The following is a 72,089-nucleotide window of genomic DNA, read 5'->3' on the forward strand; positions in this document are numbered from 1 at the left end:
TACCAAAATGGTGATCTTTTCAGTGTTTTACAATCTTCTCTTTAAGGGACAGGGAGAGGGCTTGTGTTGTATGAGCATGAGGACCTGTGTTCAAATCCCCATTACTCACATATATGTCAGGCACGGCCCCTCCCCCTGCTTAGCCCCAGTGCTGAAGTGAGCAGAGACAGGTAGAGCCTCGGAGGCTGTCAGCCCCACAGCTGAGCTAAAGTAAAATTGTTGGTGTATCCATAAGGTGGAGAATGATAAAGCAGAGCACCTGATGTCCTCTGCATACTCAAATGGGTGTGTGCACTGACACAACACACAGGTGCGCGCGCGCGCGCGCGCGCACACACACACACACACGAGAATCTATTAGAATAATTAACATGAAGTAAATTGACATATTAAGCACATAAGTCTATGCAGATTTGAATGGTGTACACTTAGATGTGACGTAGTCACCTCGCTATTTCTTCCCCACGTGTTACATCTTCTCTCACCTCTGCTTTGTCTTGTCAAGAGATGTGCAGGCGAGTGATCTTGTTTCTTCTCATTCGTATCACCACTTGATATTATCAATAGTTCTAAACGTAGTTCTTGTGATAGGTGCCTCGTGATGGATTCAGTATGAATTTCATAGCGGCCAAGGATGCTGAACTTATTCGTTTACCATTTGTATTTCTCATTTGCAAAAGCATCTACTCTAAGTCTTTGCCCCCTTTAAAATGGAAATATTTTGTGTAAAAAAATCACATGTATTTATGGATTATGTGTTTGTGGGTTGGTGGGTGCGCACGCCACAGTGGGTGAGGCACTCTAAGGATGGTTTGCAGGAATCAATTCTTAAGGATCAATTTGCATCCTGAGGATTGAACTCTGGTTGTCTGTCAGTTCGGCTGGTGACAAGTACCACTGCCCACAGACTGTCTCAGTGGTCTAGGCTGGTTTCATACTATTGGGGTTTGAAAATTCTTCATGCTTTCTGGATATGAGCCTGATATGCAATTTATAGACGTCCTATTCTGATTCCAGTGCCTTTCCTAAAGTGACATTTTAAAATCCCCTGCAGTCTTGGGATTGATGTTGACTATGCAGATGCTGGCTGATGCTCCATCTCAGACTTTTGATCATCTCATCCCCATAATATATAATATAATGTATGGGCTGTGGCTGTGGCTTGGGGTCCCTTCCAGGTTAATTCTCTAACAGATTAAAAGAAAACAGACAACCAAAGTGATTTACTTTTAAAACCCATACAAGAGGGATGGAGAGATGGCTCAGCAGGGTGTGCTGACCTTGCTGAGGAGAGGACCTGAGTTCAGTTCATAGCACCCACTATGACAGCTCATGACTACTATATATAACTCCACCTCGAGTGCACTCTTCTGGTCCTTGCACACTGTACTCACACGAAATACCTTCCCACCGAAAAATACTTTTAAAAAAAGCCTTTAAAAAAATCAGTGCAACATGTGATATATTTATTAGGTATTTTTATCCACAAGTAGTTCTGAGTCACAGGTCTTAGGAAGGCAGACCCTGCCTCTTATCAGCTAGCTTTGCATCACCTATTATGGGATGCTAGAGCACTACCACTGGAAGGCTCTTAGAGGCCAGGTGCTAAACGCAGGCCATGAATCAGCAGCATCAGCTTTACCTAGGAGTCTGTAAGAATTTCAAAGCCTGGACCTTACCCCAGGTTAGAATTTGCATCTTAATGAGATCCCCAGGTGCACATTAAAGTTTCTGAAACACAGCTGTTCAGTTGGTCTGGTTTTCCTTCAGATTTTCAAACAAAAGAAACCGCAGTCCAGAGAGAGCAAGGACAAGAGCCAGGAAGAGAATCTGACCTTTTTATTTTATGGCTTGTATGTAGGACCAGGCACCACCCACCTCCAGCATCCCGATGACAGCAGCAGCCCAGACTACCCCCAGCTCATTCTCAGCTCTGTGAGAGCTTCGGCATTCTTCACCAGGAAGAGAATAGTCTTTTTGGGTCTTCCTCCAGAAACTCCTCCCTCCCTGCTTATTCCCAGTATCCTCTAAGGATACTCAGCTTTCAAAATGCAGACTTCCAAATTTTCGTAATAAAATGAACTAAAAACTCTTTGGGGAGGAAAGTGATTTTCCCGTTGCATTTGTTTACTCTCGGTGAGCTCCTGAGACGGCTAACACACTAGTTGTTAATCACACCATCTGTTCAAACGGCACCGTGGAACCATTACATTCATCCTTTCTTCTTTTTACGGAAAAAAAAAATTTTTTTTCAGAACACTATGTTTGCGTCTGTTTTGCTCCATCACCTGGCAGTGTAGTGTAAGCTAGTTAATCTTTCCAGTTGAAAATAACTTTCAATTGGCAAATACGTATTTTTAATGTTCATATATCACATACACAGACCCCACCCCCCTCAAAAAAATGCGTCCTCTGACATTCCAAACATGGAAAACGCTAAAAGAAAAAGAAAATCTGTTACAGGCTGTATGCTTGTCAAAGTTTTAAACATTTGATTATATTTAAATGAAGCGTTCAGGACGATGATTTATCTGACTGACCCGGAAAATATTTTCCCCGTTGGCCCTGAAGATGGCAGTGCTGTGCAGTTTAGAACAGCTCTTCGCTCCCCCCCCCCACCCCCGCCTCACCTCCCACCCCCCTAAGGAATTTCTGGAATGGCAGAAAGTGGGGGAGGATCCATCAGATCTGAACCTTCTAACACTTAGCACAAACCTCTCCTGAACCCTGGGACAATCTGGTTTGTCTTTCAGTCTCTTTGTTTTTGTTTAAGACTGTACCTTATTCGTTTCCTGTTTCCAATCGGAATAGAAATGGGACCAGTTGAACGATTATTCCCATGTCGCGGGTAGCCAAGGAAGCGACTATAGCTTACCGAGAAGCTGGTTTGCAATAGCCTGCCTTTTTTTTTTTTTTTTTTTTTTAATTCTAACAAAGGCTTTACCCAAGATAAACTGAATACTAGAGGTTTTGAGAGCCCACTGGGACCACATCTCTGGCAGCTTCCCTCCGTCTCCTAACTCGGGACGCCTGTTGTATCACATTCTTTACATTTTATTAGCAGGGACTAGAAGAGTCGGTTTGGGGTTTGGGGCAGCATATACCAAAGGCGGTCTCTTGACCCTGTCATTGTGAGGTGTTGGCGTGGAGAGGGAAGAGGCATGTATATGCCTAACTTTGGGGACTCTTAAAATAGGATTGTTTAACTAGCCAGAAAAGATTTATTGAAAACAAGTACACGAGGGCTCTTATGTGACATTCTGTCACAAATAAACCAGTAGTGCTTATGTCCTCCGAGCCAACTTCCCCCACCCCCACCGTGGCAAATGCCTCAGCAGTATCTAACTTAACCTTCACCACCACTGTCTGAGGCAGACACAACACCCATTTGCTGGAGGTTTTTCCCTTTATCGTGGAAACTAAGGTCATGAGACTAGATAAAACTGTTGGGCTTTACATTTTGAACTCTAGAATATGCTGAAGCATTCATCGCCTTGAATTTGGTTCAATGGAGAGATAGCAAAATATTAAGCCCTTATCAATGAAGCATATTTGGTACCCACTTAATGATAAAGAAAAGGAAAGGCCAAGGCTCTAGTACCTCCATTCTACCAACGGCTACACAATTGCAGAAAAGCCAAGCCCCCAGGAAACATACCAGTTGTTTTGAAAAAAAAAGGGGGGGTTCTAGATAGAAGCGTGTATGATGTTAGGCATCTTAATCTAGTGCAACATCTTTAAAGATGAGGACAACTTAAGAATCGTTCCCCATCTTTTTTCAAAATTTCCACTTGGAGTTTTCAAAGTCAAAGCTCTCCCTCCCCCATCCATCTTCTACTACAAAACAACCATCCCTCTCCCCTTGTGGCCCCTCTCCTAACCCCCTTCCCCACTTCTCTCCTCTCTCCTCCTCTTCTTCTCTCTCTCTCTCTCTCCCCCTTCTTTCCCCTTCCCTTCTCCCTCTCTCTGGCTAAGAGTGCAAAGCATCTGGGGTGGAAGGTGAAAGATAAAAGCACAAGGATAATCTATCTGTTAGTATTTCAAAATTGTTACTGCGACCAGAAAGAAGGCAGTGTTTACCCTTCTCCCCCAAATGCCTTGGGCGGAGATCGCGTCCTACAGAGATTAGACTAATTGGAGGCTGCTGAGGATAACTGGAGAAGCCCCAATCTAAGTCCTCTCAGTGGGAAATGGCTCCTTTGTTAAGGATCTAAGTTCACTTAAACTTCTTCTTAGAAGTTTGTTTTGAATAAAGATTAGATCAATCTGGCCATTTATGACCTCAAAATGAAATTTCTTCTTGGCAAATATGCCATGGTTTACCAGATACTTGCTGGGAATGCCGTTTCTTTTCTTTAAAGTCCTTCCTTCAGAGTCTATCTTAAATCTATCTTAGACCTTGTATTTCCAGATCTTCTCTTGATCATTCCAGCCAGTGTTGCTCTCTGCCCCTTCCCATTATCCACAGACCTTCCATTTTAGCAATTGGTTCACTTTCAGTTTAGAGACCTCTTTAATACTGCTAAGTTTTATTTCCTCTTCCAAGTCAATACAGTGTAGGGTTTGCGTTTGTGGTTTTTTTTTTTTTTTTTTTTAATCTTTGTGTCCTCTAAAACGTCATCTTGCAGTGGATGAGCATCAGTTAATTTTGTGAGGAGACCGTTTCTTCTCTGGCACTCTATCACTATTGCATGCTTAACACAATTATTTCTTCAAACAGTGCTGTACCACAGTTTGTATTTGAGACCAAACCACACACAATAACAGCTGAAAGTGTTAAATCTAGCCTCTTCACAAAGGAAAGGAACACCCGTATTAGACCTGTCCTGATGCTTCATGAGAGAGAAATGAAATATTGTCCTAGCCATGGCTTTGAAGGAAAGGCTGGGATACCTAGGCCTTTTTGGGGAGCAGATATTGAGAACTGTAGGCACTAAATGTGTTAAAACAAAACAAACAACAGTATCTATTATATGGTGTTCTCTACTGAATGTTGTCTCTAAGTGTTGCCTAGAGATTCCCAAGGGGTTTCAACACAGCTCTATTAGAGAGCCTCTGAGTCTTTTTGGTGTGTGGGTCAGCAGGAGAATAGAGTTTCTTTTCTCTGTACTTTCTAAAGTGGCTGTAGGATTTACAGTTTTTCTGCTAATCCTTTGTGTAAGACTCTATTTGAAATGAAGATTTTTTTGATTTGTTGTTTTTCTTGCCAAGAGGCTATGGGGGCAGGGAGACACATGGTTCTGATATCTGTATTTTCAGTGATCATTTCCCTTTATCAATTGTTTTGAAATTTGAAAATCTCTCACCTAAGCTGTTGGAAAAACATTTATCCACAAGGAAATGACTCCCAGAGATGTCCTCTGGGTGATGAGAAAAAAACCAGTGAGGCAGGCTCCAAGATGAAGGTAACATCTGGCGAGAGGGGGCAGAATTTAGGTCTTGGAGGGCCTCTCCATGTGCCACAGCCTGGCTTCTTCTTATAAAGCTAAATGAAGATTCTATTTATGTGTGTGTACATCCCCTTCTATCTATACACATTTTTATATAGCTCTTATAGTTCTTTCTATATATGTTTCTCATCTCCAAATATAACTTTTTCTTGAACTGAATTAAATTATGAACCCTGGTACTTTCAAATTTTAGATGCTGAGTGTGGCGGGGGTGGGGTGAATGTGGCAAAGTGGGGGGGAGGAGAATACTAAAGAAAAGATGAGGTAATACCAAGGGCAGCAGTTGACATCTCCTTCTGCTACGCCCTGTCCTCACAGCTGCCACGCCCCAGAGCTGGACGTGGCTTTGCCCTATTTTATTAGGGATGATAATTCCAAGACTCACAACACAACCTTTGATAGTGTCTCAAACGTCTGCTATAGCACCCCTATAATGTCAAACCAGGCTCCAGAATTCTGATATTTAGATTATTTTCAGAAATTCAGTGTGTGGGGGGAGGGTGTTGTGCAATTTCATTTCAGATTCTGAACGTCTCCCACACTGCTCCAAAAAATGACCTTTGGGTTCTACTTGAATTTTTTAAATGCTCTGGGAAAGATCTCCCTGGCTCTTCTCGGGAAATAAAGACAGAATGGAGAGAGGTATTTTGCATCTGTCTCCACAGTGGCGATGGCGGTGGATCAGTCACCACTGCCCCAGCTGCTGCCATGCTTCATAAAACCATCCCAAATGGGGCGAGCACACTTAGCAGCGAGATCAATTCTCCGCTGCCACGCCACTTCTATTTATAATCTTGGCAGAGCTACAGATTTCAAGGGTTTTCAAAGATGGAGGAACGGTGCAACATGAAGTGATTTCAGCTCTCATCATCTCAGAGTTTGAACTCAAGGGAGCAGGAATTTGCAGCCTCTGGATGCTTTTTGAAGGAAACAGCTCACACTCTGCTCACGGGGTGTGCCTTTAAATACAAAAAGAAAGAGAACCAGGAAGCCTACCCCCTCTTTAAGGAATCTTTCTGTCTACAAGTTTATAAGACAAGGATATAGTTCCTATGTTTTAAAGTTTATCCGCTGAGAATATCTTTAAATCACAGAGTGTTTATCTCACACATCTTTCTATGTCTTGCCTCAAATTATTCATTTGCAATACTGGCCTCTTTGTTAATTAAATGGTATGTCTATGGGGGCATTTCCACTTGAATGATAATTAATGTGTTTTTTTTCCCAGTCCAGCTGCCCATGAACTCTAGTAGATAAATTTGTTGTGTGTATAGCACATACTCAAAATTTAGGCTTGGGCAATGATTTCCTGTTGAAATAAAAACAAAACAAAAACAAAAAACAAAAAATCCAACCCTGTATTATCTAAAGCGTGTGTCCTCTTTCTATAGTTTCGGCATGTATATGAGGACACAAAGAATAAAACATTCCTTAATTCAGAAATAAGAGGAATGAACCATTGTAGTAACCACAGTAGAGGCCCCTTTGACCTTATGGTCAACTTTCATGATATTTTTGCCTGTGTCCCCTCGTAGTTTATAAGACATGTACTTCCTGAGGCATGTATAAATTAAGACTAGGTTGTTTAAACTATTTCTGCTTCCAGAGACATGCTAAAATGTGACATGTTTACTTGCTAATACATAAATAAGATCTTCTTTTTAACTAATATGTTACTAATATTTTTTGAGAGGCTAAAGTGCCTTAAGACTTGGGCTCTGGAATAAGACGTGAGTTCAAATCCTGCTTTATAGTTAGGCAACTGTGAGACCTTAGGTGAACTTTTAACCTCTTTGGGGCTGACTTTCCTCATTTACAAAGTGGGATTAATAACATTATTGATGCTGGTTGTGTTGGCTTGTGTGGTTGATTGTGTTTAATCCCAGTACCAGAGGCAGGTAGATCTCTGTAAGTTCAAGTCCAGCCTGGTTGACATAGTGAATTCTAAGTTAGGTAGGGCTAACAGGGCTAACAAAACAAAACAAAACATTGGTGTGAATGAATATATGACAGATACCAGTCTGGATATTAATTATTACTAGTCTTTTCAAAAGAAAATATTTTACCATTACACCAAAAGCCTGTGTAGCCTTACCTCATTTTTCTAATTAATTGACAAGTACGGCTCAGGCTCCAGAACACTCTAATATCAGCAGATGGATAATGTGGGCAGCATATTTATAGCTTTAATGGACAGAATTTCAAAGTGAGGAGCTTTAAATCTAAATGACGAGAGAGAGAGAGAGAGAGAGAGAGAGAGAGAGAGAGAGAGAGAGAGAGAGAGAGAGAGAGAGAGAGAGAGATCCCTATGGCTCAGGGTAGAGGAAGCCTTGCTTGGACTGACACTTCCATTTAGAATGTCTTCTCTATAGAAACCTTACCATTCCATTTTCCAGTTTAATTGATGCTCCCCACCCCCATCCCGAGCAGAAATGATATGAAGTCTATATAGTGAGGGAAAGAACATCGGTCTTTTGATACCCATTCCTGACTGAGAATGATGAGATTAAGTCCAAACTGGGTCACTCCACTATCTTTGTGTTTACACATCTTTAACATGGCTTGGCGTGAGTGATAGGAATGGAGTGGGAGAGTTTCCAAATGGAAACTTTAGCATATTTGCATGGTAAGTGTCAATAAAGGAAGTCAACTGTCGGATAAAAGTTTGAGTGAGGAGCCGGTCACCTGGTGAAAATTCTTTAGGAAAGAATTCTCTTAGAGCTTTAGAAACGCTGTCACGTGGTCAAGATTTCAAAGCTTACAAGGTTTAAGAACCTACAGGGACTTAATGTGCCTGGAATACTTCTGCATTTTAAACACTGTTGTGTATTTTATGTTATCAACTCCTCTTTAATAATTTCCATTCTCAGTTTCCATCAAGTCTGGGGAGCTGAGACTCAGACTCATATCTTTTGAGCAGCAAAGCTGAAGCCCAGCTAGGCCCACAGACCCACAACTCAAATCTTACCCAGTCCATTTTCTTCTGTGGCATCATATACCAAAGCATGAGCATCAGTAGGTCTCTAGGTAGACTCTTGAAGTCATTTCTAAGAAATAAAAATCATAGTCACCCTGTGAGGATTACCATCTGTATTAACAAAAACACTGACCATTGGAATTTCAAATAGCCAATATTGCAACATTGGGGAGTAATAGTTTCCTCCCACGATGACTGAAATGATCTGTCTTTATTGAAAAAGTGAACTAGTTGTTGTGTTGATGGTAGACTCTGGGAGCACTGGGGAAAACATGATGGCAAACCCACTGTGGATGCTGGGCAAGGCAGCATTGATGTGATATTTCAGTGAAGAATTCCATGGTCTACTTAATAATTAAAGCAATTCATCTTCAGATACATCTGATCCATTTTGCTGTTTCAACACGAAGTTCTAGGGGGATAGAAATGCCTGTAGAGAATATCTGTTGCGTAAACACCAATATGCAAAGTAATCTGGTGACCTTTTGAGATGTATCAACTACGTGGTTATTAAAAATCTGATGCTGGGGGCTAGAGAGATGGATCAGCAGTTAAGAGCACTGAGTGCTGCTCTTCCAGAGGTCCTGAGTTCAATTCCCAGCAACCACATAGTGGCTCTTAACCATCTGTAATATTTGAAGAGAGCATCAGTGGACTAACATACATAAAATAAATAAATAAATCTTAAAACAAAAGAACTGATGCTAATCTGATGATGGGAAACCTGTCTGGAAAAGACTCGGTCACCACTGCAGCGTCCCACGGAGACAGGTTTCTACTCTGCAGGACACTAATGACTGTGGCTGTACAAGTCTTTGTTTTGCCCAGAAGGGCAAATTAAAAAAAATAATAATTAAAATGATAAGTTAGTCACAGAGAAGGCTAAAGAATTCTGAAATAATACAGTATGTCGTTTGATCACAGGTTTGTTCTGTCCAGTTTGGTAGCCAGACGTTATGTGCTACCTGGTAACTGAAATGAAGTGAATCCTCCCTGAGAGGCACTCAAAGAGTGAAATCTAAGCATGATTCTGAGACTCAGTATAGAAGAGGAATGGAAAATAGTCTTACATTGATTATATGTTTAAGTGGCCATATTTTACACATATTGGTTAATATACCATTATTCATTTTTTTTTCCGAGTATTTTGTTACTTTCAGTGTGACTACCATAACATTTAAATAACATATATGTCTTTTAGGGTACTTTTACTGAGCAGTGCTGTATGTGGCACCATCATCAGGTGGGACGTAGAGTCAGATTTGTCCTTCCTTGCAGTGTGAGAGACTCTTTTATTTTGATGGGCTTGTTAAATATCTCAGTCTTGATTTGTTTTTCACTTATTAATATTTCTATTATCTGTCTTACATCTTCTCTCTCATGTTCACTGGGTTTGTCCCATCCTCACTCCTCTATGAAAGGCTCTGGTATTTACTGCATTTTATATCTATTTAGTGACATTAAGTCCTGAGACATTTCTATCCTCATTTTCATGAGCTTCTTCTTTGGTATTTTATTTTTTTTAAGATTTTATTTATTTATTATATGTAAGTACACTGTAGCTGTCTTCAGACACTCCAGAAGAGGGCGCCAGATCTCGTTGCGGATGGTTGTGAGCCACCATGTGGTTGCCGGGATCTGAACTCTGGACCTTCGGAAGAGCAGTCGGGTGCTCTTACCCACTGAACCATCTCACCAGCCCGTCTTTGGTATTTTAAATTATCCTAACATTTCCCCCTATTTAAAAGTAAAAATTTATATCTGTGGTTACTCATGGAAGGCACAGTTAAAACAAGAACCAAAACAACAACAACAACAACAACAACAACAACAAGCCCCTACAAATGCTCATGGACACACACACATACACACAACACACAACTGAATAGAGATTCTTAGAGAAATATATAACATTTTTTGGTAATGTTATCTATTGTATGTATATGTGTCAAACACGTCTGAGAGAGTATTTACTACATGGTAGGCATGGAAAAGATATTGTTCAAAAAAATAAAGTGAGAAAGAAACAAAACTTTGACATTTGTTTGTGAACTACAGGAGGACTAAAAAGCCCTATAGGGATTGTTACCATTCAGATTTCTAAAAGTAGCAATACCTTTCTGACATGTCTTTCCTAAATTTCAATACATAAAATATTTTATCTATGGTTGCCATGGTTGTTGTAGGGGCCATCAGGCTGTCTGAGTTTGTGATAACTCTCACTGGAACATACTTCTCAGAGATGCTTACAGGTTACTTCAGTGTGGAGGGACTCGATAAAATATTTCATGTCTCCAAACCTGCAGATTCTATGATGTCGGCCTCCCTCAGAATGTTGGAATTATTTATGCTCTCCACTCTGCTGTTTCATCAGACGTGAAAACCAGAGCTTGGGAAGGCTGACGAGTGATTACTTTCTTAAACGTCTTCCCTGGCCACAGCACACTGTCTTTCTACTAAGTATAGTATGTAGATGTCACAAATCCTTTGTCCCCAAGATTTCACAGCTTCAATAAGCCAAAGAACTTACTTTGGGACCACTATACATTTCATGATGAAAGGTAGATTTTGATCCATATGTATCTTAAAAAGTATGAGATCTGGCAAGATGGCTCACCAGGTCAAGGTTCTTGCTTCCAAGCTTGATGGCCTATGTTTGACCCCTGGGACTTACACAATGAAAGCAGAGAGTTGACTTCCACAAGTTGGTCTCTGACCTCCTCATGCATCCCATGGCATGTGCATGTACAAGAGCATATACACATGTATACAAACAAATATATTTAATTTAAAAGTTTAAAGAATTAAAAAAGAGATGTATATTTAGAGCAAAGTAGATAGCTGCCCATGGAGAAACATTTCACTTCTTCTAATCACTAAGCACAGTGGCAAATTTAAGGAGACGACTAAATGCAGTTTTGTAGTTAAAAGATTGCTCTCCTAGAGCTTGGACTTGTCACTCAAGTTCATGCAGTCCGTATATGGAAAAAGAAATGAAATCTCTGTACAGGATTTTGAGTTCCTCTGCTATCGTTTCAATGATTCTGGAACAACATCTTGAGATTTTTCACTCATTTTCTCTATGGTCAAGAAGGTGCCTTCTGCTTCACATAAGTCTAAGCACTATGTGACGATAAAGTCATCCTTGTAGAGTTTTAGGAAGGCAATATGTCTTCCCTTTCCTTTAATCTCTAAATGTATTTAAATTTATGCAGTAGAAACCATTAAATGGGAAAGTCCTACTAGAAACATTCTACTGAGCACTGCAAGTACTTTCCATACAGTAGCCTCTTCAAGTCATAATTCATATTTTTGGAAGAATCGGCTAGCTAGTTGTCTTAGTTAGGGTTTTTTTTCTAATTACTGCAAAGAGATACCATAACCATGGCAACTCTTATAAAAGAAAACATTTAACTAGGGCTAGCTTATATTTTCAGAAGTTTAGTCCATTATCATCATGGCAGGAAGCATGGCTAATTGCAGGCAGTCTTGGTGTTAGAAAAGGAGTCAATTGTGTTCTACATCTTGATTCACAGGCAGCAGGAGACTACCACACTGGGCCTAACTTGAACACAGGAGACCTTAAAAGCCCACCCCCCCACAATGACACACTTTCTCCAACAAGGTCATATCTTCCATAGTGCCACTCCTCATGGGTCAAGAATTCAAACACGTGAGTGTGTGTGGACCATACCTATTTAAACCACCATACTAGTCAAAAAAAAAAAAAAAAAAAAAAGACAGCAGGAAATGGCATTTGCCAGCAGGAAAATAGGAAAGGCAAATAGAGTGAAATAAATAAGAAACACCATCTCAATTTCCCCACTCCGAGTTTTTTCCCCTTTATAGTGGAGTATTATCTATTGGAAAAAATAAGCCCATGAAATAACGGTATGTGCATGTTTAATATCTAAAAAACTAAAGACTGGCAGTAGATAATGTGGCAATGGCCAAAGAACTGAACCAAGATTTTCTCCCCTTCCTAAACTTCCACCTTTAAGATTCCCAAGAGGAAAGAGTGCAGATGTGAAGCAGAGCTGGAAGATGAAGTTTTTGAAAGCTATGTTCTAGCTCCCAGAGCTGAATCCCAGGAGGATGCTGGGCAGCCTCACTATGGCCTGTTAGCTATGGTTCTGGGAGTTATCCAGAAACTGCCATGACCAGCAAATCTCTTTCTAAACCAAGTAATTTCACTGACAAAAATCCTGACAAGAAATTCCACCTTAGCCTCAGGTAAGAATGGATACCACAGATGAACTGTCTGAAGGAGCCTGGTGTATCTGCCTGTCCCTATAGCTTCCTGAGAAAGGCCATAGTCCTGGTTACCATCATGGGCCATGAAGTCTCCTTAAAGACCTGCCTGTTCACTCTTAAAGGAGGCACTGTACTGTACCGTGCCCTATTGTTGTGGTTTGAGTGAGAAATATTTCCCATACCTAATGTGTTTGAACACTTGGTCCCCTGCCAGTGGCACTGTTTAGGGAGGTTAAGGAAATATTTTGAATGGTTCAGCCTTGCTAGAGGAAGCATATCACTGAGTTGAGATTTGCAAATTGATAACCTTGTCCATTTCCAATTATACTCTCTGCTTTCCTTTGTGAGGTTGAATTATGATCTTGAAGCTTTCTGCTCCCTGCTGCTGTGCCTTCCTTGCTATTGTAAACATCTAGCTCTGGAACCCTAAGTGAAAATAAACTCTTCCTTAAGTTGCTTTTGGCCATGGGACTTCATTACAGCAACAAAAAAGCAACAGAAACTCCTATTATCCACAGATCTGATCTGCTTTGGAAATGGTGTTCTAGGAAGGGAGAAGTCCAAGAGAAATAAGTGTGGTACTACTTTTTGACCCAGCCCAGCTTCCAAATAGCAACAGAGATGCTCTCAACAGCCCTTCCTCATCAAACCCCTTGTTGAAAATTAAATCACCTGGGATTCAGCCATGTTGGTTATGCAAGTGTTAACAATGTTCCCTCACCTACATCAAAACCTAGCAATTGAAACTAGCATATTATTACCCCTCCTAATTTGTGGTCTGAGGTGTGTATCGATGGTGAGGAAAGGAACAGGTTTCATTTCATTTCTGAGAGTGAAGATAAGAAGACAGCAAGGCAAGCAGTTCCAGCCTTGGAGACTGACTAGTCTGGGTGTGAGGCCTGAGCTGACTACATCCACATTTCTACTTAGCTTACAAGTTACATTCTAGCTAGACTTCTGAAACTTCCATCTCTTCCTTTGAAACATAGAACTAGTCCTATGTTGTAGGGTAAATTTTGACTAAATGCATCACCTTGGACAAGGCAAGTAACTGGTTGAGAAATGGTGTTCACATTTGTATCATTACAGTTGGAAGAGATAAAGTTCGGGATTAAAAGTGTGAAGTTGAAAATATCAACAAGACCTTTTGGGACTATGAGAGTATGGGACCATTGTATATGTTTCTCCTTCCCTGAATTACAAATGAGATCAATGAAGCTTATGGTATTGATTCTCAAGACCTAAGCAGGACCCCAACAAGGACACTCTAGCATGGGTCAAGATTCTTATCAGGGGCTTCAAAGATTTATTTGGGAAACTTTCAACTTAGTCCCTTTGCCCCTTCCTATGGGCTATAGCCACTGGACATAATTATGAATATCTTTTTGTGCTCTAAATTACTGTGAGTCTAGGGTAAACAGAGGGCAGACATATACTTCCATACTTCCTCGCCAGACCTTGTTCAAGAAAGAATGTGTAATTTTGTTTTAACATGGAGAAAATGATTCCCTGAGAATTTTCTGTCTCCCAGTTGATGGAAAGGGTGGCAGCATTCCTCTGAAGTTCCCAGTTTTTAGGGTCATTTATAGCCATACAGCTGACGCTGCAAGCAATTGATTGGTGACTAGCTTCCAGTCTGGTCTCAATCTGGTTAAGGCTGGTTCTGCCTGCTCTGCCAATTGGGCACCTGCTCTTCCGTTTCACTGGACTGATAAATCATGAATATTTTCCTTGGCCATTTAATAGTCATTTCCTCTCATTTCCCCAGGCACCAGAGGCAATCTTATACATGAAGATGTGTGTGTGTGTGTGTGTTCCATCTTCAAACACAGCATATGATAGCAAATAGTACTCAGAGATTTTCAAGCTGAAAATTTATCAATAACCTAAATTCTAGCACCCTGCTCATCAAAAAGCAAAGATGTATACCTTGTATTACTTAACCTTTCCAGACACCTGCTTCTTATTATATTTTTTAATTTCATACTCAACTCCCTATTTGAAATTCAAACATCTTATTATAATCATGTGTATGCCTTTTGAGCTTAAGTAGAACACTCTAAAATCTGATGTTCCCTGTATAAAAATTGCTTTTAGGATAATTCATTTATTCAACAAATATGGAGTGCCAGATGTAATCCAGGTCTTTCAACATTAGGGATAGGTCAGAAAGCACAAGGGAGGACGTCTGTTTTCATGGATCTTAGAGTTCTGGGAACAATGCCTGGGGACAATGAGGGAGAAACCAGGCAATATTTTATTAATAGTGTATATGAGATGCAGCAAATGCTACAGAGAAATAGCAGGGTACAGGCATGCCAGGTTCCAAGTGTATACATGTCCTATGGGAAGAAGTGGGCTTCAAATTTGAATAGGGATATCATGAAAGATTCCATTGATAGGGTGGCTTTTAGCACAAATCTGGAGCACATGAGAGGGTTGGCTATGAAAGTGACCTGTGGACAACCTTCCTACCAATAAGGAATTCCCTGAGACCAGAGCTGCCTGAGATGTCTGGAAACAATGCCAGGCTAGAATGCAGGGAGAGAGGGGCACTGTAACATGAGATCAGGTAGAAATGAAAGATTGTAGGACCACCAAATGCAGAGTGGTTCAAGGGGTAAGAAATGAGCAACGAGTCCAACTATAAATGGGGACATCAAGGGACAAAACAGGAAACCCTCATTTCCTGATAGTGACAGACCATCAACTGTAAGCCTGAGCTTACTACTGATGTTAAGCTAAATGGTTCTGTAGCCAAACTGCCTTCTGAATATTAACATATATTAATTAACATTTACATTTAGAATCTTTGACTAGTGCCACTATACACATCAGGCAGAGAAAGCTTCTTTTTGGAGTGACAGTTAGCACAGAGACTCACAACTAGTCAAAATGCTGTGGGGGTAAAATGACAGGTACTCAGATTTTAACCAGACATCTATGTCATCCCCTTCCAGAGACAGGGAACATGGCATGAAATGGCCTGGGAAGACCATAAGAGCTGGAGGGTGGGGAGTAGTCCCTTGAAGCTCTGTCTTTCAGATAAGACATGGCCATTGTAATCACGAACACATTGTAGTTATGGCTACCTGAATAAAAAGTAAGACATGAAGTCAGGAAAGGAAGTAGTGGAAGGGGGAGGGGATAACAGAGGGCAGTGAGGTGAAGATATTCATACTACATTACACACATGTATGAAGTTGTCAGAAACTAAATTTAAAAACCCAGAAAAAAAAGAAAAGGGGAGAGAGAGAGAGAGAGAGAGAGAGACAGACAGACAGACAGACAGAGAGACAGAGAGAGACAGAGAGAGAGACAGAGAGAAAGAAAGAAAGAAAGAAAGAAAGAAAGAAAGAAAGAAAGAAAGAAAGAAAGAAAGAAAGAAAGAAAGGCGGGCTGGAGAGATGGCTCAGCAGTTAAGAGCACTGACTGCTCTTCTGAAGGTCCTGAGTTCAGGTCCCAGCAACCACATGGTGGCTTACAACCATCCGTAATGAGATCTGACGCCCTCTTCTGGGGTGTCTGAAGACAGCTACAGTGTACTTACATATAATAATAAATGAATGAATCTTTGAAAAAAAAGAAAAGACAAGAAGGAAGAGAGACAGAAAGATAGAAAGAAAGGAAGAAAGAAAAGAAGAAAAAAATAACCTGCCTCCTGGAGTTGATGTCCCAGCGAGAGCTGAGAGAATAATAAACTAATACTAATAAAAACATAAACTCTCTAATATGCTGGAAGTGATTCAAGCAATGGAAAAGAGATGGATACAGATTGCAGGAGGTAATTGCTTAATAGTATATCATTACCTAGAACAATCTTAAGGTGCAGAACTCTTTGTTCCTGATTATATTATTCAGTTATCAGCTCATTACGAGTCACTAATACAAAATCATTGATAACAGGCTTGATGGCATGTTCTATGCACAGGGGATGGTGCTAGTGATCAAAGGAGATGCTTGGCTTCATGGGGTTTATAGGCTGGGGGCACAGATGACATTGATCCAGTAATCACCCTGATTGATTTAAAACTGCAGAGCACCACAGTGAGAAGTGCTTGATATTAAGGAAGAAAATTATTTTAAAGGAGCGTATGGAAAAAAATATCAATCTCTCTTTAACATTTCAGTAGTAATATTGACTTTCCCAAGCAAAATGGCTGTGTGTCTTGAGGTGAAATGGGAGCTGGGTACACTGCAAATGTGCCCCATCTTCTTTTCTGAAAACACACTGCAAGCTGCTCTTTGGAGAATCCATACCTATAGGTCCAGAGAGGCCCTGAAGGATGGGTTTCATTGGAATCTGGCTAAGGAGCAACCGCCTCTTATTGGTATCATGGGGACTGTACAAAGCAACTGGTATTCTATTCTGAACCTGGACGAATTTGACTCAAGGTCTGGAAGAGGCCATAGTACATTGGGGGTTCTTAGGACAAAGCTTTTCTCATATTATAGGATAGACATAAGATACACATGTTTATTCCTTTTACGAAGCTAGCAAGTCTGCCTCTAACTCAATAACTCACTTTAAAGATAAACCCATTCCAACCTTATTTGGAGCATGAAACTTGGGTCATTCTTCACTGTCCATTATTTTCACCGACTGGTGACATGATGCAACAATTGGACCAGAAATATATTCATTCACCAGCAGCAGTGACGTATTTTTCTGCATTAGGCTTGTCCTTGGCAAAGGAGGCCTCAGCTGCTCCACTGCGGTCTTGCTGTCTTGCTTGATAAACACACAGGCTTCTTTCCCAGCAGGGCTGGTGGGAATCCAGGCTGCAGTTATTGTCCCTGAGCCCACTGGCATGCACAAGGGGGCATTCCAGAAGGTGATGGCAGCCTCAGACCAGCTCAAGGAGAAAATACAGTTTTGCTCCATACTGTTAAATACTAGACTTTATAGAGACACAATGCCAGAAGAGTAAAATGAAGTTAACTTTGTCCATCGCTCTGAGCTATTTTGTAAATTTACTTCCGGGATCTTGCAAGGGATACACTGGTATGTTTTAGCTCTTCTCTCAGGCAGTGTTTCTAACTCCTTGGTGATTCATTCATAGATGGATTTTTAAGAAGGCAGGAAGAAAGCCATACAAGTGTATTAATATGAATAGTTTTTTAATTGTATAGAGAGTGAAATGGGATTGTGGTAGAACACAGAGACTGATAAAAATATATGTACAGAAAGCCTGGCCTGCCTGAACTTTTCAGCATAGAGTTCTTAGCATTAGCAGTGAGTTAGCCTCAGCAAGGTAGCAGCTGCTTCCCCTGTGTGCATGCTACAGCCCAGATAAAGGTACCTTCAACCCCATGTGTTAAAGGGTCAATCTGTGCCCAGGGTCTAATGGGGAAGTAGTAGAAGCTGTAGCCGATAGGGCCTAGGTGGAAATATGACTGAGAGGGTATGGCCTTGAGAGAATTGTTGAGTCCCTTGTCCCTTGTCTCTCCCCTGCTTGTTGTCTGTTTGTTATTTGGATTTTAAATCTATCTATCTATCTATCTATCTATCTATCTATCTATCTATCTATCTATCTATCTATCTACTTATCTACCTAACTATATATTTATCTACTTATCTGTCTGTCTGTCTGTCTATCTATTTAATTGAAAGTAGATTTTTTCCTCTCAGATCCTTCTCACTTCCTCCCTCACCCAAATTTCTCTCTCTCTCTCTCCCTCTCTCTCTCTCCCCCCCTCTCTCTCCCTCTCTCTGAATATAAACAATTATTTTTAAAATAAAGAACAAACAAACTAGAATAAGTCAAAACAAACAAACAGAAGAAAAGGAGCCAAAGAGAAAGTACAAGAAACACATATGAATGTAGACACATGTACAAGATTCCCCCCCAATCACAAAAGCAGAGACCATATTTTATATACTTCAGTACCATGGTCATGATGTGTGATGGTTTACTCATTGGGCTGAGCACTAGAACAAACTGAAACTCAAACCTTTGCATCCAAAGAAACCTTTCCTTATCTTAAGTTTATTGCCTCGGGTGTTTTACTACAGTATAAGAAAGCTTACTAACCATCGTACAGTCTTTTTGTCTAAACAGGATGTTCTGTTTACCATGCCTTCCCCGGTATATTATCTTCCTATTCTTTTCACAGGGCTCCTGTGGGGAAGATGAGGAGTTTTTGTTATTATCTGACAGTAGAGGAAACTTAGGGCTAATGAGATTTGGCTCTGGGTTGCCAAGGTCATCTAGCAAGCAGTGATGACTTGTGTTTGTTCCCTTGCTACATTCCCTTAAAAGTAAATTAAAATGTAAGGAGGTATACTTAGTTTTACACTGTAAAAAGGCCTGATTTTCTGGATGAAAATTAAATATTAAAAGATAGATCCATTAACTTCAAGCTAGGTGGAAGATAGCTAGATTCTTTTTTCTGACATTTTATTTCTAACCTATATCTATACACCATACAGTACTCATAACTTTTGACCACAGCAAGAGATAACAGTTAGGGAAAGCAACAAATTGGTTATATCCCTGGCTCTGTGGTGGCTACATTAAATATGCAGTCTCATGTTTTTAGTATTAGGTGGCTTGTATTTCGACTCTTCTTAACCATTTTAAGAGTTAACGACGAGCATCATTAATGAGAGCCCATTTTATCCATCAGTATGAGAAACCTCAAGTGTAGCATTCCCGGTTTTCTTGTCCTTGGCTGAGCTGTTATGGGAAGGTCAACTTTCTCCCATGGTTGCCAGGCCCACACATTCTCATTATGCTTCCTCATAGATTGCGTGCAAGACTCGGGAGGGCTGCACATACATGATTGGGTAGGGCCCTCAAGCTGGTGCCTTAGCTAGGCCCTAACATTTGATTCTTTGACACAAGGCACAGAACAGCCCCACTCAAAGAGCAGAAGAATAAAGAAAGCTTTCCCAGTGGATAAAAGTCTGAGGAATATGCTTGATCATACCCCAGGGAGAAACTGTGTAAAGCAGGGATAGATACCAACTTCTGGGCTGTCAAAGTTGCTGCTATTTGGTTCCTGCAGAATAACATGTTCCAAGATAGGAGCTTGGATTCTCTAATCATGCACTTCCCGCGTTATCTTCTCTATAAAATGTATTCCTTGGCCTCGGGAAATTTTATTGTGATTCTGGGTTTGTAATTTAGATACAAGCTCAGAGGATGATAACAAAGGTACTGTACTTAGGAAAGGAAAAATGCACAAAGTCTGTGTGAATTTTTGTTGAGAATATATTGTTCTCTTTCTTTGAAAGAAAGTAACCAGTGTAGTCAAAAAGTGATTCCCTGTTGATACCACTAGATAGGTCTCTGTTGCCAGCTCAGCAATTTATCAGTGCTGGATAGATGAGCAGTAGTGGGAGAGAGCCTTGGCTTTGGTGTCTCTGCACAGCTCCTATACCTGCTACCAGGTATACTTCTAAGACTTTCGAGTGAATCCTGGGGTGGCTGAGATTAAAGGCTGACATCCACTGGACAAGTCATTCAAGCTACCTGGTGATCAGTGCCTTTCTGAATGTTCTAGAATTTTTTTTTGGGGGGGGGGCTGGGTTTTAGACAAGACATAAATATTCATACATGCCGTAGGACTTTGCTCAAAGGCTCATTCATAAACTCACATCTCAAACGTTTCTTCAAGCTCCTCTCAGGATCCCAGGTAACCAGGAAAGCTTCTTCTCAGCTCCAGAGTTACTGCACGTCTCTGCTTTATGCAATCTCTCCCTGGGGTATAGCCAAGTATTGTTCAGAGTTTTGTCTACTGGGGAAATTCCCCTTTCATCACTTTTAAGAGCCACCGTTGAGTGAGCCTGTACAGCAGTGATAGTCTGTTTCAGGTCACTCTAACTGTGTTGAACTACTCTATCGGAAAGCCTGGCTCAAGGAGTTCCCACACGTGGGCTTGTTATGGTAAAACGTCCATGAGATCATAGGCATGCTCCTAAAGTAAGCAATCAGTGCACAAGTTACTCAGGACTCAGGCCCATCTACGTGTGCAATTATTGTACGTTTTGGACCTGCTCAGCCAAGTTCTAACTGTAGGATTTACATCTGTCTAAATTTCTTTGTGTTGGAAGAGCAAAGTACCAAGATGAGGTAAGTTATGAAACAGGCTTTTATTTATCCCAGTTCCAGGAGCTGGAAAGCTCAAGGACAAGGCAGTGTCAGGCTCAGCTGCGGTAAGGGCTGTTCTCTGTTTACAAGATGGCACCTTACTGCTTCTTCCATCAGAATGGAGGAGAGCGATGTTACCTTGTAGTGAAAGGGATAGGAGGGTGATTAGAGATCAGAATTCCCCATCAAGTTCCAGTCCTACCAGGTACCTAATCCTATTTATGCAGAGGGAGCCACATTCCAACACAATGCTTCCCAACACTGTTACCCTGGGGGGAAATGTCATTGTGAAATTAGAAGACAGAAACATTTAGTCAGTAGTAGCATCACCCAATGGATTGCTGTTATGCCTGAAGGATCGCATGTCTTTGTTTATCTCATAATCCCAACCTCCACAGGTAGCTTCATCATCGTCATCCAGTTACCGTGATGTCATTAGTGTCAATTGCTAGATCTGTAGAATATCAAGGAATGGAGGTCTCTCAGGCCTATAATGCTACAATGAGAAGAGATGTTGACCTGGTCCTAGGGATGACAGTAAATATAAAGTTCTATCTTTTTTACATGATAGCAAACAATCCTTATTATTTATAAAGACTGAGAACAATGTGTTCGTCTGAGCAAAAGCTACAAATAAAATCTTGAAATAAATCTTAGCCCAGTACTGTATTTGGTATATCAGTTCTATTTATGGTTGTCAGTTATTGTTAACTTTGGCCACTGTGATCAACAAAGATCTTTCTAGTTTTTTTCAGGGGGTAAATAGGGAGAATTGAATGGGGGTATCCTTTCACCCTTGAGTTTTTAATTAAGAAGCTAGTTTCTGCACTCCCTCTCAAAATGAGGCATTGTGGTTTCAAAGATGTTCCTTTGTCCTTTACAAACACTTGGTGGCTCTTATTCCACCACGAAAACAATGAATCTTGATTTCACTGGGGACTGAGTCTTCATCACACCTGGTAACATGTAGATCCAATGGACTAGTATGAAACCGTTATGAGCTACTACTGACTACATGTTTGTCTTCTCCAAATGGAATGGTATTCTTTTCACTGCAGGCTTCTGTAAGCTTCTCTGTAAGAAAAGGTTGCTATTGTGCCTTGGATTCCTTACTGTTAGAGTAAACTCTGACTCTACCTAATAGATGCAGAGCTAGGAATGGGCTAGGAATTCTTTCCCACAGTGTGAGCCTGCTATTCTGATAAGCAGCTTTAGATCCTTGGCAAGAAGTCTGGGGGGCATATTGGAGCGATGCATTTGTACACCATGTGAAGATGTGTCTCTGCCCTTCCTTGCTTGCATAAGGCACCTTCTGATTGGTTAAAATAAAAATACCACAACCTGTAGCAAAAAGCAGAATAGTAAAGTGGGACTTCCGGACATAGAAAGAGGAACTCTGGGAAAGAGAAGGCAGGTGGGAGATTCAGCCAGCCACACATGGAGGAAGAAGCAAACTGGGAAGGAAGAAGAGACAACTAACCAGCCATATGGCAGAACTTAAACTAGTATAAATGGGATAATATGAGTTAAGAACTAGATGGGGAGCAAATCTAAGCTAAGGCCAAGAGCATTGTAAATAAATATTTTCCATATCATTATTCAGGAGCAAAAGTAGGCATAGAAAGGTCCAGTGATAGGGATATTTATTATGCACATGTGTAGTGATCTTGCAGGACATTACCTCAGACAAATCTGCTCTCTTGATTTGTCAGTGAGCAACAGGTTACTGTCTTAGATCTAGCTGAGTGATAATGCTTTTCCATTGTGGGAGCTAATTCCAGACCTATGATAACCAAATCACAACTTCTAGTTATACACTTACGCAAGATCCTAGATGGCTGCCCCTCATCTTATGCCCATAATTTAATGTGATTACATTTGCTACAGATTCCTATGAGTGGACTCTAGCCTTTATGTGTGTTTCAACAGATATGATATCCTTTTTCTATGAAGACAAATTAGTCTCCCCTACTCTTGAATTCTCTAAATTCTGATATTGTTGGAGCACCTCCCAGTGTTGAGGGTTATACCTAACTTCTCCACAATCCTCCTGCTTCTCTCTCCATGCATCCTTCACGGTGCAGTAAAGAGTGCCTCTGAACTCATCAGAGTCCTTTGATCTGACATAACAAATTCATCACCACTTTCTTACCTGTCTGAGGATTTTCATCATGTCTCCAATACCATGCTTGGGCTTCTGTTATCTGAGTACTTTGATAAGGTTTAAGCTTCAGTGACATATTAGCATGAACTCTATATGTGTTATTAAGGTACCAAGCCTTTTGTCATGGGACAGCAGTCTTTTTCTCTCTTCTTGTCTTATATTCTTAACTTTGTATATGAGTATCCTCAAGGTCTATTTTCATATTGCTTCCTGGCTTCTGTTGGGTCCATATTAATTGAATATTGTAATTCCTTGGCTATGCTATTTCTTGCCATGTCAGAGGATCCTATATCATGCCTAGCAGTGTTATAACCTAGGTAGGCCTTTCCATGTAGCACTTACTTCACAGGATATAAACCAATAGAGTGTTCTGTTAGCTAGTTAGAATGTGTACTAGAGATCAAGAAAACCGCCTTTTAAGTGGGTTGAGTCTGAAGACAGTAAACAGAACTCTGGCTAAAACAAGAGGGCTAGAAATCTGTCTGAGTGCTTTAGTTAGGGTTTCCATTGCTGTGATGAAACTTCATGGGCAAAAGCAACTTGGGGAACAAAGGGTTTATTTCACTTACTCTTCCATATCACTGTTCATCATTGAAGGCACTCAGGGCAGGAACTCTAGCATGGCAGGAACCTGGAGGCAGGAGCTGATGCTAGGGCCATGGAGAAATGATACTTCCTGGCTTACTATTTATGGGTTGCTCAGCCTGCTTTCTTTTTTTTTTTTTGGTTTTTCGAGACAGGGTTTCTCTGTATAGCCCTGGCTGTCCTGGCACTCACTGTAGACCAGGCTGGCCTCGAACTCAGAAATCTGCCTGCCTCTGCCTCCCAAGTGCTGGGATTAAAGGCGTGCGCCACCACGCCCGGCACGCTCAGCCTGCTTTCTTATAGAACTCAGGATTGCCAGCTCAGGGGTGTTACTACCCACCATGGTCTAGGCTCTCACACATCAATCACTAATTAAGAACGTGCCCTACAGACATATCTTATGGAGACATTGCCTCAAATGAGGTTCCCTCAGATGACCCTAGCTTCTATCAAGTTGACATTAAAAAAAAACTAGCCAGCACATTTGGGACAGACCAGTCTTTTATTTTGAGATGCTATCTTGCACACCATAGGATGTTAAAAATGTCCCACAATGGCGTCTGCCTATTAGATGCCACTGCCCAGCTGCGATCAGCAAATATTTCCCCTGAGAGCTATTGCTTAGGAGATATGGTTGTCTGCTCTCCTGAAACCAGGCTCTTGTAGACGTCCCTTAGGAGATGCCAGTATTCTGCAAGGTACAATGGAGGTGAAATGTCGTCAGATTTTCCCTGAGCACATCTGGTATCTGCAGTGATGGCTAAAGTTCAAAATGGACAAAGAAGGTGTGAGCCATGGCAGAAACTGTGTCTGACTCAGTATGTCTGAACAGTTTCACTGCCTTTCATAGGTGACACCACTGAGACTGGAGGAGTAGGGTCAACTTAAGTTTGGCTCGTTAGGACTAGAGATGCACAAGACCAAATACTGCCTTCCCTCAGGAAATGTTCATTCATGTGAACCATAAAATATTATGTAATGTGTGTGTTGATAAGGTCATACACACAGCATGTGATATGGCTGCAAATGCAAGGTATTTATTTGGATTCTAAATCTTTATTCATACGGTGGACAGATATGCCTCCTGCTTTTATTACATTGGGGCACACTGGAATAGTCACTAAATTATTTGCATACCCAATATCGTTTAACACGCCTAGGACTTTAATAAAGTGTATATTCTCACTTCTCATTTTTCAGAAAATAAAGTGGCCGTTTCTTGTATACTTTCACATGACCTAGACACAGTATGCTTAAAGAGTCATTGCTTGGTGGAGGAAGATGACCTAAGACTGATAAAATAAATGTAGACAAGCAGAGATGCAGGCACAGGCTAATGCAGCACATTGCTAGAAACAGGAGAACCCAGTGGCTGATTCCATTAACTCCAGTTTCATCCTGTAGCAGTGTGAATAATTAAGATACGGGCTGGTACTAAGATTCTCAGCTCCTTTTAAGAGGGGCTTACAGAATTGTGGAAAGTATCTAAAAATATAGAACCAATGTGAAAGAAATAATATTGTTACAAGGGAATGGATAACTAGGGATAATGGGAAAGAGGAGAAATAGCAAGATGCAGCTAATTACCAGGGAAACCCCCTTGACACCCAGGATGGGGAGCCAGGATAATGGTCTCCTGAGTGAAGTGGCAGAATCACCATCAGTTAGTACATTTAAAAATAGGCAACAGAGAGCTAGAAACAGGGCTTTAGGGAATAGTCTTGCATTAGGCAGGAAAAGCGGTAATTGACTAAGTGACCTAATATTAAGAGCTTTCTTTCTCATAAATTTCTTGAATTCTGAAAAAAAAAAAGATAAAAATCTTCAAGCTGTATACAGGAATGTAGGTACCTAATGACTGGAAATACCTAAATATAGTCTCAAATTATTCATAAATGCAAAATGAAAGCAGCTGTGCCCCAAATGCCACATAACGTGAGGGCCGGAGGAAATGTAGGAAGTAGACAGTTGGGGTGGGGGTGCTCTCAGTCTGATTTTTTTTTTGAGGCGCTCAGGTGACCTGTGCCCCAGCGCACCTAGGCTGTACAAAGGGCAACTTGGTTGTTTACGGAAATCTCTCTTTCTGTATTTCTTTTTCAGCCCCCTGCTGGTAACCTGCTAGAGCTGTTGATGCTCATCTTCTGTAGACTCCTGCGTTGTTCATATCTAAGTCAGTTATCTCTTCGTTGAGACTGGGGAGTGGCGAGATCATCAAGCTGTTCCCTAACGTGCAACTCCGAAGCTGCAGGTTTCAGAATCGTACTGCAGACCCACGGAAGCTGCAGAGGAGCTAGTGACTGTGAATCTTACCGTGAGGCAAGACAAGCTAACTCCAAGAAAACTACAAGAAGGGAGATTCTTCCTCCCTCCCTCCCTCCCTCCCTCCCTCCCTCCCTCCCTCCCTCCCTCCCTCCCTTTCTCCCTTCCTCCATCTCTTTTCTAATTACTTCCCTTTATTTTCCTTTACTACCAACCAAAGGAGACATCGTCTAAACATGCTACACACATATACTCCGAGTATGTACACATACACATTTTACTTACTTGCAAAAGGCTTTAAAACAATTTTCTTGTCTCTGTCATATGCTAGCTATTATTGCTGTTTTGTATTTATCATGTCCTTTGATTCCATTTGAGGGCAGAAATTCCATCCCAGGCATCTTTCTATACTTCATAATGCTGTAGTAAAGACAGTGATTTTTATCAAATGTGACTAAGTCAAATCTCTAAAAAGTCATAATAAAAACCCCAAGGTGTGTAGAGAAACCCAGGGAGTGCCAGCTTCGCCAACATGGCAAGTCCTCGTTCTGAGGCCGAACACTTAGCTGGGTTTCTACTTCCACCTCCACCAATAATCTCATTTGAGACATTGAGCAAGTCACGTGGTTTCAGCTTCCCTTCCTGCAAGCAGATAACAATCACTTATTCTTTTTATTTCTCTCACAAAGCATCTGAGAGAGTAAGCATGATAATATCGCTGTTTAATATCACTTTTCACTTAGCAAAGCTAAAAATGATATCAACATTATCTACATCATCATTTTTACCCTCTCCAAACAGATGAACAGGAGTGCAGCCTGGCCTCCCCAGAGATAATTACTTTCCCGCACATTGAGACATACAAGAGAAGATAAAACAGGAAGGAAAACAAAGATTCCAGGAATTACATCTAGTTACAACACAGATCAGTAATCTGTCTTCTAATATAATTCTCCAGATGATGCTAGATATCAGGACAAGAAAAAAAAGAATTGGTGTTGTTTAATTTTTGACGGGCTACCTAATGAACAGCTAAACCATTTTTGCAGAAGGCAGAATTACAGTGGTTTCTTCTCCGATGCAGCTACTGTATCTAGAGCTAATTGGATTTCCCATTATGATGAGGTTTGTTTTTCAGAATTGAATCTCTGAGTCTCTTCCAATTGCTCTGAGTTGATGGTGAGACAAAAGATGTGCAGGGCGTGTGGAGTGAGTCATGGGTTTGGGAGCAACTCCATGAGGTCAGAGAATCCTTAGGAATATCAGTGCGTTCTAACTCACAGTGCAAAGAGGAGTCAGGCTTGAGCAGATCGTGTCTTCCCAACATGGACATTCTCAGGAGGGGAAACTGACTCTCTGTCATTATCCCTGCCACCACCCTCCTTTCAGACAGTAATGTGTTTTCATTCCATTAAGAGCTTGAATGTTATCTGTGTGGCTGGAATGAAATGGCAGTACCAGCTTCCTTTCTAGTCTGAGGGGTTGCTGTACAGATTACCTCTTTAGCATCGGTTTGTCTGCTCTGATGTTTTGAAAAGTGAAAAGAGCTTTCAGAGCCCACCCTTCCCCCCCAAAACCCCAACCCCAAAACAAACAAACAAATACAAAAACCCCAAACCAACAAACAATATGAACAAAGACCTGGCAGGCAGTAATGGACTCGGTGACAATGGGGCTTTTCCAGTTATTAAAACAAAAAAACAAAAAACAAAAAACAAAAACAAAAACAAAAACAGCAACTCACACTGTCACCTTGAAAACAAACAAACAACAGAGTGACTACAAGTACTTTGCCTCAGAGACCCACTGAGGGATTTCTTAAGACTGGATCCTGAAAGAACAACAAAATCAACTAACCAGAACCCACCCCAGAGCTCCCAGGGGCTAAACCACCAACCAAAGGTGGATACATGAATGGGTCCGTGGCTCCAGATGCATATATAGCACAGGACTGACTTATCTAGTGTCAGTGGGAGGGGAGGCCCTTGGCCCTGTGGAGGCTCGATGCCCCAGTGTAGAGGGATGCTAGAGCGGTGAGGCAGGAGTGGGTGGGTGGGTGGAGAAGAAGCACCATCTTAGAGACAAAATGGAGGCAGGATTGGGGAGTGGGAGGAGGTGTGGAGGGGAGACCGGGAAGGGGGACATTTGAAATGTAAGTAAATAAAATAGCCAATTAAAAAAAAGAGAGAGAGAGAGAGAGAGAGAGAGAGAGAGAGAGAGAGAGAGAGAGAGAGAGAGAGAGAGAGAGAGAGAGAGAGAGAGAGAGCAGACAGACCAGCGGGCTTAGAAGCTGTGTAGAAGTTGTGAGGGCTTTTTGATCTCTACCTGAACCCAGGAAGAACCTCCAGTTTAGAGTTTTCATACTTCTGTGAGTCAAAGTGAAGTGTGTGTGTGTGTGTGTGTGTGTGTGTGTGTGTGTACTCATATGTAGTGAGCCCATTGGTTCCTTACACGTAAGCATTCAAAACACATCAGTTTTGCTCATCGTAGTGAGAGACATCATCATTTTGTAAGTTCCTTAGAATCTAAAGATAAAGTGACCATCAATGTTGTAAACTTCTAGATGGGCTAACCACACGTGGGGCCTGCTAGAGGCCCTTGAACCATCAGGCTGTGGTTGTGATCAGGCTCCTTCAGATTGTGGACAGAGGTTCAGAGAGCTAATCTAGCGGTCAGCTGTGAGAAGCACAAACTCAGACCAATTTTATATTTTTACTCAGGACTTAATCTCTGAGTGTCTTCCATTCGCTGTGTCTGATAATGACACAAAATGTCCTTGAATTTCAGGCATACCCTTAAATATCACCTACTATTAATGCCCGCCCCCAAGTTTAACTTCTGGCTGTTGATTTTTACATTAAACCTATACGAGTCTTTGTTCTGATATAACATTGAGGAAGGAGAACACAAGAACAGTATGGCCTTTGGATAATTAATAAGTGGCAAATTAATAAACCTCAAATTTGAAATCAGAAGTGAGCTCCGGACACTATGGGACATAGAAAAAAAGCAGGCTGACTTTACAGATGCCAAGGTATCCTTGTGATCTAGCAAACACAGCTCCTGTTCTTTCAGCAGAGCACTGCCATCCCCGCCTCCTAACCCAATCTTAAATCAAAACACAGTTCAAAGCAAAATCCCAAACAGAAGACTTCTCCAACTCATCCCGCTCAGCACACTTGTAGGAAGATCATGAAAAAGATCTGGAAGAGTCTCATGCATCTGTGACCATACAACAGGACTTTGTTTTTGTTTTTGTTTTTTAAACAAAATATTTATTTTCATTGGGTGTGTGTGAGTGGTTAGGCTATGTGCATGCATTTGTACCACATGTATGCCTGGTGCTCGTGGAAACCCGAGGAGGATGTTGAATTCCTTGGTCCTAGACTTACAGATGGCTGTTAGCTGCAGTGTATATAGCGAACCTAACAGAGGTACTCTGAATGAGCACCAAGTCTTCTCAGCCACTGAGCCATCTCTCTAGCCCCTAAAGGCATATTCTTGAAAAATACTTGCATCAGCACCTTAATTGATATGGCATGTATATTTCACTACTTCATCCATCAAACATGAACTAATGAAGGAAAAGATGTCATAGTACTTCCCTAAGGTACTATGCCCTCATGAAAACAAAACAAAACAAAACCCAAAACAAACAAGCAAAAACCAAAACAAACAAAAACATTGGAAACAAGTCTATATCATTTGAGCAAACTATTCTTTTTGTTTTTAGTGGATATAAATGGCTTGTGTCTAAGGAATGGTCAAGGACTATGTAAGTCTAACAAATGTCAGCCATTTGGCCACAGAGAAGGGATGTGTGTTCCAATGTTCTTAAGAGAGAAGGTTTAGCCTAGGACTTCCTTGTCCACCCAAGCTATTCTTAAGTTTCCCACAATACTTGTAATATATAAGGTTGTATTCCAGCAAGACCTTAGGAACATAATCATCCCTCACTGATCAGATAAAAGCCCCCCCTCCCGCTTGAAAATTTAAAGTGAAAAGACAATAGTCCAAGTCTGAACTATAATGGTGGTGTAACATAGTGAATCTAAGCTTGCTGACCATGGAAATGTGTAGATGTATGCCTGTTTAAGATAAGTGGGTTTGTATTTACTTTTAACACCTTCCCATTCTGTTCCAGTATCACACAAATGAACTCAGACTCTTGATCAAAACAAGCTCTAATGAATGCCAGCAGATGCGACACAGAAAACTTGTTTTGTTTTGTTTTCCACCACATCTTGATCCTTCCTGGAGCAACTCATGGTCCCCAGCTGAGGCTTTCTATCTTCTTGGGAGGTCTGTCTACACTGCAGTCTTCTTTATCAAAACAACAGTGTCTTAAAGTGTATTCTAGAATTAGGAATTCAGAAATATCCATAGGCAAACCTCACACTTAATATACTCAAAGAAATAGTTTATACATTGAGAATGACATCAGCTGCACCTCTGTTTTAGAGTTCACAGTGAACATTGGCTTAGAGTTTCTGAATCACCAGCCTTTGTGGTCTGTGTCAAAGATTTGACTAGGATTTTAAGCAAACAAAAGGCATACTTCATGTATACAACATGCCCACTGACGTCCTGGCTCAATAGGGTCTACAGTTGCCAGAAATCACCAGAATTCATTATACGCAGAGCCATTCATTTATTGATCTATTTTGTCACTGAAATATTTATTGAGTTCTTGCTACATACTCAATACTGCTTTTGCTTAGTCAACAACTTTACTCCTCTTCCTTGCACATAGCTAAAACCCAACTGGTTTAAATCAAGCTTGATTGATCTTACCATTCTTATAAGGCATTGATTTCTAAGGGGGCAGAAATCCCAGCGCTAGCTGGTGAAAGCTGAGAGAAAGTTTGTCTGTCAGGGACATCTGGGAAAGGTTTACTTGCTTTAGAGAGAGCTGTGCATGGGGTAGACTGCTAAAGTTGGCTAGTTTTAAGCGTCAACTTGCTTGGTCTATTGCACCTAGGTATCTCAGTTTAGATGTTGCTATGAAGACATTTTATACATGAGGTGATGCCCACAGTCAGTTGAGATGAAGTGGAGTGGTTATCCCTGGCAATCTAGGTAGATGCATCTGGTCAATTTGGAAGGCTTGCACCGAAAAACTGTTTCTTGGGAAAGAAGAAATTCTGTCTTAAACTGTAGCATCAGCTTCTTCTCAGAGTTCCTTGGCTGCCAGCTGACAGGATGGACCTTTGACTTGCCACTTGCTGTGACACAAAAGCCAATCACTTGAAATTACATGGATCTCCTTTTGGTTCTGTTTCTCAGAGAACCTTAACGGGCACACCATCCTTTTCTCAGTCTCTAGAAATTCAGATGAAGAGGTATGTGCCTGGGAAAGACCTGCACTGGAATGATCAGTTCCAGAGCCTGGCTTATTTGGGACTTCTCGAAATGAGAGGACAATCCTTTTCTCTGTTATCTTGAATTGCCCGAAACAACCATCCTAACAAGGGCTGCCAAGAAAATGCTTATGCTGCATAAATTATGATGAACTAACCACAAAGAACTAAAGGTAAGGACATATTAGTATTTGGGTCATTTGCTTGCTCCCCCTGTCCCCTTGACAAATACTGCACTTTTCCTGGCTTGAAGGTCATTGTAAATGAATGTATTGTAAAGTTTAGGAATTGAATATTTTTTCTTTATAAAACTGATATGAAAATTGTAAGAGAGCCCCAGTTGGATGGCACAGTGGGTAAAGACAAATGCTATCTAGCTTGATGGCCTGACTTCTATCTCTGGTATCCACAGACAGAAAGAAGAGAACCACCTATGTGTATGAACTGTGAGACACACACACACACACACACACACACACACACATGGGGGGAGAGAGAGAGAGAGAGAGAGAGAGAGAGAGAGAGAGAGAGAGAGAGAGAGAGAGAGAGAGAGAGAGAGAGAGGTGCATACACATATAGAGGAAATAAATAAATGTAAATGAATTTTTATAAGTAGGAAAAGACACAATAGATGTATCTTTTTCTATGGCCAAGGCTGAATCAGATTTTGGAAAGAAACCTTAAAAACAGTATTAATAGTAAAAAAAGGAAGGAACAAAAACAAATGAACAAACAAAACAAAACTATGCCTCCTGTTTTTGATAATTTTCCAATAACTAGTGTACTTGATTTTGCCCTTCTTGGTCTTCCCATAAAAGACTGTCTGGTTGATATTTTTGTAATATTAACACTGATAATTCTAATTCTAATTCTAATTCTATTCTATACTTGGAGTACAGTTACAGTAAAATTACAAACAGCTGCCGTTCTTGTGCCAACAATATGTGTAGGTGTGTGCAAAAATGATTAATGTCTTCGGCAGGAAACAGGTGTTCCATGGGCAGTCCATGCTGGAATGAAATAAACCACCCTCAGGATGAAGCTGTGTAATCTAGTTGCTAAGGTTTGGTTTTGTGACTTATGTAAAGAGGCAAGTGATGGTCACACTGAAATACTCCCACCGAGACAAGCCTGCATGGTTCTGTTGCATCTTCTTCACAAGCTAATCCTTTCTGAAAAAATTCTCTTACATTGAATCCCAGTGACACAGATTGCAGAACCATAGGTGGGAGCCTGAGAAGAGTAAAAGACCACAGTGTGCTGGCTTTCCTTGTCTGGGTCCCCTCAGCGTGCTTAACGCTTGCATGTAGTCTTCAAATTTTGTTTGAACTTTGTGCTGGGTTTGATTTATTTTTTAAGAGAGTTGTTTGTTCCTTAAGTACAGACTAGTCTTTGTAACATGTATTTACATGGAGGAGATGTGAACGTAGTGGAACAAGATGAGTGTTGCTCATTCCCATTTCCTCAGTGACTTGGTACTAGGGTCGCAAAGATGGAGAGAAGGAAGTGATTTCCAGTGCAGCAACAGTGTTAGAGGAGAAGAAACTTCCAGTTAAGGGGAAAGAATTTCCAGGTCAATCACTTTGGCTAAGGGACTATGCCAGGGAAGTTGAACTCACCTTAAGAGAGGCTGAAGAGACAGGCAGAATACTAAGTAGTTTAATGAGAAATTGTATTTTTCCTCCCCAGAATCCCTGCACCTAGTGAAGAAGCTAATGAGAGGTAGCCATGTGAGGGTCATAAATCTACCAGCTTTTCTGAATTAATCAAACTCCTCTGGTTCATGGCAAGTCTCTAGGACATTGTTGCTTGAGAAGAGAATCAAATATCCTCTCCCTTGATGGGTTAGGTGTGAACTTCCTCCTGAGATCTTCCTTCTGTAAGGGAAAACAATTCAGGTAAGTGTCTTTGATAGAATCAAGTTCCTTGAAATAACTTAGTAACTAGAAATTTAATATCTGTTTCCATGTTTTCAAAATGTGGTACACTCACCATGCAGTATAGGATTCTGTGGATGTTCAGTAAAAACAGTATGTTGTGGGTTTCTGTCTATTCAAGTCACAGAACCAGAACTGTGTCCAGGACTTCAGTCTCTAGTGATCTAGGGGAGTTCTGTAGTCATTGAGGCTGCTCATCACTGGTCCTGGATTAGACAGCTTCTCCACCTCCCTCAGGGACCTAGAGGGCTCACACACATAGACATCGGTGTCAGGGACACCACTTTCACATTTCCAGTGTTTTATGGACAATGGATGCTGCGGTAGTTGATTGGATGAAAGGGAAAAGTTAAGAGACATACACATTTCCTAGGTATTCCTTTGTCCTATTCTCTAAGACATGGAACTTTTTCTTTCCCAATTCCTAGAACTGTCACCACTTGTCCCTTAGGGTCCTTATATGGTAATTGCTCCCCCAGTGTTATTGTCCTGAAGTTCTACATTATTGTCCCAACCTGCAATATTTTGTATTCTGTGAACAAACTCTCATCTGAAGGAAATAGCCATTGGCTTTCTGTAGAAACCTGGGTGAAAGTGAGACAGATATAATTAGTAATATTTATGGCTATATCCTATGCTTTGTGAATTGGCTTTTAAATTTCTACTACTGAGTGTGATATAATGAAATTATAAATTAATATTTATTTACTATGATGATTATAAGTGTCTGTGTGTGTGAGAGAGGGAGATGTGTGTGCATGCATGGCATACTACAGTGTACATGTGGGAGTCAGAGGTCAATTTTATAAGGTATTCCTATCCTTCTACCTTGTTACATGGGAACGTTATATTAGCTGAGCAATCTTGCTGGCCTGATTGAAGTAGATTTTAAATATGCCCTTTTATGAATAAGAAAACTGAAACTGGAAACACCTAGGAAAGTTCTGTCAGCTGGTCAACTGAAAATCAGATGCAAAATCTGGCTTAACAACTAAGTTTCCAGCTCTGCTCTTGAGAAATCTGTTAACACCCTTCCTTCCTCACCACAGATATCATATACGGATGCTATTATTACCTGACAACAGAAATACAACAGAAATTCCATCTATCTATCTATCTATCTATCTATCTATCTATCTATCTATCTATCTATCTATCCATCTATCCATCTATCTATCTATCTCTGTGTGTGTCTATAGACAGCATGTTGACATTTAGATGCTTCTTTACTCAGTCAGAAAATGTGTGTGTGTGTGTGTGTGTGTATGAACACATATGAATATATGTATATATATATGAATATATATATACACACACACATATGTATGTATGTGTATATACACACATACAAGGAGCAGGAGAGGAATGTCTTCAGACTTAATGAGCTTTGCACTGGTTCCCATGTCCATTGCTTTTGTGCAACCTGGGTTCTTAGGACATTCATCCCTTGGGTTCTCTGTCTTCTGGGATACTACTGTGTCTCTAATGCTTCATCTATGTAATTAGCTCTCAACTCCAATTGGCAGGCAGCTTCCTGACTGCAGAGGTCTGTTCTTTCATTTGATAGTCTATCTCTGATTCCTGAACACACAGTAGGCACTCATTTAATATTTTCTGATTGCGTAAAGAGCATATAAGTGTCTATAATTTGTCCGTATACCAGCACAGTGTGAACACTAGAAGTGGCTTTCGCTCTATGACAGCCAGTTGCTAATTTAATTCTTCTCTTGGCGTCCCTCCTGTGTTCCTCCTTCTGATTTCCCTGCCTGCTCCTCTGGTCCTCAAGTCTATTTCCCTCAAAGTTGTGGTATTTCCTAATATCGGAGATATCTGTCGTTGTCTGCTCCATTTGTCCACAACGGTATGTTAAGAAACCACTTTTTCCATAAAATATTTACTGATATTATTCTTGCTCGTATTTTTGAAGAAAGCTTTCCTGATTTTGAACTCTCTTATCACGTAGATGCTTCATTTTAGAGACACTGAGTACTTTCTATTTATCATTTAATGAGCTTTATGCTACACTTTTATATCTTAACCTGTCTCTAAGATGATAACACATTTTTCTTTGTAGTCCTATGGATTGAATCCAAGGTATTGCCCATGCCCTATCACTGAGCTACACTGCTTAAAACAAAGTCTCTGGGTCTGGGGGCATACTCATTGGGCAAAGCTAACCGGGTTACCAGTGACTCCTAGGGATCTGCCTGTGTCTAGCTCCCGAGTTCTGAGACTGCAAGCACATGCCTAGTTTTGAAATGGGTCCTGGGAATAAACCCAGGTCCTCATGTTTAACCAGCAAGCACTTCACTGACTGAGCCATCACCCAGCCCTAGAGTTTTAACTAAAAGTGAATTTTAAAAGTGAATTTTCTTTGAAACAGTATCTCACTAAGTTGCCCAAGCTGGCCTTCAACTTGTGATCATTCAATCTTAGTCTTCCAGGTCTCTGGGATTACAGGCATGCACCCATTAACAGGCATAACCTGGTTAACATTTTTATAACTTTCTAACTATATAGTCTTTTGTACCTAAGATATATCAATAAGTATTTTTAAAAAATAGTGTGTATAGTTTCATGAAGAAAGCACATAGAAAAAATGGAGTATTACCAGGTAGTGACAGCACTTGTCTTTAATCCCTGCATTTGGGAGGCAGAGGCAGGTGAATCTCTGAGTTTGAGGCCAGGCTGTTTTACAGAGTGAGAAAACCTGCCTCAAAAAAGAAGAAAGGGGAAGAGGAAGAGGAGGAGGGGGAGGAAGAGGAGAAGGAGGAAGAAGAAGAAGAGGAGAAGGAGGGAGGAGGAAGAGAAGAACAAAGAAGAAATGGAGTGTCAAGACCACTGAAAAGTTAGTGAATGAGATTATACTTTCAGTATGAAAAAAAGCCAGAGCGCAAAGACACAAACTAAAGACAGTGCCCATGTATTACAATTAGTAGATGGCTGGAAAAACCTTGTTTGGCTGAGTGAGAAGGGAGAACAAGGGATGCTAAGTATCTGGGAGGAAAACTCTGAAGCTTGCAGGGATGAGTCTTACAGGCTACATGTGATGTCTGGGTATCAATCACGCACTTCATGATGAAATGATAGAAATCTTTCAGTGGGTGAAGGACAGACTGGAAGGAAAAGGAGTGTTGAAAACAAGGGATTCAGGCTGGAGAGATGGGTCAGTGGTTAATAGCACTGACTGCTCTTCCAAAGGTGCTGAGTTCAATTCCCAGCAACCACATGGTGGTTCATAACCATCTGAAATGGGATCTGATGCCCTCTTCTGGTGTGTCTGTAGACAGAAACAATGTACTCACATACAATAAATAAATAAGTAAATAAATAAATCTTAAAAAAAAAGAAGGGATTCAAAATTCTATAACTAAGGTCTAAAAAAGGTAAACCAAAGATGTGTGAACAAAGCAAATTGCTAGGCTTAGGGACCAACAGTGAACTGATGTGTGCTGATACTGTCTGGAAAAGAAGAACCAAAGGCAGGTAAAGTTACATCAAAGTTGGCTCCGATGACCTGGGGAAAAGCCTTTGAAAACCAAGATGCTTTCAAATCAACAATCTAAGAAACGTTCAGAAGCAGCCCTGACTTGCAGGTGGAAGTTGCCTTAGCACTGAAGGTCCATGGACAGACGTTCAGCTCTGAGAAAGGAGAGCAAGGAAAGACTTCCTGTATGCCTCTTCTTCCAGGTGTGACATGCACTGGACATCTACTTCAAATGGGGATTCTAATGCTTCCAAAAGTTTGTTCAGCCTGCTCTTATTTCTATCTGGGTCAGAGCAGAGTGCTCTTTCTCTGAAATGAAATACTGGGCATCTGACTCTAAGCTTATGAGTAACCCATCATCATGAAGAATGAGGTCCTAGGAACTCCTTCCCCAACAGTATTCTTAAATGCTCTACTGAACAAATCTAATTGCTCAATTTCTCTGCCAGCAACTCATCACTGGTTAAATGATTTCAATAGTATTCTCTTCAAAGTGATATTATGAAGTTTAATTAATGAATCGCTTATTTATAAATCTTCGCAAAGAATTGTTTTCCTCCAAACCATCAAGATGAAATCAAATTGAACTTCAGTCTTATTTTTTATTAAAGGCTTTCAAAGAAACAGAATCTCTCTCTCTCTCTCTCTCTCTCTCTCTCTCTCTCTCTCTCTCTCTCTCTCTCTCTCTCTCTCTCTCTGTGTGTGTGTGTGTGTCTAGAAATCAGTGTAAATATATTTGGAATTTATCTAAATCAGGGCACTGGGCATTTTCGTCATTCCACAAGGAAATGGGATTTTTTTTTCTTATAAAGGAGGTGCTCTTTTGTTCACCATTTAATTTCTTCTTGATTTTGCCTCCTCCCACTGCCTGTCGCTTATATAGGAGCAGGGAACACTTAGACTTAAGTGGTGAACAGAGTTTATCCAAGGAGACAGAATCAGGGCAAAGTTGCATATTACATTCATCTTTAAATTTCTGCTCCTTGGCTGTCTGTGGTCTGTAAGAATAGCTACATGATCAAAAAAAAATTTCCTGTCTACCTCTCTTGGGGTATGTGGGTAAATGCCAAAGAACAAAATAGCTGGGATAATACTCTTGAGAAACCTTCCCATGTTTTGAAAACCCGTTCATTGGATGGGAGAGAGGACGAACCTATGTAGCAATCTTTGGGTTCCATACAATAACAACCCCATGTGCTATTTGGACACCTCCTACTTTTTTTCCTTTTTCTAAGGGTAAGCAAAGTTTGATAAACCACAAGCAGGGTTCTAGTGGGGTCAAGGTTACAGCAACGACAGAGTCTGTGAAAACCCAGGGCAGTACTGTGGGAAACAAAGAACTGGGAGTTTTGAAAATGGCATAGCTGTGAAGCAGGTAAAGGCTACCTATGATTTGCACCCCACACCCCACACCCCAAACCCCATGCCCCACACCTCAAACCCCACATCCCAGCCCCACATCCCAACCCCACACCCCAAGCCCCACACCTTTCTACTGAAGCCCAGTCTCCACATTGCCTTCTAGACTTCTATGCCCTCAGAGTTCAGCAGAACCAGAAAGCTGTTGCAAAGTACTGGCTGCTATGCTTGAGAAGCGCGGGGCAATTATCTCATAGGGCTGTTCGTAGGTGGCTGTCGGCCTCCTCATATAATAGCGAATAAGGTTGGGCATGCACAGAGATCTTGACTGGAAATTCAGAGAGAAGTGACTTTAAGGCTCAAATGGTAAATTTTTAGACTCTGGACAAACTGAGCACCAAGTTCTGTTTGAGCCATTAAGTCACAGAATGCAGGGGTTGTTCATCCTGCTTCCTTGAAGCCTTAGTACAGAGGAGACGGAAGCAGAGCCTTCCGTGCTCTGCCACCTCATCCACATGTACTACTGACTTGCAGAATTAAAGAAAAGTTTCAGAGATTCAAAATAAGCCTGATTTTGTTTTTTTTTTTTTTTTAAGTTTCAGCTGGAACCCAATCCTAAAGTGCCATAATTCCCACTAGAAAGCCACATTTTGCAAGCATCCAACCCAATTCTGAAGACTCAGGTGGTCTAAAAGGCCATTAGTTGCTGCCATCTAAGTAAAAAAATTGACAACTTTGGTTTTTTATCCTGGTGAGGTTATAGCTTCTTTTGATTTTCCAGCTCTAGAATTTTTAAAAAGAACAATAGAGTGAAAAATGCTTTAAAATTATACTGTTTACATACCAGAAACTTATTTTCCATGAAACTTATTGGCCTGTTTTGTAAGGAAAAGAATTTTTGGCAGAGAATACATGTGGCTATATTATTATCACACTGTGTAGAACCACAGATTAAGAAAAGCTAAAAAGAAAATAAGAAAAATAAATTTCTGTTTTTATCTTCTAGAGCAAATAAATATTGGATTTCTCACAAGAGGCCTATAAAGTATTTTATAAGCAATAAATTCTTAATATCTTCAGAAGGCAGCACGTTATGTTGTAATAGGAATCAGAGAGCAGTTTTTTTCCCTCTCAATAGCTCTACAGTATTGAGTAAGTGTGGCAAGCATGCTTGGTTGTCTACTCAAAAGCCATTATTCCAGGCTAATATTTCCTCTCATCAATCAACTCTCCCACAGGTTGACAAACTCCAGTTCAAAGGGGCAAGGTTCTCCAGACCTCCAGGGATTAAATCATAGTGCAAGCCAGTCACAGGACACCCATTCCCTTCCTCAGTGAATGGATTGGGAGTGACTGTCATCTGTTCTGGCCAGAGATGACAGGGGAAGTCATTGAGGCAATTCTCTTGGGGTGGGGGATTGCTTTTAAAGAAGAATATAAGAGATACTAGGGATTCATTGGGGAGTAGGGGCCGTGTATCAATAGCAACCTGAAACTCCTGATGTGTTGTCATGTGGCTGAAAACTACAAAATGCTCTTGACAAAAATATAAAACTTACACCTGTTTATGAGAGCACAACCATATCTCATCTGTAGGAATTGTGTGTGAGTTGCATATATAGACTTTTTTCAGAATATCATTCTTATAAAAGACATGTCAACAAAAGCTAGAAGAACAATTTATATTGTAGTTTATCAAAGTTGCTTGGTCCTTGATTTAATTTTAGGTGGGGTGTGGAGGGATGCCTTTTGAGATGTATGAGGAATTTCAAGTGTGGATTATATTTTAGATTATGCTTTAAAATACAAGTTTCTCTCACTCCTATTTGTATCCTGGTTATATGAAATCTATCTCGTGAAAGTGTTATGCTGAAGGAGCTATGCTGATGAACCCTGAGGTTTGTGATGGTTTTCAGGTGGTTTAAGGTAGGTAGGTAGGTAGGTAGGTAGGTAGGTAGGTAGGTAGGTAGGTAGTGCATGACTTCATAGGCTCAGATATTCGAATATTTCCTCCCCAACTGGTGGAAATGTTTGGAAAGGATTAGGGGGTGTGGCCTTATGGAGGAGGTGTGTCACTGTGGGTGGGCTTGAGGAAAAGCCTAGGCCTTTCCACTTGACACCCTCTCTGCCTCATGATTGTTGTCTTGACACATAAGCTCTTAGCTAAGAAATTTCTTGAGTCTTCTGCTTCATCCATGTAAAAGCCTTTGGGGAATAAATGGATTTTAAGGACATAGGAAAAACTATAAAACTAGATTAGGCTGGATTGATTCATATGAGTCTACTGAGCAGTGGTTCTGTATTTTCACAGTTAGAGAAAGGTGCCAGCCATTGATTTGTTGGTTGGGTGAAGTATGGGTCAAAAGATGGCTTGCTGTGAATGAGCTGGAGATGCCTGGTGTCCCTTGGCTTTGAGTATTGACGAAGGACTTCAAAGGCTCAAGGAAATTGGAAGGCAGGAGTAGATTTGCTGGGTAAAGCCTACTCTTTCACAGTGAGGGGTGGGGTCAGAGATGTGTCCTTCACTAGTTCTATGAGAACCAGATTGGTAAAGGAAGCACGTCCCTTTGTGCCAGACCTTGCAGTGAGAGCTACAGTGGCTGCTCAGTTGGGAAACTTAAATGCAATGGGTCTGATTAGATCCGGAAGTAGCGGGGGCCAAGTGGCAGCACTGAATTGCCAAAGGCAAGGTGAGTGCACTTACCATAATGAACAGCCCAGGCAGGACAATGTGCATAATGGTCTGACTTGTGTAGACCTTTGGCACTGGCTAATTAATCATGGTGTTTCCAGAAATGAAGTACGTAGGAAGCCTGCAAGTTTTTGCTCCTTCTATATGAACAGAAAAAAAAATATTCCAAAGTGAATGAACCAAAAGTTACTGTCTGTTAACCGATGTCCTGATTTGAGCCAGTTCAAACTCAGAACACCTCAAATGAAGGGGAGGTCAATTCCCCTGAGGAAATACTTTGCTGCAATATTTAAAAGAAAAAAAAACTATTGTTAATCTTTCTTTTCTTCCCTCCCTCAAACTGACATATGGCCTTTTACCAGGAAAGCTATACATTGCTATAAGAGAAATGATCACTTTGGCATCTACAAGGTGGCTTAGAGGTGATTGGTTCTGGAGATCCCAAACTGAGTGGTGACCCTTCAGGTAAAGTAAGGGTCAGTGAAATCAGGTAATCAATGATACTCTACCCAAAATCTGACTAATAATAGGTATGGGGGGAGGGGGGGGTCTCCAAACATACTCTGAGTTATTTCCTACAGTCTCAGAATACATTCATTGGGATAGATACACTTAGGTGTTGCCAGAATATCCATACTGATTCCTTTAGAGTATGGGCTGTTATTACTCATTAGGCCAAATGGAAACCATTGGAGCTTTCCAGTGGGGAAAACAGTGATGCAAAACCAAAGGCACCTCCCTGCCATGATTAATTCCACTCCCTAGGACTTGAGAGAGGAAAAGGTGTTGGTTTCTACTACACTTTTCTTTAGCTTTTTGTGTGGCCTCTGCACAACCTGGATGGATGGATCATGGAGAACGACAGATGATTGACATTAGCCTTCCCTCCCCACGCCCCAACCCCCGAGAACATATCAACAGTACTAGTTGCTGCAGAGACCAGAGGCTCTGACCTGTGTTGCCTGCAAGCTGTGCAAGGTGCTCCAGGATGCAACTTTCCAAGTTGATCACCTGTGACAGACAGGGCTTTGCAGTGAGGTAGCTGCTTTGAGACACCCATGCTCTTTTAAGTCATTCCAATAAATGGATTGGCTCAGACTTGTGTGGCATTGTTACTTTAATCTGTCATTCGTTCCCCATCTGAGCTGAGGAGCCGTTCCCTCACTCCTATCCAGGAAAAGTTACATAATGGAGCTTATTTGGACTTTGGAGGGAGCACATTTTGTTCGCTGGAGTGTTGTTCTGGCCCATGAACCAAGTGATTTAAGAAGCTGCTAGTATTGAGTGGGGCATAGACTAGGAGGAGGCTTTTCAACAGGTTCAAGTTGCTGAGCCCCTTGGTCTATATGATCAAGCAGATCAAAAGACACTTGAGGTCTCAATGGCACATAATGACAATGCTTGGATCCCTTGTCAGGCCCTCATAATGGGATTTTGGAGCAAGGTCTGCTGTTATCTTCAGACAACTATTCTTCTTCTGAGAGATAGCTCTTGGAGCCTTTGGGACTCCATGTAAAGTGAACTCTTGACAATAAGCCAGCAAGTTACCAACTGACATGGACTTCCCATAATCAGCAGAGTATTGCTCAACCCAATAGGCCATAAAGTTGGATGTGCACAGCAGAGCAGAAACCCACCACCAAATGGAAGTGGTACATACATGTTATATCCGAGAAGATCTTGAAGACACAGCTAATTTACACAGAGAAATCACCCAAATGTGTTCATTTTTAGTTGTACATAGGTAGAATTGTGACGTGCTATTGTCATTTTTTTTTTTTTTTGAAAATTAAGCATGACATAATAGGATGTAGTTGGGCTAAAGGGCTGAGCTAACTGCTCAGCAGTTAAGGGAGCTGGCTGTTCTTCCAGAGGTCCTGAGTTCAACTCCCAGCAATATCCATTATGATATCTGATGCCTTCTTGTGGCATTCAGGCATTCATGTAGACAGAGCACTCATACAGAATATATATTAATAAAATAAAATAAAATAAAATAAAATAAAATAAAATAAAATGTTTAAAGGGTTGGGTGTTGTTCAGGAGTTCCTTTTCTGTTCAATCCCAGAGTCAGAGGCAGATGGATCTTTGTGAGTTTGAGGCTAGTCTGGTTTATAGAATGAGTTCCAGGACAGTCAAGGCTACACAGACTCTTTGATTCTTGTAGGTAAGTGTCTGTATCCTTTGGTGGCATCAGCTTTCATCCCTTCTGCCTCCTACAATAGACTGAAGGCCAGAAACTCACCAGGAATCTTCCAGTCCCTCAGTGCCTGACTCTACTGAAAGTTCTGAATACACTGAGCATTGTGCAGCTCTGGCATTCTCAGATTCCACTCTGTGCAGAGGCTTGGTGCTGACAACACAGACCCTGTTTGGTTTTATCTAATAAATCTCCCTTTACACTATGTACACATTCAATTGGTTCTGTTCTTCTAGAGATATGGTTCTCAACCTTCTTAATGCTGTAACCCTTTAATACAGCTCTTCATGTTGTGGCGCCCCCCAGCTATAAAATTATTTCATTGGCAATTCCTAACTGTAATTTTGCTACTGTTGTGAATCATCATGTAAGTATCTGGTTCGCAGCATGTCTGATGTATGATCCCCAAAGGAGTTGTGACCCACAGGTTGAGAACCACTGCTCTAGAGAATCCTGTCTAATACTTTAAAAAATTATTTCATATGTATGAGCACTTTTTTTTCTGCATGCATATCTGCTGATCCTGTGTGTGCCTGTAACCTGTAAAGGCCAAAAAAGAGCATGGGATACCCTGGAACTGGAGTTAGAAGCCTTTGTGAGCTGTCATGTAAGTACTACAAATTGAACCTGGGTCAAAAGCAAGTGTTCTTAACCACTGAGCCATCTCTCCACCCCACTAATATGATTTTTAAAATAAAATTCAGTTCAGCAGCAATTTTTAAAACAAGCATTCTAACAGTATAATCCAAAGATACAATAATTTGATACATGCTGACCAATGACAGTGTAAAACATTTTTAAAGTCTTTGTTCTTTGTGATCAAACCAGTATGTTTCTATAAGAACAGAATAGCATCCTGTAGTCTTCAATCCAATCTGAGGTGTTTTAGGCAGCGTTGTCATTATGTGGACTGACAAGGGAGCACACACATAGTGCAGTGTTTTCAGGTCAAGGCTGCAGCGAAGTCACACAATGCAACAGACAAGTGCTGCCAGCAATGCCTCAGGTTCGTTACATGTTGCATTTTGGATTAAGTTTTAATTGTTGCATGTTCAGAAACCTTGTGCTATTGCCATTGCGCCTAACCCTTTTCAATTCCCATATTCGGTTACGCAGCCCTATATGGAATTAAGCCTCACAGTTTAAGAAATTGGACTTTACGCACTGTTTATCCTCATAGGCAGCACCATTAATCACTTACTATTAGCTCCTGATGATCCGAAGTTTGGAAAGCTGCATCTCTTTGGGGGTCTCTTGTGAGAAAAGGTGGGTCTTTCTGCAGGGGGATGGGGATCTCATGTGATTATTACTTAATTCTAGCTATAGACACATCAATGGCATTCTTTAGTGTTTGCCTCCTGGGTTGGGAAGTCTGAAAATAGCTGAGGGCCAGTACATCAAGGCTTCTTGTAGCTCTCTGTCTTCTGTGTGGTCTCTCCAGGCTGGAATCTTCACCATAGCTGCACTTCCACAGAAGTTAGAGGTTCTAAAGGGCAAATTCCAAAAGTCACATCACCACTTGAGACCTGCCCGTGGTAGCCACCCAGCACTTTTTCAGCACAGTCCTCTGTTCACAAAGGCATAAAGGCTAGCACAGTTTCAAGAGAAGATGACATAAACTCTTGCCCTTGGTCTGAAATTTAGGTTTAGGAATAACATACGGTAGGTAATATACTGTCGTGGCCTACTGAGAAAACAGAGGCTGCTACAGAGAATCACATAAATTTTGGACCACTTAGAGATGATTTGTCCTCTGTTCTCTTGAATGCTGTCAGATGACTTATACCTCCCCATAGAACTCACCTTCCCATTGTGCTACAGAGAGTTAGTGTCTCTTACTTTTCAATAAAAGTCTTGACTAATGGGTATAAATAATGATTTTAGACACTCTTCCCCATGTTTGACATCCACCTTTAAAAATGAGCTCATTTCATTCTTGATTTTATCCTAACAGGTCATGGTTAGATGGGTATCATTAGGAAGCACACACAGTCCTTAACTGAGACCTAGGAAAAACAAGTACAAGCGACTGCCTGGTTGGTGGGACTCTTGTTCCAGTGAGACAACTGGTAAGGTCAGCCAGACCCAATGGTGCATGCCTAGTTACAACCTCATTGCGGATTCTGTGCCTAACAAGTGTCTGTGCAGAGTCTGTAGAGCAGTGTGTTCCCAGTGTGGTTTAGGAAGAGCATGGGTTTGGATGGTTATGAAGAGGCATGGTCTTGGGCAGAATCTCTGGCACAGAGCCAGGAATCCTCACTGAAAGGCTCCTTGTGTGAAGCTCCTTAAGTGTCACTGTGCATCTAGCACAGGGTGTGACATTATGCATTTCTAAGGTCCCCTCACACCCCACAGTGATGCTGAGGCTCCTTCTAAGGGACAAGTTTGGTAGGCAGACCTGGTGGTCTAGAGGTAGGTGGCCTCTTTGTGATCTTTGTGTGTATGTGTTCCCTGAGCTAATAGTGCCTATCTCCTGGGAGCTTTTTAGAAATGGAAATTTTTAGGCACCACCTCACATGCTCAGACTGGGAAAACTCTGGGGGTGTGGTCATGAATCTTTGTTTTAACTGTGTGTGTGTGTGCGCGCGCACGTGTGAGTGCGACAGGGGGAGCAAGGGGGGAGACCCTCATTTGAACAATGTTTAAGTGATGGACAACAGTGTCTGTTGTGGCAGCTGGACTTTTTACAGGGTCACGGTTGCAAAGGGCTAATTTCAGGAGCCAGAGAGACAGATGGAAGCCATATCATCTTAAATGGATAACTTCGGAAGTCACCTAGCACTTCCATAGTGAATTAAAAAACAGCATCCTCTGAGGTAAAAAGGAAGGACCTTCATGGTTTTAGCCCCTACAGTACATTCTACGGGGCACTGTAATCTTGAAATCAGCCATGGGATGCAGGTACTGAGGATGAAGCCGGGAGAACTGGCCCCACCACTTATCTGATTTCCAATGACATGAGCAAAAGAGAGATGACCACTTCCCCCTCTCGCCCCTGCATCCCTCCCCTTGACAACTATGGCTGGCAGGAGAGCTGGCATCGAGGTCATCAGAGCTGGCCTCCGAATTTTATACAATGCAATTTAATTTTCCAAAGCACCATAAATAGCAAGTAGGATGATCTCCACTTGATAAAGACTGAAGAAGGGAAAATCAATAACCTGTCTAAAGGAACATAAAAGTAATGGGATAGAAAACTAAACCAGATCTCATTTATTTTGAATATTTTTCCACTTGACTCTGTAACTAGAAGGGCTCTGTCAGGCCGTTGAAAGCAAGTCTGGGGATGATGAGGACAGAGTGGAGGAGGGCTGCCATGGGAAGACCAGTATTGAATTAGTGTGTCAATTTCCCGCTGTACTATGCTTTTATAAAGAGTAAGGTCCATGTGGCCAGTTCTTTATTCGCTCAATAAACACTCATTAAAAATCTACACTGTAAATAGGTGTTATTTCAGGTGCTGAGGATCCATTAGGAGGAAAAAAATATCACAGGGAGGTGGTGATGCTATCCTGCCTTGTTTTCTCAGCACCAAGCGCAGCAGGCGCCACACAATAGCCAGTCTGTGATCACCATGGATGGATGATCTAGAATTAACCATAGAATTAGACAGAGCTGAGCTATAAGCCAATGTATCAACTAGTGTCTAATTTGTAAACTGCTGATTTCATTTTTCTGTTCTGTCTTATGTGGTTTTTGTTTTGGTGGGTGGGGCTCGACGGTACTACCATGAACAGCACACCAGTAGATGGAATGTGCTGCTTAGCAGCCCTGAGTAGCATAATCGGGGGTAAAGTTTGGAGTAATGTCAACTGAATTTCTGTCAACAAATCTTAGAAATGAACTAAGCTTGAGTTTTCCGTTTTGCCTCTAGGTCTGTGTTTTATAGAGAGACAGCTGAATGCCTTTCACTTGTTTTCTTTGAATGCATGGATGCTTGTTAAAAGTAAGTCTTTAATTGTCCCTGGGATGAAATGAGACATATTAACAGTCTAGAACGTTTTAAAATAAATATATAGAGTCTTGTGAAACAAGTTTATTTAATGTATTTAATTGAACAATAATCTATGAAAGATATAATTTGCCTTATTAATATTATAAACCAACAACATAAAGAATAACAGTAGTGATAAAAAATTTTTTACTACCAGTTGACATTTGTTCTGTTTTTGGTTTAGGGTTTTTTGTTTGTTTGCTTTGCTTTTTGTTTTGTTTTTGTTTTTGAAGCAGCATTTTATTCTTTAGCCCAGGCTGGCCTCAAACTCCTGGCAATCCTTTTATCTCAACCTCCCAAGTGCTGGGAATAAGGAAAGAATCACACGTGGTTAACATTCATTGATATGATTATCGATGGTGTTGAAACTCCGTTTGAACAGGACAGTGGTAGAGCACGAATAGTCCAGCTTGATATTGTTGGGTTTCAGCCCATGCTTCCTATACCTTTCCTTCAGGAAGATGATGAAAGAGAAGCAGTATCACCCTGTTCAGGCTCGGGAAGGTTAAGAGGCAAATTGTTAATCCTTTAAGAATTTGCCAGACCTGCTTATGTGCAATGATCACCAACCACCGGCCAAGGGGAGTAGGCTATTTATAAAAAGCTCAGCATGCAACACCTACCAGTCCAGGAACGAGGAACGGCCCTTATAGTTGTTACCTGATAAATGTCGCTCCATTTTACGGGGAAGGCAATGTTCTCGAGACCACGCGGCTGGAGGAGGCCTGACTTTCCAGCATGAGGTCCTTCTACACCATGTGAAGAGATGATTCCTTTGAAAGGGAATTTGTAAAACCATTATCTTCTAGTGATAAGTATAACAAGGTTATTATGGATTGTTATTCAAAATGAAAATAGAATCTAAGGTATTTAGCATAATCTTTGTACCCAATTGTTTACCTCTCCCCCTAAAATTTACAAAATGATAAAATTAGATCTGTCTCTGTTATTCTGTTTTGGTGTCTCTCTCTCTCTCTCTGCCTGCTTCTGTCTCTGTCTCTCTGTCTGTTTCTCTGTCTCTCTTTCTGTCTCTTTGTCTCTGTCTCTCTTATTCAGCACTGCAGAATGCATTTCTTATTTTCCTTCTGTGTTCCCAGCATCCTCTGTTCACTTGGCTCCTGCACATGTGTTTTTCTCATCAGACCATAGCTTCCTAGGAACAGGACGGTGCTTTCTTTGTCCCCGTCTCCCTCGCTGTTGGGGAGATGAATTAACAGTTAAAGAGAAGTTCTTTGATTATTAACAGGCTGGATTTTTTGAATGCACATTTATTGATCACTTAATCAGTGTTCTAGGCACCTAGGATAAAATGTCCATGATAAGTATAGTATATGTGTTCCCAGCCGCCTTGGTTTAACCCTCCATGGCTATTAGTCACATGCCATAACATGCATGTACACTGGAGAGGTGAGTTGTGCCAAGCAACCTATGAGGCCATCAGTGTGGACCATGATATGCCTCTTACCTCAGACAACAACAAATCACATCCTTTTATGGAAAAAGAAAAAAGAAAGAAAAAACCGGGCTGTGTCCATTCATGGAAGTTGTATGGTGAACATGTGTTTGGTGTTACATCACATCTTAAATTCAATACATCTGACCTCATACAACCCAGAGGAAAGTTCATCAAAGCATAGAGGAAGAACAGGAGAATGTATTTTAAAGAGAGTATAATTCTTGACCTTTCCTAGATGGAATGGCGCTATTTTAGACAGGATAACTTTGCCATATTCTGAACTTGAGACTGTCCATGAAGTTTAGCTTCCTTCTCTACACTTCCAGAACAGATGGCCGGGGCACACGCCTGTCCTTAGAACGAGACTCTAAATGCTGGCCACCTGCATGTCTACTATTTTCTTCTCCTTTCTCAGTTGTTTGCTAACCCTCCCCTGCCAAATATCTTTCATAAATGTCTAGAACAACATCGTAGGAGGTTTCTAGTGGATCCATATACTTCTGCTTTCAAAATAACATTTTATCTCCCTGACTCAAAGGCAGAGAGGGGGGAAAACCTCACACCACAACAAACCCCTACACACTCAAAGGAATCCACAAGGGAAGACAGCATTGGGAATTATATTGACATATAATTATCCTGTTTACAATCTCTCCGACGTCTTTTCTCACAGAAAAATGCAGATTTGGAAACAAAGCAGGAAAAAGATGCCAGAAAAGCGCTGGCAAGGCTCTGACCATTGCCTGCTTAGGAGGGTGCAGAAGGAGAGAAATGTGTTTGCAATTAGGACTGACCAGAGCAGGTCAGATTACATCTGCACAGAGCCAGGCTGAAGAGCTTTCCAGGCTGAGCTTGTCCTGTGGGCCTAAGTGGATAAAAAAGCAACTTAGACTAGAGCCATTACAAGGAAATAAATGCCCTTCCCGCTCGCGTCTACTCTCAGGCTGCCCTTTTCTGGCTCATTCTTTCCCCTTGAATGAAGAGGAATAAAATCACTATCATTTCAGACCTTCTTGTGCTATACAGCTCATGGGGGCTTTTATGCATTTTTCTTTCCCGGGCACGGACTAGGAAAAGGGAAATAAAATGATTGTTGTGTAGTGTTTTCAAACTGGTTGTGGATGACAGGGCTACCAGTGGATATTTTAATAAGGTCCCATCAAGACCTGGAAGGAGCCAGTGTCCTGTTGTCCCACCCTGCAGCATCTGCATTTGCTCTGGTCACCCGGCACTCACCACAGCTCGGCCATCCTCTTTGATCTGGTTGTTCTGGGCACAACGCATAGTTGTTTTCTGCAAAAAATTCAAAGCTGTTCAGGTTTTCCCCATCTCCACAATTCCTATCATGGAGGCTGCTGCTCCTCCCACACCCGCAGTTAAGGAACAAAAGCCTAAAACAAACTTTGAGACTCCCAAGATGCCTGGATTTTCAAGTTAGGTGAGGGTTGTATATGTCTTGTTCAGTGCAGTGAAGATAACACTCCATTCTCCCTCAGATGAAAAGACAGAGTGACATCCAGTCAGACATGCATTCTCTCCACCTGATTCCTTGATTATCCCTGGTTCACATCTTCTACATCAGTCTTGTCTTACTGCATTTTATATTTCTTGGATTAAATACATACAGTTGAAATGTTGTTACTTTGCAGGGCATCTCTATGGGATGGACTTAAAGGATATTTTTGTAATTTCAAACACACACACACATGCATACAGGACCACACATGTACAATGCATACACACCACACACCACATACACTATTTTCCCTGCTACTATCGTTATTGTCTAGGCAATGATGAAAACATCAACTTAACCAATTTTTAAAGAGCTAACAATGCTCTCACACTCTTGTTTTAACTTAAGATGTATCAGGGCTGATGCTCCACTGAGAAGAATCTGTTTTAGCTACCTATGTTAGGTTTCTACACATAAGCAAGTCTTAAAATGTATAAATATCTCAGGCAGGTAGTTAAAATTTGGCACTGATCTTCTTAGGTGACTTGTCGAAAGTTATGGAAGAGTGGCCAGCAGGGCTCTTTGCATTGTAAAATTCTGTATTTGTGCTATGATGCTTTCTCTTTCCTTCTTTGACTGGAGTCCAGTCTTTCTAGAGCTAGAGTCCATGTCCAAGCCTGCATGATGGGTAAAACAAGAGAATCTGGGCCCTGGGACCTTACCCTGTGCATGTGTTTGGCATGCTCTCATAGATCCCACAGTCTTTCTAAAGTGTCATAGACAGTTGGGGAAGAGTATTGATAGGGGATGTTAGCAATCCATCCCTGTCTTGTTAATATCAGAAAATGGGGATGATCTTGATGGCCCTTACGGAGCCATTCCAGAGGTCAACCTTAGATGAGACAACAATTTATCTCAGGTTTATATGTACCGTGTGTGTATGTATATATGCCGTGTATTCAAGGCTGGTAGCTTCCTGATTAGTTATGGATGGACTTTCATTTCTGGTGATCTACTCTTAAAGAGTCACTCTGGGAAAACACTATCTTCCTGGCTAACTGACTCAAATGATGTGACTTTGTGTCCCCTGGATCGGTCCTTTGCACATGCCAGCATGGCCCTTCTCTCTTGACTGGCCAACTTTCCCTCTCAAAATGTTTCATTTTGAGAATTACCTTTGAAAAGAGTTTCATTCCTATATCAATTCAGTATCGTGCCAGTGTAACTTTTGCTATATTTGAGACTATCTTTCCCCTTTAGAGTTGTAATTTACATATTGTGATCTTAAACCTTGTCTCCCGTGGAAATGAACTCATTCTGGATCGGTCTTTTTTCCCTCCTTGAATAATGAGTAGCAACCTTTGGTTTCACCATCTCTTGTGCTCATGATTTACTCTCCTTTCACACCCTCTCAAAATGAGGTGACCTTCTGTCTTGATTTTGGTGGATGCATACTGGTGGATATGGATTTTTGTTGTCTGGTTGAAGGACAGAGGATGAGTGGAGCCCTGGGTCTTTCTTGAGCGCTGTTAAGAGCAAATGAAGAATGCTGGCTCTGTCTCTTGCTGACAAGTTTCAGGGGCTGATTGAATACTTGTATGATGTGGCCATAGTCCTGGATAATGGTGAGGTGGCAGAGGAAGAGCAACCCAGCCTCCTTTCTTTCAAGGAGCTCACAGAAGAGACACAACATTAAGCTCAGCAACACTCTAATGCAGGATACAGGATCTTTCCTCCCATGACTCATTGCTCTCTATTCTAAAATGTAACTACATTTGTATAAAGTGATCATGTCCCGGTGTGCTTGCGCTTGTCACACGGATGCTGCCTTTGCCTTGCCAGGCAGCCATGCATTATTTTCAAGGGAAATTCACAAATCAAATTGCTCTCAGTTCGGTTGTTAGGGACAGCTCTGGGTATTTGATTGTGCTCTTGCAAGGATGGAGAAGAAAGCAGAGCAAGGAGATCTTTTGGAATGCCAGCAGAAGTGCAGTGCCCTGTGGAGGGTCGAGTTCTCTTTGATGTGATACAGCATTGCCTCTCACAGTAACATGGCTGGGCCATGAAGTGTTGCACACAGAAACACAGTTTCCAGATAACTGGAGCTTTCACCTACCAGCACATCTTAAGAATAGCAAGGAAAAACCTTTCCAAACTATGTAACAATTTCTTGCTTTCTTGGGTAGAGCAGAGAAAGCTCAGTGTATAGTTGTTTCCTTTTTGATCCAGGGATATTGTCTTAGGGTTTCTATTGCTGTGCTAAAGTACGACCCAAAGCAGCTAGGACAGGAAAGGGTTTATTTAGCTTGCAATTCCACACCATGGTCCATCACTGGAGGAAGTCAGGGCAAGAACTCAAACAAGGCAGGAACCTGGGGGCAGGAGCTGAATGAAGCAGAGCCCATGGATGGGCACTGCTTACTGACTTTACTGACATGGCTTTGCTCAGCCTGCTCTCTTATACACTCCAGAATCAGCTGCACAGAGGCTGTACTGTCCACAGTGAGCTGGGCCCTCCCACATCAACCATCAATCAAGACAATATCATATAAACTTCAGGTCAACTTTATAAAGCATAAAGCATAAAGCATTTTCTTAATAAAGATTCCCACTTCCCAGATATGTCTAGGTTTATGGTAAGTTGACAAAAGCAAATCAGTACAGATATCTAACAATGTTACCAATCCTAGAGCTTCTGTTGTGTGTTACTTATAAATTATATCCCAAGTACTCCTTAAATGACTTTGAAGTACAAATACAATAAAATTATGTACAATGGATGAGGTTCTGCTGTCTGGCAAGTGTCAAGGGTGAAGATACATTTTATTTTGAAGCAGGACACACACATTTTCAGTATGAGCCTGGTGGTGGTGGCACACGCCTTTAATCCCAGCACTTGGGAGGCAGAGGCAGGTGGATTTCTGGGTTCGAGGCCAGCCTGGTCTACAAAGTGAGTTCCAGGACAGCCAGGGCTATACAGAGAAACCCTGTCTCGAAAACAACAAAAACAAAAACAAAAACATTTTCAGTATGAGAGAGCAAGCTGGATAACTTGTGTTGAAAATAAGAGAAGTCGTTCCATATATTCTCCTTTATTTGGAGCTCCGTATTCCACTGATGTGCAGGGGTCCTAGGAGAAACATTTGCTGCTGTAGCTACAGAAGCACCCATCCATTTGAAACCAGATGTCACATGCCCAGAATCCTGTCTCTCATCACCAGCTCTGCCTGTGGAGGACCTCCTCTCTCTCTCCTTCACTCAGTGAGTGTCTTCATCACTGTCTCCAAGTCATCCTCACCATCTCCTCCATCTTGACTGCTTCCCTCTTCTGTTTTTTTTTTTTCTATAATCAACTCAAGCTTCGTCTACACCTAGAAACCCTGAGATTAAACCCATCCTTACTTCTTCTGGAAAGAGGTCTTGGAGAAAGTTCTTTGAAAAACAAAACAAAACAAAACATGATTTAGTTTAACAGGTTAGGGGATTAGCTTAATGAATTTAATGAAGTTAATGGGCCAGAATGCATACTTTTAAAAAAAGAAGAAATATTGATGTTGTTAATAGTGCTTTGTCAAGAAAAAATGAGTTGCTAATTTATATAATTATTTTGAAGAGTGTGAGCATCTTGGTTAGAGATAATGACAAAGGCACTTAACCATAGACCTTATTACTAGAAATTATGTAAAGCTGAAAATCAACAGGAATCACACAACAAAATGGAAGACAGAGAGTCACCCAAGGATAAACAAAAAAGGGCAATGCTGTTTAGAACTGCTCACAGATATCTCTGATTTTTACAGTCTGTGCTGGTTTGTGACCTTCATGTGGTCCACTGACTTATTGGCCTTTGCGTGACTCTAGAACTAAGTTTTCTAGTTAGGCTGTGATGATATAATGCTTATTACCAGAACTCATTTGCTTGAACTGCTTCATCTATACTTATGGAGTTTCTACTTAGCATGACTCAGATTTGTTGTCAAGAGGATTTTCCAGCTCAAGTGTAAAACATGCGGAAAATCCACCTGGGTTGTTTTGACCTTTAGACATCCACATTGTCCTCCTTCTCGGGCCTTCCTGCATCCTTCTGTGAACACAGAGGTAGGGAAGCAGCACCCAGCTCAGAGCTTGGCTCCTAAAAAAATAGGATCACTTTAGGGAAAAACCAGACTTTTATTTCTCAGGAAAGGACCATGTATTCCTGATAAACACGATTTGTACATTTGATCCTTTAGTCAGTCTTGACCATGGCTACTTGATGGTGAAGGAGTCCTTAAGAGATGTGTGTGTGTGTGTGTGTGTGTGTGTGTGTGTGTGTGTAACTGGGTAGTAGAGGGAGCAGCAAGAGCCCATTGCTATGAACCAAATGTCTGTTCCCCCTTGGGGATTCATATGTGTAAACCCTCGCTCCCCATGAAGTGGTATCAGGAGATAGGACCTCTTAGTGATAATGAGACCATGAGGATGGACCTTATGTATGGCTCCCCTAGAGTCCTTTTATGTCACGTGAGGGTGACTTGAAGATAGCCTTCACCAGAGCCATGGCCTCAGACTCCCAATACTCAGACCTATGAGAAGTAAATTCCTCTATTTACAAACTTCACAAACTATGGTGTTAAAGCAATTCAAATGGGCTAGCACAGAGGTTAACTCAGTAATTAATATTCAAGAGATCACATCAATATGACATTCTTTTCCCCATGGTGATTTTATAGCTATTAATGACACTCATGAAATTTCTGGAGTAAAGTTTTCATACTGTGCTACTTTATTATCAGTGGCATGATTTTATGATAAAAGCAACCAGCATGCAGTATTGCCCTGCATGTTAGTTGGGGTTTATGACTATCCAGCAGGTGGAGCTTGGTATTATTGGCTGTAGTCTAGTAAGCAGGTATGTGGTCATGTGAATACTAAGACTCAGTAAGATGACTGCCTTAAAGATTTAAGTCGTGATCGAAAGAGTCCAAATCACATTATATATTCTCTCTAAATCCTGAATGCTAGGTGACTAGTTCAAAGAGGTATATAGGAATCAAAAGTAGGTTTTGTTTATTTGTTTGTTTTTGTTAATGGCTTAGAGGATGTAGTATGGATTGAAAGCTAATAGGCTTTTAGTGTAGGACTCAACCCAGTCTAGGAATGAGGAGAGCAGTGGTTCTGGTTTGTTCAGAGAAGGTATAGAAAGAGGAGACTGGATTAACTATGGGTAAGCCCATACTGACAGAATCAGAGAGGACAGTCTCTGAGTAGAAGAATGGACTTGAATTCCAGACACACCAATGAAGTATGCCACCCTTCAGTCCATGGGAGTAACGAGAAAATAAAGTAGTATGGCTCTAGTAATTGTTCCTCCAATGTTTTAAACTTTTACTTGAGTTGAAAAGTGCTTTGTGGGGGTATGGGTAGAGTGCTTTACTTATTTAAAGGGAGGCATGGACCAAGAAACACACAGGCAGTGGTGACGCAGGCATTCTTGCAAGTGATTTCCAGTAGATATTCTCGAAGACCGTCTTAGAAAGGAAGTTGTTGGTGAGGTAGGTAGGAACTTAATTCATTCTCCAAACCTCAGTTGTCTGGGCAGCAGGAGGCATCTGTATCCTTAATGGGTACGTTCTGGGTCTATGCCCTAAAATAAGGAAAGCAGGCATGCTGTGACTATACCAGTGACAATGGTGACTGTTCATGCATTTATGCACATGCAACATGATGCCTAGCATCCTTGTGGAGAGAACCTACATGACCCTCTGGCGATGATAATTTTGTAAACAATTTTCTTCTAAAGAATGGAACCCTTTGTGTGCGATTTTAGATTAAAATGCAGTAATTTATCAGTAAGAGACTTTTGCATATGTGATTGCTGCCACTCTGAAATAAATAACAGATGTATTACTCCACTGTAACACAAATATGTAGGAGACATTCTTCACATATGAACAGTTTCCATTTTGAGAGATGCAGCAGGAATTTAGTCTTTTGTGTCTGCCTACTTTTATTTATTCTCCAGCTGAATATAATAGAGAAAGCCCTCACCACCGTCCCAGCTCAAGTTGGGAAGGCAGAAATCCAGACTCTTGTAGAAAATGCCAAATGTGAACTCTGAAGAAATGCAGGCTAGAGATGAATAACCATCCTGGAATAGTCAACTAAGTGCCCCCAGATGCTGGCACCTAAGTGTTTCCCCTGGATGCTGGTACCCAAGTGCTTCCCCTGGATGCTGGTACCCAAGTGCTTCCCCAGTTGCTGGTACTCCACTCACCCTGCTCATTGATAGCTGACATTGTTCAGCCATGCTACAGGTCTGAACTGTCTCAGTGCTGCAACCATTGGTGTAGATTCACAGACTTAGCTCACTAGCTGATTGGCAAGAATAAACATTATATGAGAATTAGTTTTTAGACAATCCTTAGATTTAGGACCATAAGAAAGGGTCAGTACAGACCTATTCAAAATCCTCAAAGTAAAAAACTTGAGAGCCTTCTGCCCTTATAAACTCATTTTAAACTTACCTCTTAGAAAATTATGAAATGTGCTAGCAGATCCTCTCTTAATATTGGCATATTTAAGGCATATGAAAACCGAAAAGACAGATCAATTTGGGCAGATGTACACGTGAATCAGTAATTTTTCAAGTGAACCAAGAAAGCATAATATTTGGAAGAACGTTAACTTAGCTTTATTTGCTCAGGATACCCATAGCAGGCTCTGTACTCCTTCATTAGACTGTTTTGTACTTTAGTCCTCTTTGGAGGCATGGCCTTTCCTATTGCCTGGCCTAAACAACAACAATAAACAGGTAGGTTAGAATTTCCTCATTGTTTGTGTGAGAAGGAAACATCTGGTTCACTTCCACTAACAAATCATCCAGAAAGGTAGAGGAAGATGAGGCGCTGAGGCTGGGAATTGGTTGTGAAGTCCTTTCCTTACCATCTCTGCCTAGCCCAGCCCAGCCCAGCCCAGCCCAGCCCAGCCCAGCCCAGCCCAGTCCATTCGATTCCAGTCCAGTCCAGCTCAGCCCAGCCCAGCCCAGCCCAGCCCAGCCCAGCCCAGCCCAGCCCAGCCCAGCCCAGCCCAGCCCAGCCTAGCTCCAGAGGGAGGTGCTGCAGCAGGCCAAGGCTCACGGGGATTAATTTTCAGTGACCTATTTTCTTTCACCTTCCAATGACCTTAAGATGTCTTCTCTTTTTATTACTTGTAATGTACCCATCCCCTCTATTCTTTCTGACGTTACCTTGCTCAGCCATGGATAACTTCAAAACAACTCGCTGTGTGACACCAGGTTTGCATGATGCCAGGTTTCCTTGTGAGACTTTCATTCCGCCTCATAAAACACTTTTTGCTTATAAACACCACTCTTCCCCAAATTTGGGTGTAGGGGGTAATTAACCTGTTCCACGTTTTCTTTAATGGGAAAGTGTTGGGGAGAGGAGAAACGTGGCTTCTTCCACATAGTGGCATGGTTTCTGTGAGATATATAGAATTCACTGTTCTCCCCCTTGTACTTGAGGTGAAAGTCTCCTTTCAAAACAGTCCAAAATTCTTTTATTTATTCATTTATTTTATTTATTTACATTCCCAGTCTGTAACTCTTAAACTGAAATCAATAGTCAGAAATCCATGCAAATAAATTGAGACAGACATTCATTCCTTCTTAAAAAAATCTCTTCAGGGACATTTTTATTTTAATCGGTGCTCTGGATACTTTTTCTAAATCTTTCATTTTTCCAAAGCTTAGTATTTTAACAATATAAACACATCCACTTTAAAATAATGTTAACCCACACAGGAGCTACATAGAGATGGTACGAATAGGCTCTAAGAACACATTTAATAGTAACTTTAAATTGAATAATAACATACAGTCAAGTATACAAGATAGTAAATGAGTATATTAATAAATGGAGTAGTTCTAAACACCGAAAATGAAAGAAAGAAAAAAACACAACGCTGTATCCACACTCCATTTTGGACATGGATAATCAGAACAGTCTGTAGCCGTCTGCGGCTAATAGGATGTTTCTCCCAGCTTTGTCACCATGGCAAATACTTTATAATACACAAACATTTGTAGTGCTAAAAATCCACCCACTCTTGTTGAAAGATGGCCAGGTTTTGTAAAATTACATTTCAGTTAGTGCTTCCCTGCTGATTTTGAAGATACAACGTTCTGTTTGCTATTCATGTACTTAACAAAGGACCAAAACGAAAAAAAAAATATATATATATATATTTAGCTTGTAAACATATCGTGACTTTCATGGTCCAGTACTTTGTAAGGAAGTAGCTGTCAGTAGGTTTTTGGAATGGCTGGATTTGTGGGAGACGGTCACTCTGCAATAACCACATAGGAAAGGTTAATGTTTGTAATCCTCCCTTCAAATTCCATCATCGTTCCAAATAAACATCACTCAAAGTGAAATCACACATTTGTGGGACAAACGTGCCCCGTAGTCCCCTCGAAAATCAAATGGCTGCCATAAAGTGCAGATGGAGAATTCTGGGCATCTGTCCTTACGATGAGGGAGCCTGGGGTTAGTGTTCAGGAAGCGGTAACTCACCCCCACTTCCTGTTCCGCCTCTGGAAGGGAGCATCACAGAACAAGCAAGAACTGTTCCCTCTGTGTTCCTTTTATGCTCTCCGCCTCCTTAGCGAAGACAGCAGAGTAACACATCCTCCAACTCATTTCTTTACTTTACAGGATCGGGGGAGAAAACCCTGGGAACTAACACTTCCTGGCAGAGCCAAGAGGCAATGCCAAAAAAATGCAGAATACGTGTGACTGGGGGAAAAAAATGTCAAAAACAGTGTTTCCCGCAAGTGGGTGGAAGAGGACGAGTCACAGTCTCAGAAGCATAACATAGGTGTACGGTGCCAGGAAAGGCCAGTCTAAATATTTACACGCAATAGCAATATATGAGGAAACGTGTAACAGAATGCTTGGGGGAGAAAGAGAGAATGCAAATGTTACTGGAAGCTCTAGGCACAACACCGGGTTTGTTGAAGACCTGTCTGAGTTTTACAAGCCGGTTTACTCTGTCTGCTACCCCAGTATCATTCTGCTACCTCATATGGTCTGTCTCAGAGTCTCCAGCATCAAGCAGGAAGGCAAGAGCCAAGGGCAGAGATTCATCGCAATCATGGACGCCTCTTCCAGGAACGGAGGCTTCCTAACAGTTGTTCATTTTCATGATTATTAACTGCCAGCAAATTCACTGCGTTTGTTTCTACAAACCCGTCTTAGAGGAACTAAAGGGTGCCTTTTGGGCTGGCAGTTCCAAATAGAAGAGCTTGCTTGAGCTCCATGTTAGAAAGCAATCATATGCTAGTTCCAGATATATCTTTCCATCAGGGCTACTGCTTAGGGCACCAGGAACTTAAAGGCATTAATTAACATAGAGCTTAAGTTGGGTATGTAAGACAGTGACCAACGAAGTCGTCCCTCTTGTATATGCCTCAAGTGAACCACCAAGCCTAAATGCCCAATAATGGTTAGGTCTGTCAACTTGACATAGATTTAGCATCACCTGGGAGAAAGCTTCAATGAAGGATCACCTACATCACATTGACCTATGCTCAAGTCTGTGAGGGATTGTCTTGATTGTCTCAAGTGGCAGGCCGGGCCACCTTGAGTATGGGTGGCTCCACTTCATGGGACACCCCTTACTATGTAAGAATGGAGAAGAGCTGAGCAGCAGCTAGCCAAGGTCCACCCATTTGTTCTCTTTCTGCTTCTGACTGTGGACGTGCTGCAGTAAGTCTCTGCCATGTCTTGCCCACAATAATGGACAATGTATCCTAGAATTATAGTCCAAACAAATTTCCCACTCCTCTGTGTTGTGTTTTGTCAGGATGTTTGTCTCAGCTACAGAAATGAATTGAGGGCATGCCCCCTCCCTTTTCAAGAAATTACCCTAAATAGGAAGTAAGTCTTGGTAAATATTAATTATTATGAACTTGAGTATTTTATCATCTCATATAAAGCACCTACATTCTTGATATTTCTCATAAGTTACATAGTGTTTGTGCCCACAGCAGAGCTATATAAGTGGCACCTGATTTAAAGCTGCCCTTACGAGCTGCAAGGCTAACTCTCACACAGACAGACTGCCACCTTCTGCCCTGCTCTAGTTCCTTCCCTGTCTCTAGGATGCTCACTGACTTTTCTAGGGTGTCGACTTTCTCCTTTCCCCTAGGACTTTCTTTGCATTTCTCACCAACTTGACTCTAATGTTGGCCTCTGTGCCCTCCAAAGAAAATTAAAACCATCCCCAAAACATGTTGAGCCCCAATTAGTTTCACAGTTTTTCTTAACTGTACTTACACCCCTCTTGATTTATTTGCTACAAGTCAGCAGATCTATATACCATCCACAGAAACACCTACATTCACATACAGGACAAACCCTATTCTATGAGTGACTTTCTCACAAGTTCTAGGCACAAAAATCACAACTTCCCATAAGCCTGTATAAGAATTTTCTTGGTGCCTTTTAATTACACCAGTTTTTACTCAATATCATTCATCACTTGGAGGCAATATTTGTTCCTATAGATATTTTCTATCATGTTTTTATTAAAACTCACAATAGACCCATTTTTATCTCTTCCTTAGATGCACACATTAAAGAAGAATGATGCAAATAAATGTAATTTTTCAGTGGGGCATATACTGGATCATATTTGAGTGACTATAAATAAGCTTGATATGATTCTTTTTCACCTCGAGTGCAGAAGATGGCAGATAATTCTTATCTGTGTGATAGGATAATTTGCAATCTTTTCTTTTTCCTTAGGGCAATGAAACACATGTGTAAGCTTGTTTGTGCTTCTAGAAATATATTTTTTAAAAAATATTTCCCTGAAATGCACTGCAACATTTTCAGTGAAAAATGGCTCTGCAGTTTGTTTCTTTGTGCTAATTGAAATGAATTATTATACCATCCAGAAAAAAGCCTTCTTCTATTCTAAATTAGACTCTGCGGATTTCCCTGATTTCCCCGCTATTGGATTACAAGAGGAAAAAATGCTCCACAATTACCTAGCTAGAGAGGAAAGAGCATCTCAGCACAGTGAAGTGGATGACAAGAGGGGACTTAAGGAAAACAGTGTACGTCTGTTCTTACAGTTAGGCAGATCAGCGAGGTGCTAGCTGGGAACGATTGTGCCATGATGCATATTTCTAGCAGACTGTGATGTTGATCATGATTTCTTCCCTCCTCCCATTCTGCATCACAAGCTTCTAGCTAATGGTGCGTCTTCCTCCTTTATATTCTTCTTGTGATCTGTACAACCGAGTAAAAGGGGGCCTACATTTATGCTTTGCATAAAGCAGTTGCTCTGTCCTAATGCCTCACAAAAAATGGGGAACAGTTGTATTCTGGGTTTCCTAGTCTAAGTTAAGGGCTAAAGTTTAAGGCCATTTAAAGCTTTCAGGTCTTTGCAGACTCACCGCTCTCCAAATGTTTCCCTCATGCTCCACAACTTCCTCCCAGCCCCTCAGTCAAGCCATGCTCACTGTGCAGAGTCATCTCCTCAGATTCTAGAAGTAGATAGGAGCAAAACCAAGACTCTAGAAGGCTCTGCTCTGGTAAAGTGGGAGTATCAGAAAGCATGCTTTTAAATTATTCTTTCAAGTTTTCATATAGTGATCACATATATTTATGCCCATACATATATGTTATTTCCATACATGTACACCATATATAACCAGACAAAGGTACTTGGCATATTCCATCCTTCAAAGCCACTCTTTCTTAGATGAAGTTAGTGGTAGGTGAGCACTTCAATGCTTTCTCTTTTCCTGGGATGATGCATGCTACACTTTGAGGTTCGTAGTTTGTACTCAGCTACATCAGCATCATTTGCTCAAAACCCTTCAGAATGTCTCCTCCCTCTTTCCACATTCTAATCTTAGCAATAGCCTTTTGGCATTCAAATGAAGACACGTCTCAACCACACCTAATTGTAGAGTCTGATCTGAGACCAAGCCTAGAGGAATGCTGTCTACATTCCTATGCGCCTTGCCTTAGTGGTCTTGAAACCAGTTTCACGGGTCCAGTGTATTTTTTTCTTTTCCTTTTGCAATACGTTCACAAGGTAATTTCCAGGTAAGTGTACAGGGGAATTGTACACACCATTTAGTCTACCTCCCTCAGCACCAACATTTGCATAGCTCCCACAGTGAGTATTAAAACCAGGAATTTGGCATTAGAAAATTTTATGCAGCTTTATCTCAAGTGAGAATTCATGCAACCATCAGCAAAATCAAGGTAACAGATGAAATAAGATCAGTCTAGATAGTATCACATGCAGACAAATAAGAATTGTTACATGAAAATGACTAGTTTTGTGATCATTTATTTCTACATACACACAAATATGCATGCACATGGATTTTTAAACATTAGCATATCTACATTTGTATATGTGATACATGTAAATAATTACTATATAAATACATAATATTTATATATAAATATAAAATGTTAAAAATATAATTATATAAATATAACTATATATACAAATTATATCCATATTTGCAAATGATATATATAATATAAAATGAATTTATTGCTATAGATGATAATACAGAAATTTGAAAGAGGTCTTTTGTACTTAAGATGTGATTTATCTAGCTCCCAGAAACATTCACTGCAAAGGGAACTTCTTACAGATCAAGAATCTTAGGACCCACACTTCAAGTCCACTGGAATCTGCGACAGGATCCTGAGATGATTTTCACACACAGTATGGACTGAGAAGAAGCAGACGGTTCACTGAATCAGCAAGGTCTGAAATCTCATCTTTGCATGTCTTTCAGCATTGGGAATGAGGACATTAGGATACCATGTGGACATCACTGGTATTTTCCCTGCCTGCTTTAACAGGGGGTGGGGCGAGAGGTTATCATGCAGGTTGCTGCAGAGATGATGTTAATATTCATATAAATTCTTAAGTTCAGTTGTTGATGTCTCAGGGTGGAGCTTGGCTCATATCAAGAAAATAAAAATGGTTGAAAGTTCACTGTGTTGTACACTACTGAACATTTATTTCTACTTCTCTGTCCTAAATAGGTTGATGAATGAGTACATATGCAGATGAAAATGGGTAGGAACTTGGCCAATCTTATTAATATTAGAGTCAGAGGAGCAGACAGGCCGAGTAGAAGTTAGGAACGCGGGTTGCTTTTGCAGAAGACCTGAGTAGGGTTCCTAGTAGTCACCTCGCAAAGCTCATAACTCCCTGCACCTTCTAGTTCCAGGGGATCTGACAACTTCTCCCAATCGTCTTGGGAACCAGACACTTACATACTATACTTACATACACGTAGGCAAAACATATATACATAAAACAAATTAAAAAAAATAAGAAGAAGAAAAGAAAGATTAGACTCGGAGGTATTTACTGAGCTTCAGTCTTCTTTATGAAATCAATAAATTACTGGATATTATTTTTATGGAATACACACTTCCATATAAAAGATGACACAATATTAATGAAAGAAATTGGAGAGAAGTAGCCCAAAGAGTGAGGATTTAAACCTCAGTGTCTTTCTGTCGCCCTGGAGGCCAGGGAGGCACCAGGAAATGGAGGGGAAGGGAGGTTTTGGAATGTCAGTGATATAGCTGGGATTCATTCTACCAGCTTCAGCTAATTAATATAATTAACACATTTCAAGCAAAATAACCCACCCAAATAGTAACACAATGTTTTTCATAGAGAAACAAAACATGTGGTATCATCATTTTATTTCTTCCTGAGAACGGAATATTGTGAAGGAATGTGGAATCCTTTAATTGGGCAACAATTTAGAAGCCAGACAGAAAATTGAGATGCTGAGAATTCTACCTAGAGAAGCAATATCTATACTCCAGAACACCAGACAATGTGCCACACACAGACAGATGTTTTATGGCGAATTAAGATTATTTTATCACACCAGACTATTATGTTGTTATAATCATGCTCAGATACACGTTGGGCATAAGTTATAGCTCACACCATTTAAAGTCTACTTTCTAGATGCCTACACTTAAATTTAAAGACAGAAAATCTGATTTTTAAAATTTTGTTTTGTTTTAGATATTATCTTGTATGGATATAAAGAAATTTTACAGGTGAGAAAGAGAGTAGGGAGAGAGAGAGAGAGAGAGAGAGAGAGAGAGAGAGAGAGAGAGAGAGAGAGAGAGAGAGAGAGAGAGAAGCTTTTGCTTTTGGGTGTGTTTAATGGATTATATTTGTGGTGATCTGTGAATTACCACACAAGAATTGCCTGATTGTTTGCAGTGATGTAAAGATTGAAAGATTTAAAGATCACAGACCTACCTGTAGGATGGAAAGATCTTTGAGGGGTTTGAAACATTCAGCCTTCTTTATGTCAAGTGACTTTGTAATCTGTCCCAAAGATCCCGTGCATCTTGATTGCTGCCCCATTAATAAAATTAATTTCAGATCCTGCAAAGCTCTATCCTATGAAGACCAACATTTTGATGCCTGGACCCCCAATCAGGGATTCAACTGACCTCAAATAGCCTTGTTAATGAAATAAACAACACCCTGAGTCCTTCTAACTTTCCCACTGGGCACACAGAGCTCACTACCTGGGAGGTTTTAAAACTTTGGCCTTTGATTCCATCCCCTACTTCAAATAAACTTATTAAATGAAGTAGCTTTAGGGTTTTAAACCTTTAACTGCTGGAAGAATTAACTAATTTCCAACTCTCAAATGAGGTTTTAATGACCTTTTAAAAAGGAAAAATGGTGGGCCTGAATTCTATTCTCGCCTATGTTGATTGATGTTTTCTTCTGCTGACTCCTTCATCCTGTTCTCTTCTAGGTTTCTTCCAACCCTTCTACATGCAAACTAGCCTACAAATTAAGATGAAATTCATGAGGGCACAAATTAATGATATGATAACACATTAATTATGATAATACACAGGACAGTTGCTGCAGACTAATTTGGAGAGAAAATATTTTAGTTTTCTACCTTTTCCTAATAGATGGCCATCTGTGAGTCACTGTTTTGAGCTAACAGGATTACATGTAACCTTTGCTCCATAGTGCATGGCTCTATTGCACAGTCTTATGAACTGTAGATATTCAAAAAAAGCTGACAAGGATGAATGAATGTGAGCCCGTGAAACACTCAGAGACATCTTGAAGCATTGCTGTTTGTCGATGGTTAAACCTTAACTCAGAAGAATGTCTCTGGTATTAGATTTCTTCAGCCCATTTTAAGAAGCAAAGTTGGTTTCCCTAAGGCAACTATACGGTGACCCAAAATACTCACAGGAAGGCCTAACACTGCGTAGTTCTGTGCTTCAGAAAATAGCACCCTAAAATATGGCATGTTGACATCTGAGTACTTTGAACTAAAGGACACTTGAAGATCTCTAAAGCCAAGTATTCTTCTAAGCTATTCTCACCCTACCTTCCCTTATGTGCCCTTCTATCTACTCTGTCAAGTAAAATTCTTCTTACTCAAGGTGGATCAGAGAAATTAAAATCTTGTCCTCAAAAACCATCGATCAAGACTGAAAACACTAGGCTTCCTTTCTTCTGCCTTCCTGGGTAAGAATCTGCAAGGAAGGGATTCTTTGATATTTTTGTCTCCTAGGAGAGCATATAGCCTCATTCTAGAAAGGGTGCTGCCTCATACCACAGAAAGGCAAGAGAGATCGAGACCGAGAAATCCTAGCTGACACACTGGAATACTTATGTGACACCCTACCCCCCATGTCTATTACTCTTGGGTTACATCCTTTTGGTTTAATTACTATCACATGGGTGGCCAGCGTTGATCAGGTCTAAGCATAAGATGGACAACTTTCCCTCTGTGTTTGGGTAACTGCTCTAAAGGCTCCCCAAATACTTTGATCAGATAAATGCAAGTGTTTTTTCTTCTGTTGACTGGTTTTGTTGTGTGAGCGGCAGCTGGGATCCTCATGAGGTAAGAGCAGCGTCACGCTTTCTCACCCCTACACAATGTACTTGTTGTGTAATTTATGGCCAGTGAAAAGGATGACAAATAAAATCTGATTTCTATTATAGTGAGCTAGAAAAGAAAAACAACAAAAGTCAATGTTCGGGCAATACAGGGAGTTGTGAAAAATAAATATGAAAATATTTCCCATCTTACTGTCGTAAACAGAGATCCTTCAGCACCACAGCATTGGCCAAGACAAAAGAAAGAGATGCTAGCAAGGAGAGAGGAATAACAAAATGGAAAGAAAGAAAGAAAGAAAGAAAGAAAGAAAGAAAGAAAGAAAGAAAGAAAGAAAGAAAGAAAAAAAGAAAGAAAGAAAGAAAGCAAGCAGATGGTGTAGGAGGGGCAGAAGTTTTACTATTCAGGAGCAGAAGCCATAGTTTGTGTCTAAATGAGAGGACACAGTGTTCTCTTCCCCCAAGTATGGCGTTCTTTCCCAGCCCAGAGCAGACAGAGCCTGCCCTGCCCAGGGAAATGTCAGGCATCTGTGGGGATAGAGATGCCAGTGGTGTGAGACCTGAGTTGAAAACAATTATTCTCACTTTTTTTATGTACCCAGTTGTTACACACATGCACACAGGGGGTAGGGGGTGAAGTGGAGGGCGGAGAGAGAGAGAGAGAGAGAGAGAGAGAGAGAGAGAGAGAGAGAGAGAGAGAGAGAGAGAGAGAATGAAAACTGGGAAGACTTTTCTTTACAATAGTTGTGATATTAATTATAAAAATAGTTCATTGGGCAGACCCCGGTTCGGGCTCCAGATATGCAGGCACCTTCCCTGCCAGAGGGGGTGGGGTGTCGGCCCCACCTGGGAGAACTTTGTGGGAGCACCTGGGGGAGCCATCTTGGTTCCTGGATCCCTCAGCGACTGGTCTTTGCAGGTGAGAGTGTGGACTGCAGAAGCTAACAGCTTCTGGGACAGGCAGAGGCCATACAGCTTCTGGGGCAGACCCCATTTCTAGCTCCAGACATCCGGGCACCTTCCCTGCTAGAGGAGAGGTGTCTGCCCCACCCAGGAAGGCTTTGCCAGAGCACCTGGGGGAGCCATCTCTGGACCAGGATCTCTCAGAGACTAGACTGTGTAGGTAAGAGTGCCAACTACAGAAGCTGCACAGCTTCTGGGACAGGCAGAAGCCACATAGCTTCTGGGGCAGACCCCGTTTCGGGCTTCAGACATCCAGGCACCTTCCCTGAAAGAGTGGGGGTGTCTGCCCCACCTAGGAGAACTTTGCCGGAGCACCTGGGGGAGCCATCTCTTGACTGGGATCTCTCAGAGACTAGATTGTGTAGGTGAGAGTGCCGACTACAGAAGCTGCACAGCTTCTCTGACAGGCAGAAGCGGCACAGCTTCTGGGACAGGCCCTGTTTCAGGCCTTCATCTTCTGCCAGGAGGCAGATCCGAAGGCCAGATATCTGTGCACCTTACCTGCAAGTGGAGAGCTTGCCTGCAGAGAGTACTCTGATCATTAAAACTCAGGAGAGAGCTAGTCTCCCAGGTCTGCTGATAGAGGCTAACAGAATCACAGGAGGAACAAGCTCTAAGGAGAGACAACTATAATAACCAACTCCAGAAATTACAAGATGGCTAAAGGCAAACATAAGAATCTTACTAACAGAAACGAAGACCACTCACCATCATCAGAACCCAGCACTCCCACCCCACCTAGTCCTGGGCACCCCAACACACCTGAAAAGATAGTCTCTGATTTAAAAGCATATCTCTTCTTGCTTTCGTAGTCTCTGGTGAAAATCTGGTGTAATTCTGATAGGCTTGCCTTTATATGTTACTTGACATTTTTCCCTTACTGCTTTTAATATTCTATCTTTATTTAGTGCATTTGTTGTTCTGATTATTATGTGCCGGGAGGAATTTCTTTTCTGGTCCAGTCTATTTGGAGTTCTGTAGGCTTCTTGTATGTTCATGGGCATCTCTTTCTTTAGGTTTGGGAAGTTTTCTTCTATAATTTTGTTGAAGATATTTGCTGGTCCTTTGAGTTGAAAATCTTCATTCTCATCTACTCCTATTATCCGTAGGTTTGGTCTTCTCATTGTGTCCTGGATTTCCTGGATGTTTTGAGTTAGAATCTTTTTGCATTTTGCATTTTCTTTTATTGTTGTGCCAATGTTTTCTATGGAATCTTCTGCACCTGAGACTCTCTCTTCCATCTCTTGTATTCTGTTGTTGATGCTTGCATCTATGGTTCCAGATTTCTTTCCTATGGTTTCTATCTCCAGTGTTGCCTCACTTTGGGTTTTCTTTATTGTGTCTACTTCCCTTTTTAGGTCTTGGATGGTTTTACTCAATTCCATCACCTGTTTGGTAATGTTTTCCTGTAATTCTTTAAGGGATTTTTGTGCTTCCTCTTTAAGATCTTCTACCTGTTTAGCAGTGTTCTCCTGTATTTCTTTGAGTGAGTTATGAAGGTCCTTCTTGATGGCCTCTACCATCATCATGAGATATGCTTTTAGATCCAGGTCTAGCTTTTTGGGTGTGTTGGGGTGCCCTGGACTGGGCGAGGTGGGAGTGCTGGGTTCTGGTGATGGTGAGTGGTCTTGGTTTCTGTTAGTAAGATTCTTACGTTTACCTTTCGCCATCTGGTAATCTCTGGAGTTAGTTGATTTAGTTGTCTCTGGTTAGACCTTGTTCCTCAAGTGATTCTGTTAGCCTCTATCAACAGACCTGGGAGACTAGCTCTCTCCTCTCAGTTTCAGTGGTCAGAGCACTCTGTGCAGACAAGCTCTCCTCTTACAGGGGAGGTGCACAGATATCTGGCGTTAGGACCTCCCTCCTGGCCGAAGATGAAGGCCCAAAACAGGACCTGTCCCGAAGCTGAGTTGCTTTGGCCTGTCCCAGAAGCTGTTAGCTTCTGTATTCTTTTTTTTTTTTTGATTTTTAATATTGTTATTACATATTTTCCTCAATTACATTTCCAATGCTATCCCAAAAGTCCCCCATAGCGCCCCCCACTTCCCTACCCACCCATTCCCATTCTTTTGGCCCTGGCATTCCCCTATATTGGGGCATATAAAGTTTGCAAGTCCAATGGGCCTCTCTTTCCATTGATGGCCGACTAGGCCATCTTTCGATACATATGCAGCTAGAGAAAAGAGCTCCGGGGTTCTGGTTAGTACATCATGTTGTTCCAACAATAGGGTTGCAGATCCCTTTAGCTCCTTGGGTACTTACTCTAGCTTCTCCATTGGGAGCCCTGTGATACATCCAATAGCTGACTGTGAACATCCACTCCTGTGTTTGCTAGGCCCCGGCATCGTCTCAAATTCACCCAAGAGGAGTAGACGGCAGGAAATAATCAAACTCAGGGGCGAAATCAACCAAGTGGAAACAAGAAGAACTATTCAAAGAATCAACCAATCAAGGAGCTGGTTCTTTGAGAAAATCAACAAGATAGATAAACCCTTAGCCAGACTCACTAGAGGGCACAGGGAAAGCATCCTAATTAACAAAATCGGAAATGAAAAAGGAGACATAACAACAGATCCTGAAGACATCCAAAACACCATCAGATCCTTCTACCAAAGGCTATACTCAACAAAACTGGAGAACCTGGATGAAATGGAGAAGTTCCTGGACAGATACCAGGTACCAAAGTTGAATCAAGATCAGGTTAATGATCTAAACAGCCCTATATCCCCCAAAGAAATAGAAGCAGTCATTAATAGTCTCCCAACTAAAAAAAGCCCAGGACCAGATGGGTTTAGTGCAGAGTTCTATCAGACCTTCAAAGAAGATCTAATCCCAGTTCTTCACAAACTATTCCACAAAATAGAAACAGAAGGTACTCTACCCAACTCATTCTATGAAGCCACAATTACTCTGATACCTAAACCACAAAAAGACCCTACAAAGATAGAAAACTTCAGACCAATATCCCTTATGAATATTGATGCAAAAATCCTCAATAAAGTTCTTGCCAACCGAATCCAAGAACACATCAAAACAATCATCCATCCTGACCAAGTAGGTTTCATCCCAGGGATGCAGGGATGGTTCAATATACGGAAATCCATCAACGTAATCCAGTATATAAACAAACTCAAAGACAAAAACCACATGGTCATCTCGTTAGATGCGGAAAAAGCATTTGACAAGATCCAACACCCATTCATGATAAAAGTCTTGGAAAGATCAGGAATTCAAGGCCCATACCTAAACATGATAAAAGCAATCTACAGCAAACCAGTAGCCAACATCAAAGTAAATGGTCAGAAGCTTGAAGCAATCCCTCTAAAATCAGGGACTAGACAAGGCTGTCCACTTTCTCCATACCTATTCAACATTGTACTGGAAGTCCTAGCCAGAGCAATTCGACAACAAAAGGAGATCAAAGGGATACAAATTGGAAAAGATGAAGTCAAAATATCACTCTTTGCAGATGATATGATAGTATATATAAGTGACCCTAAAAATTCCACCAGAGAACTCCTAAGCCTGATAAACAGCTTCGGTGAAGTAGCTGGATATAAAATTAACTCAAACAAATCAATGGCCTTTCTCTACACAAAGAATAAACAGGCTGAGAAAGAAATTAGGGAAACAACACCCTTCTCAATAGTCACAAATAATATAAAATATCTTGGCGTGACTCTAACTAAGGAAGTGAAAGATCTGTATAATAAAAACTTCAAGTCTCTGAAGAAAGAAATTATAGAAGATCTCAGAAGATGGAAAGATCTCCCATGCTCATGGATTGGCAGGATCAACATTGTAAAAATGGCTATCTTGCCAAAAGCAATCTACAGATTCAATGCAATCCCCATCAAAATTCCAAATCAATTCTTCAACGAATTAGAAAGTGGAATTTGCAAATCCATCTGGAATAACAAAAAACCTAGCATAGCAAAAACTCTTCTCAAGGATAAAGGAACCTCTGGTGGAATCACCATGCCTGACCTAAAGCTGTACTACAGAGCAATTAAGATAAAAACTGCATGGTACTGGTATAAGGACAGACAAGTAGACCAATGGAACAGAATTGAAGACCCAGAAATGAACCCACACACCTATGGCCACTTGATCTTTGACAAGGGAGCTAAAACCATCCAGTGGAAAGAAGAGAGCATTTTCAACAAATGGTGCTGGCACAACTGGTGGTTATCATGTAGAAGAATGCGAATTAATCCATTCCTATCTCCTCGTACTAAGGTCAAATATAGGTGGATCAAGGAACTTCACATAAAATCAGAGACACTGTATCTTATAGAGGAGAAAGTGGAGAAAAGCTTCAAAGATATGGGCACAGGGAAAAATTCCTGAATAGAAGAGCAATGGCTTGTACTGTAAGATCAAGAATCGACAAATTGGACCTCATAAAATTACAAAGCTTCTGTAAGGCAAAAGTCACTGTCAATAAGACAAAAAGGCGACCAACAGATTGGGAAAGGATCTTTACCAATCCTAAATCAGATAGGGGGCTAATATCCAATATACATAAAGAACTCAAGAAGGTGGACTCCAGAAAATCAAATAACCCCATTAAAAAATAGGGTTCAGAGGTAAACAAAGAATTCTCACCTGAAGAATACCAAATGGCTGAGAAGCACCTGAAAAAATGTTCAGCATACTTAATCATCAGGGAAATACAAATCAAAACAACCCTGAGATTCTACCTCACACCCGCCAGAATGGCTAAGATAAAAATTTCAGGTGACATCAGATGCTGGCGAGGATGTGGAGAAAGAGGAACACTCCTCCATTGTTGGTGGGATTGCAAGCTTGTACAACCACTCTGGAAATCAGTCTGTCGGTTCCTCAGAAAATTGGACATAGTACTACGGGAGGATCCTGTAATACCTCTCCTGGGCATATATCCAGAAGATGTTCCAACTGGTAATAAGGACACATGCTCCACTATGTTCATATTAGTCTTATTTATAATAGCCAGAAGCTGGAAAGAACTCAGATGCCCCTCAACAGAGGAATGGATACAGAAAATGTGGTACATTTACACAATGGAGTACTACTCAGCTATTAAAAAGAATGAATTTATGAAATTCCTAGGCAAATGGATGGACCTGGAGGGCATCATCCTGAGTGAGGTAACCCAATCACAAAAGATCTCACATGATATGTACTCACTGATAAGTGGATATTAGTCCAGAAACTTAGAATACCCAAGATACAAGATACAATTTGCAAAACACATGAAACTCAAGAAGAACGAAGACCAAAGTGTGGACACTTTCCCCCTTCTTTCAATTGGGAACAAAACACCCATGGAAGGAGTTACAGAGACAAATTTTCTAGCAGAGAGAAAAGGATGGACCATCTAGAGACTGCCATATCCGGGGATCCATCCCATAATCAGCCTCCAAACGCTGACACCTTTGCATTCACCAGCAAGATTTTGCTGAAAGGGCCCTGA

This window comes from Mus caroli, unplaced genomic scaffold (genome assembly GCF_978045245.1).
Source record: "Mus caroli unplaced genomic scaffold, Mus_caroli_1 scaffold_2, whole genome shotgun sequence".
Lineage (NCBI taxonomy): Eukaryota > Metazoa > Chordata > Mammalia > Rodentia > Muridae > Mus > Mus caroli.